The 72089-nt window shown below is 36.6% G+C and overlaps 1 protein-coding gene and 1 long non-coding RNA gene across 2 annotated transcripts; one reads left to right on the top strand and one right to left on the bottom strand.

Annotated features, from left to right (window-relative positions):
* The first annotated feature begins 6054 nt into the window (after window positions 1–6054).
* Window positions 6055–40570, top strand: LOC107876525 (xaa-Pro dipeptidase). Its single transcript, XM_047402809.1, is given in 8 exon segments — window positions 6055–6333; window positions 6438–6594; window positions 18006–18137; window positions 19536–19663; window positions 30449–30491; window positions 38485–38568; window positions 39267–39308; window positions 39937–40570. Coding segments are annotated over 8 exon segments (789 nt in total). The 5' UTR covers window positions 6055–6238; the 3' UTR covers window positions 40045–40570.
* On the bottom strand, window positions 7230–8078 carry LOC124890965. The gene is made up of 2 exons (XR_007049467.1): window positions 7698–8078; window positions 7230–7445 (listed from the first exon to the last, which is right to left on the bottom strand). It is a non-coding gene; the product is annotated as an uncharacterized LOC124890965 (long non-coding RNA).
* Window positions 40571–72089: the final 31519 nt, after the last annotated feature.

The following is a 72089-nucleotide window of genomic DNA, read 5'->3' on the forward strand; positions in this document are numbered from 1 at the left end:
GGATCCTCTTCAAACTTGGATCCCGTGAAAGAAGGAGGATTCATCCGGGTGAAATCCCTAATTCTGGTAGCAACAATATTGGCCACTGGGTTGGCCGGAACAACAGCTTGTCATTCATTCTGTGTTTCTACAGATTTTTCTAGAGTGGTGAACGCAGCTCTAAATTCTGCGTGAGAAATATGCTCGTCCAGAGGATCTGCTGAGGGGCTAGCCTGAGGATTGTACTGCTGATAGCCTGAGGAGTGAGGTCTAAGTACGATACGAGAACTAAGCGTCAGCACCTATGATATAATACATCATAACGCAAAAGAAAGGTATGCGATCAGTACTTTGAATGTACTGGTATGCTAAATGAGGTAGGCTGACATGCATGGTTTTATGAACAGAACTAATAATTTACTGAATATGCATGCAAAACATGGAGTACTGAGTAGAGAACATGGAATCCATAGATACTAAAAATATGGAGAATCTGTAAATACTGAGTATGCATGACAGTCTATAAATACTTGATACAAGATCAACAAGGAGGACATAAAACAAACACCAAAATAATCCACTAGTTCAAGGAAATCGAGGACCCTCTTGGTGACCCCTCTCGGATTCAAGATTACAAGACAAGAACAACAAGATATCTAGGTGTATTGACACCTATTTCAGCGATCCAACAAACTAAAAAGTAGTCAACAAGATTAACAACAACAATATGATAACAACAATAACTCACGGTTTCTACACAAACCCAAGAACAAGATGTTGACAATAATAATATGTATAGATAGATAGGTAACATGACACACAAATGTATAAATACTATGAACCTAAGTGTATATTGAACACATAGACCCAAGAATTCATACAAGTAACACCAAGCTCTATGGTGACCTCAAGGGAACGGATCCCTAAGAAACCAATATTTCAAAACAAGCAACCAACACAAGTGATTCCACACTTGTTTACAAGTGATATCCACACTTGTATGAAACTCTCAAATATCATCAAAGTTCTGAACAAAAAAACTAATATGTTCTATTTATAGTCTAGGTTCTAACTTATTACAAAATGACTATAATGCCCTTAATGAACCAAGACAAAGGGTCGGCCTTCGAGTGTGTATATTGGATGGCTTTGGAGTGTTGGGACTTGTTCTCTACACTTCAAAGCTTGTTCCATTGGTTGGGCAGCCATTCGAGCTCAAGTCTTTATGTATTGGTCCACAATCACGATCGTACTTGTATCAATACTGAAGTACGTGAAAATCTATAAACACTGGGGATGCATGACCAAGCATATAACATGGACCGAGTAAAATCTATGAATTGAAATACTGAAAAATATTGATATATGTATGCCTTGGTCAAACAACCCTAAGACTGCATAACTGAACTGGGACTGTAACTGAGACTGCATCTGAGACTGTGGGAGGTATCATCTAACCGACATTCCCCAATTTGAGCTAATCGGGGTCTAACCTGTAATCCCAGTTGAAAGGGTGTTAATACCGTGCCACGGGTACTAACGATGGCTGTGTGGATTCACTAAAATGATATAATGTCCAAAGGACTAAGGGTGTCAAGCCTGAACTGATGGCTGACCCCTGCGAGATAGTCAAGCCTAATCTGACGGGTGACTTCTCATATCCTACGCTGGCTACGTAGTTTTGGAGTATAGGGACTACTACTAACAACTCTGTCTATCTGAAAGGGAAGCCACCATGCCTACACTCGGTCAGTGGTAAATCCTACTCTCAACTGAAAGACACTAAAATACTAGACTGTTCTGAGTTTAACTGACTAATATATGACTATTCTGATAATGTTCATAGTATGTTCTGAAGACTATTCTGTAATGTACTGAGACTAGACTAAGTAAACAACTATGGATTTTGGGTATTCAATACCCCCAGGACTCAAAACAATAATAGTAAAATGACACTAAAGCTTGAAAGACAAAAGATGAAGACTTTTATTAAATAAATTACTCTTGTAGGCATTTTATCAAACACTTGTAGTTCATGGTTTAAAACAATCATAGAAATGTCATGGAACTTGTAGGAATAGCATGAATTCATAATAATAGCATTACTTCATGGTTTAATTCAATAAGTAATAATGTGAAGTGGAAATACATAATTACCCTCCCCGATGTTGGCCGAGATTTTCAAAAAGGCACCTAAATTTTGAATTCGATCTATTACCCCATGATTTTTCTTTATTCCATTGCAAATACACCATTTTAGACCTCTTCATGTATACACGCGCCACAAGCACGTGAAAGGGCTCAAATTTGACTTTTTTGACCAATTAAAAGTTGTCACGTGTAAATAATTGATATATAATTTATATTCTTTTTTTAAAGGAAAAAAATTAATATTTTTTATTTATTAAAATTATTTTATATTGTTGTTCCATGATTTATTACGGATTTGGTTATTATCTCGTGTCTTGAGCCGGGGGTCTATCGGAAACAGCCTTGCTACTTCTTCGGAGGTAGTGGTATGGACTGCGTACATCTTACCCTCCCCAGACTCCACTATGTGGGAATACACTGGGTTTGTTGTTGTTGTTGTTGTTATCCATCCACTATTGTCTTCTTCCCCAACTTCTTCTTTATCACCATAACTCAATAACAACATCATCAATCACAACAACAACATCATTAATTACAGCAGCACCAACATCAATTAAAGCAACAAAAACAACATCATCATCACTATAATTTTAAAAAGAAAAGTTAATGTACAATCTTCATTTTAATAGAGCTTTAAGTTCCATTTTAATGGAGGAAACTAGACGAGCGATGGGGGAGGAAGATGTTGGACAGAGTGGGGGTGGAAGTAGGGGTTGGGGTGGGGCCATAAATAAAAAAAATAAAGCTTAAAGATCCATTAAAATGGAGATTGCACAACAACTTTAAGCTTCATTTTAATGGAGAGAACTGGAGGGGAATGGGAGAGGGAGATGTTGGACAGGGTGGGGGTGGGGGGTGAGGTGGGGTTATAAATAAAATAAAAATAAAGCTTAAAGATCCATTAAAATAGAGATTGTACAGGAGCTTTAAGCTCCATTTTAATTGAGGGAATTGGATGCGGGAGAGGTTGCTGGATGGGGTGGGGTGGGGGAAGAGGGGGTGGGGTAGGGTGATAAATTAAATAAAAAGAAAAAATTATTTAAAAATAAAATAAAATAAGAAATTAAATATATTTAACATGTGGCAGCACCTGATTGGTGCGTGTGTTCACTCTCTTTGTTATGACTGAGATTCAGTGAAAAATGGTGTATTTGCAATAGATTAAGTAAGAATCGTGAGGTAATAGGTCAAATTCAAAGTTTAGGTGTCTTTTTGAAAATCTCGGCCAAAATCAGGGGGTAATTATGTATTTACTCTAATGTTAAAACATGGAGGATTGAATAATAACAAAAATTTCATGGTAGCATGGTATAAAATCAATAGTACATGGAGATTCATGGATGAAATCATAATTTAAAACATAATAACTTGGACAGATTATAACTTGGTAACTAAAATAGGATATTTGGACTCTATAGATGAAAGGAACCCATGAATGAACATCTAACATACCTAGGATAAGGAATTTCTTAAAGTTCTGGGTGAGTTCCTGAGAATTGGTCTTGAATTTGAGAGCTAGGGTTCCTTGTTCTTGGAAAAAGGGATCTTTAATTTGCGAGAAAGTTGAATAATGAATGATTATTTAGGTCAATTTGGGCTAAATTTCGTGTTTTAGGACAAGTTTAGGGCTTAGGAAAACGACCCAAATGCCTTTAAACAGATTTAAAACGTAAGATGAAAACTGACCATCTCGATTTTTGGCCTTGGCGTGACGTGCCACTATCACGCCAAGCCACTGGAAAAGGACAATTGGGACCTGGACAAACATCGTGATGCGGAGCTATCCTGGTAAGTCTTTGGAATGCCAATTTAGCCACCTCCGCGATGCGCCAACATTGCCAAACTGGAAATTGGCCTACTCCGCGATGTGCCAACATCATGGAGTCTCACTAGAAATTGACAATTGTCATTTGAATTTTCTTCGCGATGCGCTAAGGGTTAAAATGACGGGTCCTAACGGCTGAAACTTAAAATCGTCATAACTTCTTACCCGGTTATCGGATTTGGGCAAATTTTATATCGTTGGAAAGCTAATTGAATTTCTTAGGCAATGGTAGGCTCTAAACTGAAAAATAATGAGTGTTTCAAAAATTTTAATACGAATACTCATGTATTGAGACTTAAATTATGCTAGGAAAATACGGGGTGTTACACTTACGTCGTCTTTGACAAGAACATTAGAGTACTTTATTGATTTGGAGAGGCACAAATCATTCCCTATGATTTCTATATGTGAATTATGCTGTGCTCATACGAGGAAGAGAATTTTCTACTGGGATAATGATGTCCACATGCTTTATAAGAGTGTATTTATACATGTTAGGATTGGTTGGATTAAGTGAACACATGGCCACAATCTTGTTTTTTTTTGTACCATTGTTGCTTTCAAATAATGTATGTTGTTTACTATTGTATGCCTTCTTGATTCTGCAAGTTTCAAATTCGAGAACGAATTGTTTTCAAGAAGAGGGGAATGATAACATCCAAGCTGACCCCTTTGCATCAAGATTGTTGGGCTTCAATGTGAAATCAAGAAGATGCTTATGATGGAAGAATAACCCAAGAACGATTCCAATAATTAAGGAGAAAATGGGCTAATTGCTACACATATTTCACGATTTAAGTTCAAGCCCAAAAGGAAGAAGATTAGGCCGGTTTGAGTTTTGATTAAATTTGGAAACTTTTCTTATTTTCTTTGGTAATTATTTTTACATGCTTTTCTAGTCCTAGTAGAATTTTATTTATTATTTTCATAAAAGTAGATCCTAATCCCATGCTATTTGGGATAGCTTTTCCGTAGTCCTAGTTAAATTTGAGTTATTATTTCCATAAAAGTAGACCTAATTCCCATTTTATTTGGGATAGTTTTTTTTCCTATATATAGGGGTGGATTTTGTTATTTTCAATCAAACAACATTATTATTAATTGAAAGTTTCTTTTATTTACACCTTTGTATGTGGCTACTTGAGATTTACCTTGCAACCTAATAAGAATGATTCTTAAGGAGGTAAGATTAATTCGTAACTTGATATCTTTGGTTTCTATTAAAGTTAATTAAATAAGGTGATGATTAGTCTTATACTAATTGTTGTCTTTAATTTCTTCGAAATAGGGGTCTAGATCACTTTTGATCTAAGTTCCAGAAATGACTCTATTAGTATCATAATTAGTCTTAATCCACTAATTTTAAATACTAAGATCAATTAAGGTTCATAGAACTTCATCTCAAAATTGAGGATTTATTCTCAAATTTCATCTATCTTTGATTTCTTGTCTTTAATCTTAATATTTTTGCTTTCGCATTGTTTTTTTATTTATTAAAGTAACCCGATTCTTATCACAAACACTAGGTGATTTCTTCTCATCTGTCCTGGCCTTGGTGGACAGAGTTACCTGGTACTTGTTGTTGGTGGTAGGTGGCAGGTATCTCGTGAAATTAGTCGAGGTGCGTGCAAGCTGGTCAGGACACCACAATTTTCAAAACAAAGCAAAAGAACTCTACTTTTAGATGTTTGAATTATTTTTAGTTGAATCCCTGCACCAGTATCCATATTCACGAATCTTAAATTTAGATCATGAAAGATCCGTCCTCTAGATTCGAACCCGTATTGGATATGGGACACCCGCACCCGAGTCCGAGTAACTTAGGTTGTGGATACTTTGGCGCATTATTGATATTCAAAAGGGAATTTTCTGCGAAGGTTCTCCGCCAAAGGACATTATCCTCCTCGTTGAATCTCTGGTGTCATTTCATTAGTAAGCTGACTTTTTTCATGAGGATATAATTAAAATGTCTATAATATAAGGTAGTTTTTACCAAAAATGAAGGAAAACGATAAAATCAATAGCTATATTATTTGCCATGTAGATTATAATATAGTTTTGTTACTCTAAAGATGAGTGTATGGAGCTTTGTGGAATATTTGAAACCAAGTGAAAGATGTGTTACGAGTTGAAGCCTCAGGGGAGTATGCGATTCTTCCTGTTTCTTCAAGTCTATTTATGTTTTAATGTAAGGAAATTTAATAGAGATAGTGGCTGATGAGCCTTATAATCTAACTTTCTAGTGCGTACAAATTTGAAGCATCCTTGAATATTTCTTTCTTGATGAAGGATATAGCAAGTGGGAAATCTATGCTCTTTGCTCCAAGGTTACCGGCTAACTATGCTGTTTGGATGGGAGAAATAAAATCAATTCCTCACTTCCAGATAACTATTAACATTTTGAAGTTGTATTTCTTTGCTGATGTCGTTCATCAAGTGTTTTAAGGCAATGCAAGGATTTGATTTACCCTTTTATTGGTCTTTTTCAGGAAAAGTACAAGGTTACCCATGTCTTCTATACTGATGAGATTAAGGAAGTTTTGTTTGATCAGTACCAAGCGACGGGAAGACCATTACTATTTCTCTTGCATGGGCTTAATACTGATTGCAACAAGTATTCTAAACCAGCAGAATTTCAGGTTTATGTTTCTTCCCACGAACACCAATATATCCCTTGCATGGGCTTAATACTTATAGCATAAGTGCTCTAAACCAGCAGTGTTTCAGATTTATGTCTCATCATATTGTTTGCCTAGGCATTGAATAGAATTATAGAAAATCTACCCTGTGTTTGTCCCGTGGCTCACATACTTAAGCCAGAGATGGTAGTGCTGAGTAATTACTACACCTTTTTGGAATGGCTGAGGGCTACGCGGACTTACCAAGAATTGTGTAACATGCGAGATCTAAAATTGTAGCTTATCAAAAAAATTTCTAATGGTCATTCCCTCCATCTCGATATCACGACAATTTTCCTATTTTAGGGATCCAAGGTGTGGCACAATTCTTCTGTTGATAGTGTTTCATGCAACTTCAAAAGTTTTAAGGATTTAAATTTAAACTATGCTACTTTTCATGGTCAAACTATGCTTGTGACAACTACTTGACTGCAATTCCTCTAGTTCTGGCAATAGACTTAAGACACCACTTATCTCTTTGCTGACCATGCCTGGTCAAATTGGCTCACAGAAAGTGGGACGGAAGGAGTCGTTTTCTCTTTGCTGCAGTCCTGTTAATTTTGAATTATTGTTTGTATGGTCTTGTCATACCGTTACACAGGATAAATTAAATACTGATATATATACTAGAAAAACATAAATTGTCTTGCTGGAGTACAGATAAGAAAGGAGAAAAAGAAAAAAAAGATTAAGCATTTGCTGAAGAAGTAATTGTGTGGAAATTAGCGATGGAGACATATCTAGTGAATTTATGAGGGCAGTCTTCCCATTATTTCTCCCACCAGTGACTGAAATGAATAGACGGCAAAGATCTGAAATTCAGAAGAAAGATAGAGGGCCATTAGGGATAAATACATCTCCCCATTTTTCTGTCATCCTTATTGAGAATTCCGGTACTTGTGACAAACTTCTACGAAAGGTAATTTTGTTGATAGAACCCAGGTGCTGGACATATTACAGCCAAAAAAGTTCCACATGACAGGCTGTGTAAATCTATCATGGCATTGACATCGTAATTTGCAACAGGCAGGTCACACCAAATGGCAAGCAAAAAAATTACATACCTGAGACTAGGAACTTTTTACTGTTCCCCGTGAAGATCTGTGGTTATAGTCCTTCCTAATTGTCCACAAAATGTGTGTGGGTATGGTGTTCCGCAGGTTCATTTGCAAGAATAATATCCATAAGGGGTGGTCTTGAACTTTTGGCCCCTCTAACAAAACTGTATAAAAAAGGACCCCCTGCTTAAGAAAATCCACAGAACTTTGGTTACCCATTAGACATAAGTTGTAGGCATAAATAGTTTTGCCTATGAAGGTAGGAGTTGAGACTTTTCAATTAGTCAGAGACTATGAACCTACACAATTGATCACAAGTTCAACCTATAAGAAAAAGTTGCATGTGTTTCTCAATTGTTCACAAGTTACATCGGACAAGCAACAGTTGGTACTATGCATTTTACCCATTGAGTTAAATTAGACACAATCGTGATATATTTACAAATATTGTCTGTATTGTTCAATTGCTCACAATTTTTTCCACCACTTTTTTAAGGAGCCATTCTTATAATACACAAAATAATATTCCACGCCTTTTAAACTGAGAGTGTATGTTAATTGTTGAAACAATACAATGGATTTAACCATAATTACTTTTTCAAAAAATAATTTAGTCAATCCAACTTAAAATTCTTGCCCTATAGGCAACACATTGCACTATCTTCAGTCTCTGTAATTTATTGAAATGTCCCGAGATCCTGCGTCATAGGTAAAACTAACTTATTCACACATTACAACTAGATTTATGTCTAATGGGCCTCAAAATTTTTGCACAACATATTTTCTAAGACCACCCTTTATGGTATCCTATTTTTTCTATTTCAACTGTTCTATATTGGGATTATTTGTTTCGTTGGTGCCTTCCCTATACCACCACAAAATCAGTTCCAATCGTGTGTTCGTGACCTAGGCATAGAACATTTAGAGTTCAGCGTGTTGAGGAACATATCCCAAGCTTTGTGAAGTGACTTCTCAATGGAGACATAACTATTGACGTCTTCATACTGCTCCTGAAAAAACAAACACATGCAACAATTGTGAAAACCCTCTTTTCTGAAGGTTGTCTTAAGTCCTACATGTTGCGATGGATGTGTGGACTTACTAGAGGGGATAGAGTTAGGAATGTGACTATTCGAGAGAAGGTGGGAGTGACTTTGGTGGAGGATAAGATGCGAGAAGGAAGGTTGAGATGGTTTGGGCATGTGATGAGGAGTGGCACGGATGCCCCAGTTTGGAGGTGTGAGAGGATGACCTTAGATGGCTTTAGGAGGAGTAGAGGTAGGCCAAAGAAATACTGGAGGGAGGTGATTAGACATGACATGGAACAACTGCAGCTCACTGAGGACATGACCCTAGACAGGAAGGTATGGAGGTCGCGAATTAGGGTAGAAGGTTAGGGCAAGTGTATGAATTGTGGCTAGGTGTTAGGAGAGCGAGTGCGTATCCGGGCAGTAATCCTAGGCCTGTGTCCTTGAGTAGAAGCCTTTAGCCAGGTGAGTTCGGGTGGGGTGGGTAAGTGGGTGTCCTAGTTCTTATTTCTTATTTCGTATTGCTCGTATTTCTCTTATTTCGTACTTCACTGATATTTATTTCCATTATTTCTTATGTCTGCGTGCCAACCTTTCCTGTTACATGTTCCAATACGATCTTGGTGTATTATTCGAGATTCTGAGCTGGGGTCTGTCGAAAATAGCCTCTCTACTTCTTCGGAGGTAGTGGTATGGACTGCGTACATCTTACCCTCCCCAGACCTCACTTTGTGGGAATACACTGGGCCTATTGTTGTTGTTGTTGTTGTCTTAAGTCCTACATGCCCCTTTTACAACTAGCGAGGAAAGCACTTCGTAGTTAGACTTTTTTTTTCTTTAGGGAACTTCATTGAAGAGCAAAATTCTGTATGGAGGAGAGGACAATGGGAGGTCACAAGAACATTTTTACCAATGATATCTTCTTGGACGTAATGACCCTTCCCTTCGTTACTATTCGAAGGTCACGGGGTATGGGATTTTCCTTAAAAATCTTTTTGAGGTCCATTAAAGACTAGGATTAGACGAATTCGGAGTAGGAAAGATTTAAAAGGAGCGAACTAATGTCACAATGCTATAGTGGCAATACCGGCCAGCGGGGTCCAAAAAACAGTCCCTTTGAAATTTTTAAAGCCCTTTCTCTTTTCATCTTTACACCCAAATATTGCATCCTTCTAAAAACCCTTTAGGGTTGCAGTAAGGCCCTAGAATGAAGAGAATGAAGGAGTACCCTTAAGAGGGGCGAATCCTAAAGTTTTCTTGGGGTTTTCATGCTGGAAGTTGTTAGAACGAGTCAAAAAATGTGAGTTCATGCCTTCGTAGCAACTGCTTGGTGCCTAGTTAGCTAGATTTATTTTGAGTAGTGAACCTTGGTTAGAAAATGTGTTCATAATATAGTTGACGGGAGATTTCTTGCTTAGGCCTGCAGGCAAGGTGATTAGATGGATAAAATAAGTAATAAAGGCAATGTGAATGTAGTTAATGCTTATGAAATCTTGTGGTGAATCGTTAATAGTGTTTATCTGTTATTGTTATTGCATTTAGTTGAACAGTAAGTGGGAGTTGGCTAGTTATATTTGGTGGATTGTTAAAATGGAAATGAGTTAGTAATAAAGTTGGTGTTAATGCATTAGACCTCTCCAGTTAGTGATAATTGGTTTGTACGAATAAGTTGGAGGTAGGTATTGTGAAATGTGGTGTGTTAATATACGATTTAAGTGAATTTAAGAGTAGCCGTAGAGTAACCAACAATGACAGTGCTAGTATTAAGATGGACGTGGAAGAGTTAATGGTGTTGTAGTTAGAGGTAATTGTGTGTACCCTAGTATTTATAAACTAGAAGGTTTGTCTAATTTAATTGTATGTATATTCACTTGTTACGCAATGCTTGATCCTTAGGCACTAATGTCTATTGAGTAGGTGATGGTTGAACTGGAGTTAAAAATCAAGTTGATTGTATATGTGCATGTTAACTGACTGTGTGTTTGCTTGTTGCAATGCATGCTAATGAATGTTGTACTTGTTAATTGTAAAGGCAAGTTGGAAATTGATAATCTATAATGAGATCAGTAAAAAGGACCTTGTTTGATACACAAGGTGGTTTATTCACTTATTGTGTTTGTACTTGTTTTATGGTATTCATTGTTGTTGTGACATGAACCAATAAAGGTTGATCACGATTGAATTGGTAGATTTCAGAGAGGATAAGGGTGGTGGGCATGTTGAAATAAGGGTGGTATAACAGTTGGTTTGGGATAAGGGTGGCAAACACTAGTTGTCTGAGTTATTTGATACATGGATTGAGCTCATTCTTTGCAGGTATGTAATACCCCAACTTAGGATTAGAAGTACCATATCTGCATAACACCAGAGAGATGCTAGGTATATAAGTAAATAAGCCTTACTCTCTAGTGATGCGTTTTAAAGCCGTGTGAGTCTAGGCCCGGAGCAGACAATATCACTAGTGGGCTAGCCGCTAAAAATGGTATCATAGTCACTCCTCTGTCAGCCTTGTCAGTATGGGCCAGAGTTCAAACTATGTTTTCACAAATCCCAATAAGGTGGGGCAAACCTCAGTCCTGAGTCTAGGCAATCCATGCGGGGGGATAAACCTCAACGAGGAGCTGTCCTGAGTCTGGGCAAATTTATGGGGCGGGATAAACCTCAGCGAGGAGCCAAGTCCATAAGAAGGAGGTGTATGTAACACCTCAGAGTATGATTAGAAATCCCACATCAGCAAAATACATGGGATATGCTGGGTATATAAGTAAACAGACCTTACTCCCTAGTGATGTGTTTTAAAAGTGATCTTGTCCTCTCTGGGCCTAGACCTGCACAACTTCAAAATGCGTCACTAGGGAGAAAGGTCTAGTTACTTATATACCTAACATCTCTCATGCGTTTTGTCGATGTGGGACTTCTAATTCTAATTTGGGGTGTTACATACATCCCCCTTATGGACTTAGCCTCCTCACTGAGGTTAGCCCACCACATGGGATTTGCATAGACTCAGGACCGAGGTATGCTCCGTCTTATTGGGATTTACCTAAACTCAGTTTGAACTTTGGCCCATACTGATAAGGTTGACACAAGAGTGACTTAAATACCATTTGTAATGGCCCAACCCATTATTGATATTGTCTGCTCTTGGCCTAGACCCGCACGACTTTAAAATATGTCACTAGGGCCTTATATAATCCAGTATCTCTCTTGTGTTATGCCGATGTGAGACTTTTAATCCTAAGCTGGGGTGTCTTATATGACAAATTTGGTATCAGATAATAAGATTCTAGTGTCCTAGGGTGTCTATGAAATCGTATATAGTAGAGTCCTAGTTATGGGTGAGGAGGCTACAGGGCATTTAGGAATGTTTCCTTTCTTTTATTTTCAAGTTCGTGCAGTGTAGTTAAAGCTCTAATAAGAATCTTCTAACTCCTACTCTTTCGTATTATAGATCATGCCTCCAAAACAAACTTCTGGTCAGGGAACCACAATAACTTCTAGTGTCCCAATGCCATATTTATATCTCCTACGCATGGGATGCAAACCCGTAATGAAGTTTACTGGGGTCCCACCTGCCCTGGTTAGTCCTTCAAGGGCTCTCAAAACTGGCTTTACTCATACCCAGTCCCCTCAGGGTGAAGTTTCTAATGCGGTGTTCAGACAAACCATTCAAACCATTCAGATGCTTGCTCAGATTGTGTCATCTCGATCTCATCGGTCAAATAGTATTGGTTCTACTTATGATTTCGTAAACATTACTCGAATTAATTAGTTCATGTGATTGAACCCTCCGGTGTTCACTGGGTCTAAAGTTGAGGAGGATCTCCAAGATTTTATTGATGAGCTGGAGAAGATTTTTAAGGTTATGCATATTAGTGAGATTTTTAGGGTTATGCATGTTAGTGACACTGAGGGAGGTGAGTTTGCGTCTTATTAGCTGAAGGTAAAGACGGATCTAGGATTTAAAGTTTTTGGGTTTCCTATGTCAGATAAAAATAAAACAAAAGAGTAACTAAGGGAATTTGAACCCATAACCAAGAGGTCAATAAAACTTTTACAAGTCCCTCTAGTCTACTAGACCAACTATACACTTTGTTATGGGTTCCCAACTTATAATTCTTATATATTTACTAGATTTTTCTATATAAATACTAGATCTGCACGAAAGTTACAGTTTTCTAAAAAAACCCCACAGACCCCTAAATCCGCCCCTGGCTGAAGGGTGTGGCTTATCAGTGGTATGATGAGTGAGAAGGGATTAGGGGTGAGGATGTTGAACCTGCAGTTTGGGAAGATTTTTCAGTGGCCTTTCTTGATCACCTCTTTTCTCAGGAGTTGAGGGAGGCTAAGGCTGAGGAATTTGTGAACTTGAAGCAAGGAACTATGAGTGTTAAGGAGTATGCTCTGAAGTTTATGTAGTTGTCTCTCTTCAGAGTTGGTGTTTACTATGAGGGCCAGAAGAGGAATTTGTATGTGCTGTGTCTGATGATGTGAAACTAGTGTGTAAAGGGGCAATGTTGAACAATAACAAGGATATTTCTAGGTTGTTAGTGCATACTCAAGCAGGTAGAAGAGGAAAAGAAAAAGAAGTGGAGGTTGTGGAACGTCAAAGCAAAAAGGCAAAATCAGCAGACTATGAGGTGAATCATAATAAAAATGGTAATAGCTACTTCTTTCCTAAGAGATCGTCTGCCTAATTCTCAATCCTATAGTAATGTTGTTTAGAATTCCTCTAATTATCCTTCTTTGTGGAAAGTGTGGTAGGCCTTACCTGGGAGAGTGTAAGATTGGTATAGACTGGTGTTTCTGATGCGGGCAAGTGGGTCACTTCTTGAAGGAGTGTCCGTTTGTGAGGCATAACGATAAGGGTAAGGTTCATAGTTCAGCACCATCCGTTCCACTCCAGCAGGTCAAGTTGCCCACAAGGGGACTACTTCAGGAATAAGTGGAGGTCGAAACCGATTATATTCCCTGACTAGTTAGTAGAACCTAGATAGATCTCCAGGTGTTGCAATCGGCACATTGTTTAACTTCCCTCTTGTTTAGTAAAGTTGATGTCCCCAGGCCCTTCTTTCTTAATGTTAGTTGTCTTAGCTTAAAACTTAGATGAGTGAGTAGTATGAGGGTAATGCTGATTTTTGGGGTCTGACTTGTGTATATTTGATGTGCTGTTGTTCTATGGATTTTAGTGAGGATGGTTTAATAATTGGCAATAGTTGTTGTCCTAAGTTATTGAATTGAGTCCAAGGAGGAGATTGTGAATTGTTAATCAAAGGCTAGTCTTAGTATCATTGAATTTCTTTGAGAGATTTGGGCTTGGGCATGACCGTGTGTTGTCTTGCTTGCATATTTCCTCCCAAGTGAGTTGAGATGCTACTCTAATCCAGCTTTCGTGTTAGCACTTTTTCCTAGTCCATGATCAATCCCTAGGAAAAGAAGATAAAGCGTTACTTATTTTGTTAGCTCCTAAGGATATTCCATATCCTCTAAGTCTTGATCTTCGTGCTCTAAAGTTCTCTAAAGACTCAGATGCTGTATAGATATCCTAATTTTAAGTTGAAACATCTTGACTCACGTGTAAAACCTAAGTGTAGGATAGGGTTGCTAATGGTTGGTTTGTTCTTTCATCTTAGATTTACCCATCATTCGAAGATGAATGATTGCAAGGGGTGATAATGTAACGTCCCAAAAATTTTTCCATGATCTTAGTATTCTATAGACGAGTTTACGCTTTAATAATCAAGTATTGAGTCCCTTGAATCAAGACAAACCGTTTAGGATGCCTTCAGACACTCAAAATGAGTTTTTAGACATAGAAAGAGGCCGGTGCGCTGCGCACCTAAGTTGCTCGGATTCTCCGAAAACCTTGTCGCACCCGTGTCAGATCCTTCAAAATACACTATTTTTGGAATATTCGTCACATACCCATCAACATTTTTCAAGAGTCCGAGCAACATAGCCGCGCACAAGGACCTCCGTATTGAACCCCGCGGAGCACGGGCAAGAAAATCACTAGAAGCCCTCCTCTTTGGGAGGTGGGTCATGCAGCGTGGGTGGTGCATTGGGCCCCGCGCCACTGACCCCCTTCCTCGAGATTACTTTTCTTCAGTTTCATTTTATATTAGGTGCAGAATGGACTTTTCTCTTTTATAAACTATCCATTCAAGGTTAAAAACACCTCAAAACGTCAAAAATCCTTACACTTTCAAGTCAAAACCCTCTCTTATTCTCTCAAGCTCTCAACATTCAACTTGCAAGAAAAATCAACCTAGGGCTCCAAATTTAAAGAATTTTTCTCCATCATTTATCTCCGAGGTACGTAAAAGCAATAGCTTTCGTGCGGTACCCTATTTATCCCACTATTGTGTCATAGTTACATGCGAAGTTATCAAATATTCTAAGTGTCATTCTTGAGTTTTGTTATAATTTTCTTCTACATGCTTCAAGTATCGTGAATTATTTCCCAAACTAAGGTAGTTCTTGAACTTATATTTAATTTCCATAACCAAGGGTTAGTTTTCACATAAAGTTTATGACTTGGGGATTTGTATTGAAAATTGATTTCATGTTCCAATTGGTTTAACTATAGTCTTGTTATAAAGTATGTTCAAAGATAGTCAATTTATGAAAAGTTTATAAAAAACGCATATGTATTATACCATGCTTGAAAAGTGAAGATGTTATCGCATCTTGAAAAGTAAAAGCAAGTTACAGCGATTTAGAGCCATGGCTTGCTGCAAAAAATATGTTTCTTGATACGATATTTTAGAGACTAGTATGGTTTCAGAACATGTTTTTAAGACTTATAATATGAGCAACTATTATGTTTTGGGGAGGATTATTTAGCACCGAGTTGGGTATGAGTCTGGTCACATGCTCCATAACTATGTTGCCACCTTAGATTTTGCCTTTGGGCTAAGAATTGGATCCATAAGTTACGTTTCGTCTTTCACCCTGAGAAGATGTAGGACGACTTTTCTTAATGTGGACAAGACATTGGACTCCATGTTGCTCACATGATATATATCGATTAAGAGAAACTCTCCCAATTTAGAAAAACTTAATATTTGTTCAATTTACTTATTATGTATGATATTTGTATTAACATTGTTTTTCTTTCTATAACATTTCAACTAATTATTTTTGGGCTTACATTTCATGAACTATACTATTTAAGTTTCTATATGCTTTTAAATAACTCGATTCATTGTAATACCTTAGTCCCCGCAACTTTGCAAGAAAAGAGTCTAGAAATCTTTGGTTTCACATTTCCCTACTCAGGTCATCTGTTATGTTATAATTTAAAAGTATGTCAGGTTCAGTTTTCATTCCGCTTTTATGTACCAATACATTTAAAGTATCGACACTTTTTTTGCCCTACATCGTTTCATGATGTAGATTTCAGCATACTGACTCAGGACCGCTGGCAGCCCTTTCAATAGACCATCCAGTATTAGCTTGTGGTGAGTCCTCCCTGCATCCATAGAACTTGGTGATGTTTTGCTAAATTTCCAACTTATTAGATAGTTTCAGTTTTAGTTGTTAGGTCCCAATAAAGGTAGCTTGGGGCCATGTCGCATCAACTCTTTCAGTTCATGAGCTGTAAGGCTTCATTAGACATTAGACAATTGTTTTTTTGGTTGTCTTCCAAGTTGAAATTCAGTATCTCCAATTAAAGTTTATCATATTTCTAGTAATTTAGCCCATAACTGTATTTCTAGCTTCCGCATATTTCCAAAGTCGTGGTTTATTTACAGTTTGCTAGGCTGAGGGTCAGCTTGGGATCACTCAGTGCCATGTTATGTCCAGGGTGTAGGCTCGGGGCGTGACAAGGTAATGACTAGGCATATATAAGACCCATAGCATGTGTGTACATGGTAAATTGGAGAGTTTGACGGTTCCTTGAGTGAATCAGGTTACATTTGTTGGTTATAATATTTGGATCCTTCTATGGTCAGTTTTTTTGATACTTTGCTTGAAATGAGTTAATACTTATTGTCGAACAATGTTGAGGTCTTTGTATGAAGAAGTAATAAGTTGAATTGTTTCATGAGTTCTGTGGGGTAGTCTTGAGTTGTGTATTAATTGCTCAAAGGTGATTCATTCCTTTGCTTAACTTGATTGTGTTAAGGTGGGAATTATTAAATAAATTGCCAACTGAATGCTTGATTGCTAAGTGACATGTTTAGATTGGTCTTATGAATTATTTGATGGTGTTGACCTTGGACTGTATAACAATTATTTATAATGGTGAACTCATGTGTTGTTGCTGATTTGGATGGTATCCTAAAGGTATCGTTATGAATGAGGCTGACTTCATTTGTTTACTAATTGTTTTTGGTGTTCTTGGGTAAAATATATGCGATTGGGTTCACTAATTAAATAGACGATAGATGCGTAGTTAGGAGCTGTATGTAATAGTGATAAGGTGGTATGTTAGCAGTGAATGTTGTATGGTGGGTCGATTTGTGGTTAGTGAGAGCTTCTATAAATTAATAAAGTCCAGTAGTGAGAGTATAATAGGGAGAGCGGTGATTGGGAAATAGGGTAATAAGTAATTAACTAGCATATTATGTGAGTTCATGTCTGATTTTGGATATTAGTATTATGTTTATGTTATTTAACTTGGGTCGACCGATGATGCCTACAAGTAGGTGTGGTTGTGTTGTACTGATACTAACTCTTGCTATACCCTTTTTGGGGTGTAGCCTAGTTGTAGGATCAGATGATGTTACTTGTTCGATGCGGTTAGACATCTTCAGTAACTTCTGTCTTTCATTCCGATGGTGGAAGCTGGGTCTTGTGTATTTATTTCTGTCTGCGAGAAGCTCTTGTGCATGTCTAGAATAGGTCTTTGGGTAAAAAGTTTCTTTTGCTGTATTTAAAGAATTGTTGTAATAAGTTTTGTAGAATATTAGAAAGATTAATGATAGGTGGATTAGAGTAGGTGCCTGCATGATCTGGTTAGTTAGTCGTGACATTGGAACTTTTTTCTTCTGGTGATTTCAGTAGTAAATCACTACTTTCACCACTATAATGAGTACCATATTCTAACATCATGTTCGTTAGCAAGCAGTTATTTAGTGAATGATGGTAGTTCGAAGCTATCCATAGTGTCTGCTTTCTAGCTATCTTGTCATTTTTCCTGCATAATTTTTCTCTTTGTCAATTGCTTTTTCAAATTGGGAAAGATGAAATTCATCTAATATCCATGCCTGAAGCAGGTTTAGTTGGAGTTCAAACTCTTACAGTGGTTGTTGAGTCGTTATGCCTGTGGTCTGTACAGGGTATTGAGAAGTTCCAGAAAGATTTAAACACATTGCACCCCATCCTAACTGAATGTCGTGTTATAAAGTCTGACTTAGAGCTTGCTCTTATTCAATATGCCAATGACATAAGCTCCGAAGCTCATGTCGAGGTCAGCATTGTTCCACTTTTTCATGGGAAATTTCATGTAGTGTACTTAATTTGGTTATAATATCCTATGTATTTTGCTAATTAGATCTTGTACTTCTGTTATTGGGTACCTGCAACTTACTATAAAGATTTTGTCAAGACAGCCTGCAAAGCTTTGGTAGAGTGTAGAGTGTGATATGTTGATTAGGTGCATATCATGAGTTTAGACCTTATTGTGGACGAAATCCTGATATTTAAGTGGAGAAAGGTAGAGTGGCTGGATCACTATCCACAATGTTTCGAACCATGTGCAAGCTAGCCCTCGGGGATTTTTCAGTTATAAAAAAAATATTGTCAAGACACAATGGAAAGTGAGACATCTCTTTTCACAGAAAAACTTACAAACATTTTTGGCCAAGGCTTTTATTTCTAATATATTCTTGATACTTCTGAGTGTTAAATGTTGAGATATATTAACTTGCAAGTCAGCATGCCAGGGCAAGTTGCTGACTTTCGTTCTTTTTGAGATTTGTCTTTCCAGCAGGATTATTGATCCTCTTATATTTCTATGCTTCCCTCTCTTCTTTCACTCATCTTTCTGGGGAGGCGGTTTCAAATGCACTGCAGTCCAATGCTGTGAGCAACACATTCTTTAAATTGTAATCTCTTATTTCCTTTTTCTTTTTCTTCTTTGTTCTCTCAATCCGCCAAATAACAAATATAAACAAACATTGTTGATTAGGGGTAAACAATCAGAAACATCTTTTAATCCTTTAAGGGATGAGCACTTTGCTTCTATCTCCTTACTGTTTGAGATAAATGTTTGTATTCTATTATTTCATCCCAAAAGCAGAGACTAACTGCTGTATTCTACTGAAGATTTTTGTTGGTTCTTATTTTAAGTTGTTGAGTCAGTAGGCTCTTTAGTAAGAGAGTGATGCTTCAATTGGTTGAGACAAGGTTGACCTAGGTTGGTGGCAGTTAAAACGCTTACATGTTAGTATATCAATCAAATATGAAAACAATTCCTTTTCCCTATAAATGAAGGAATTAAACTATGTAATGCTGGGAAAGCACTTGAAAGGTTTAGTAATATATTTGCTTTAGCAAGGTTTCCACATTCCGGTGTTTAGTTAATCTGGCTAGGCACAGCTTATTCCTAGAGTATCACTTACTCTTTCCATCATTTTCTGGGGATTATCCTTCCACACTCCCGTGTATAGTTAATATGGCTATCTTAGACGCAGCTTATTCCTAGTGGATCACTTACTCTTTCGATCATTTTTTGGGGATTGTCCTTGATATAATTTTCTTTTAGTATCTGTCTTACTGTGTTTCTTAGGTAAGGGTGTCCAAGTATATTATCTGCTCTCCAACTACTTGCTTTTCTTTTTACTATTAGTTGCATTCTTTTGTGTAGGTTATGAGGAAAACAAAGGTAGGGATGAAAGAATATCACTTAGAAAGCATGTTTCTTCACCACACTTACATGTATGGCGGCTGAAGGCATTGTTCATACACATGTATATGTGCTACTGGCGATACTAGGTAAGTTTGCTTTTCCTTGCATCTTTCATTTCAAGCACTAATGCGCTATAAATTTAAAAATTCTAAACCATCGAGCGGATTTTTAGATTGACTGATCTACGGGAATTATTAAACCAAATAGCCGGCAATGGCATGCCAACTGTTATGTAACCTAACAATAGCGGAATAAGATAGTCTTTGTTCTATATGTAATCTACTTGTGTGACATACATTGAACCAAAAGACATGCTCGCTGCAGTGTTGTCTTGGAGAGCTGGAAGTATGTTATCTAAGTGTCTGTACATGTATTATATGTAGGCTTTTAAGGTAGCTGAGTGGGTTCTTTTAGAAATGCCTCCTTGCGGTCAACCAATGGGTCTGATTTTAGTTCCCTACTTGAAGTACCTTCTGATAATCATGTTAAGTGGACTTCGTAACGAGCTTCATTCATTATGTGTTCTATAGGCGGCTACCCTCAGAGATATGGGAGTTTGTAGGAGAAAGTAGAGAGAACAACATAAAGAATGTCTCGATAAAGACTAAACGGATCTACCCAAAAGAAACAAAAAGAGGTATGAGACTATAGGAGAAATGGTTAAAAGAAGAAACTTAACCCACTTATCCAAGAAAAGGAAAACTACCTCACTCTGCCTTTTAATCCAAAGTTCTGGTTAAGTTAACAATTGAAAGATAAATGGAATTCATTTCATTCTTGTCTGTCTGTAAAGGGAATATAATTCAAAGAAGAAAATTAAACTTGTTTTAACCACATTTTGTCAACTATCATTGTCTAATTTAAGGACTTTGCATTATAAAAAATTTGTCACTAACATATCAAGGTTGTAGGGTACTTGATGTTTCTAGAAAGATATCTATATGTCCACTCCCTTTCTAAAATTTAGTCACGCACTCATGGTTCTGATCAGACCCCAGGTCACAATTAGGTGCTTCTGACTCTTCTCTTAGTTCTGTATCTAAATATCTTCCAATATTGATACTCGTGTTTGATTGGCCTGACTTGGATGTGGTTAGTTGCAAGAAGATGTAAACTTTTTCTGAAAAAGTATATAAAGGGAGATAAACTTAGGCATGAAAACCAGAGTAATGGTTCATGGTTTTGATTCTTGCTCTGTGTTTGAAATGGAAGGATTCTGTGGAGGTGCTTGGAGGCTAGTGGGGTGCCTGTGGCGTATACGAGGTCGATTCAGGATATGTATGATGGAGCGAAGACTCGTGTGAGGACAATGGGAAGAGATTCAGAGCCCTTTCCTATTTTGACAGGAATTGCACCAAAGATCGACTCTTAGCCCATTTTTATTTGGCTTGGTGATGGATGTTTTGACGCGACATATTCAAGGAGAGGTGCCTTGGTGTACGTTATGTGCCGATGATGTTTTGATTAACAAGACTCGAGAAGGAGTTAATGATAAGTTGAGGGTTTGGAGATAGACCCTTGAGTCTACAGGATATAGGTTGAGTAGGACCAAGACGGAGTACTTGGCATGTTAGTTTAGTGAGCTGTTGCAGGAGGTCGACGTGGTAGTGAAGCTGGATTCTCAGGTCATTCAGAAGAGGGAGAGCTTAAAGTATATTAGGTCTATGATTCAGGGAAATGGTGAGATTAACGAGGATGTCAGACACCGTATTGGTGAAGATTGGTTGAAATGAACGATCATCTCAGGAGTCTTGTGTGATAAGAAGGTGTCTCCTAAGCTTAAAGGTAAGTTCTATAGAGTTGCAGTCCGACCGACTATGTTGTATGGAGTGGAGTTTTGGCCTGTTAAGAACTCTTACATACAAAAGCTGAAGGTGGCGGAGATGAGGATGTTGCAATGGATGTGTGGGCTTACCAGGAAAGATAAGGTTAGAAATAAGATTATTCGGGAGAAAGTGAGAGTGATTTCGGTGGAGGACAAGTTGCGGGAAGTGAGGTTGCGATGGTTCAAGCATGTGATGAGGAGGTGCATGAATGCGTTAGCACCGAGGTGTGAGAAGCTGGATATGGATTATTTGAGGCGGGGTAGAGGTGGGCCGAAAAAGTATTGGAGGGAGATGATTAGGCATGATGTGGAGCAGTTACAACTTACAGAGGATATGACCCTTGATAGAAAGGTGTGAATGACTCAGATTTGGGTAGAGGGTTAGTAGGTAGGAGTTCAGCCGTGATAGCAGGGAAGAGTGCTTTGTTAGTAACTGCGCTGGGAGTTTCTTGTTCATGGTGTTTTGGTGATGTCTATGATTTTGGATAAATAGTTTATAGTAGTACCGTGTGGCTGTCTTATTTCTTTTATTATCTAATAATGTGTTATCCCATCCTGTTGTGTGCTTTTGTGTTTTTATTTGTTATACTGTTACTAGTTTCATGAGGCCCATGCTAAGCCCGAGCCCAAAGTTAAGATATAATAATAATAATTTAAATTTAAAATATAATTTACATTATATATCTTTTTTACTTTATAATAGTGTGATCGAATGGTATATTAAACATGTCTTGTTGATAAGTTTTCATAATTATTAAAATATTTAATCACAAAAGTGGATAATTTAAATACAAAATAATCAAAATGCTACAACCAATTTGATATTTTATAAAATAATATGATGTAATAATTAGGATTCAAAGAAGATCATAAATAGAAAATACTGATATCTTTATAAATATGTGAGTACGTAATTCTTTAGTTAGAGATAGAAATAAATTATTTTGACATTTATTGAGTATTAATTTTTTCGTGATTTCAGTGGCAAGTTTTGCATCATTTTTTTCTCATCTTATAGAATTATCTGAAACAAAATATTCAATGACTTCAAGTTTATATTAGAACTAGTATTTCAGCACGTGCGTTGCACGTGTATATTGAGTCATCAAGTATATGAAATTCTAAAGTGATATTAATGTTATTAAGGTTAAGTTTTGAGTATATAATATTACTGAAAGAATAAAGTATGCATAAGTTTTCGTGAATAATTATAACTAAAGTGGATCTCATCTAATACTTCCTTACAGATGATATTTTGGTATATGGTCCTTTCATCTATTTAAGTTGTTAAAGGCATATATGGTCCTTCTGGTGATGGATTTGGTTTTCAAAAAAGGCAAGAAGAGGAGGGGTAGGAAGGGTTGGCATAGAGTTAGGTGGGGTGGCCTGACTCCGGCCAGTGCTTTGGAGATAGGGGCGAAGTTAGAAGGGATGGGGGTGTGGTAATATAGGGGGCGTGGATAGTATGTAGGATAGGGCTGGGGGTTGCATCAAGAATACTGCTAGAGAGGTTTTGGGTGTTTTGAAGGGATAGTCTGGCCAGCATCGGGGGGACTGATAGTGGAATGAAAAATTTAAGAAAAAGGTGGAGACGAAGAAGGCGGCGTACGTTAAGTTAGTTGAGAGTAAGGATGAAGAGGAGAAATGGGTGAGCAGGGAAAAGTACAAGTTAGCTAAGAAGGAGGCTAAGTTAGTTGTTACGGCTGCTAAGACAACAACTTTTGTGAGTCTGTATAAAGGGTTAGAGGAGAAAGGCGAGGAAAAAAAGTTGTTTAGGCTTGCCAAGGTTAGGGAGCGGAAGGGTCGGGATCTGGACCAAGTGAAGCGCATTAAGGGAGAGGATGACAGAGTTTGGTGGAAGACACCCTCATTAAAAAAAGATGGCAGTCGTATTTTCATATTCTCCTGAATGATGAGGGGGACAGAGGTGTTGTATTGGGGGAGTTGGAGCACTCCAGGCAGTGTCGCAAGTTCGTCTTTTGTCGGCGTTTTAAAGTAGAGGAGATTGGCGAGGCTATTCGCAAGATGCAAAGGGGCAGGGCGATGGGGCCCGATGATATTCCGGTAGATTTTTGGAAGTTTTCTTACGAGGCAGGGTTGAGGTGGATAACCAACTTGGTTAACATCATTTTCAAGTTCGCTAAGATGCCTGAGGCGTGGAGATGGAGCATGATGATCCCTTTATATAAGAACAAGGGTGACATCCAGAGTTGCAACAATTATCGGGGTATTAAGTTGTTGAGTCACACCATGAAAATTTGGGAAAGGATGGTGGAACGGAGATTAAGGAAGATTGTGTCTATTTTGGAGAATCAATTTGGTTTTATGCCTGGTCACCCACGACTGAGGCAATTCACCTAGTGCGAAGACTGGTAGAGCAGTATAGAGAGAGGAAGAGAGATCTTCAATTGATGTTTATTGACTTGGAAAAGGCGTATAACAAGGTTCCAAGGGAGGTTCTGTGGAGATGCTTGGAGGCTAAAGGGGTCCCTGTGGCGTACATCAGAGCGATTAAGGACATGTATGAGGGGCGAAGACTCCGGTAAGGACAGCGGAAGGAGATTCCAAGCATTTCCTGGTCTTGACTGGGTTGCACCAGGGATCGACTCTTAGTCGGTTTCTTTCTGCCGTGGTGACGGATATGTTGATGAGGAGCATACAAGGCGAGGTGCCTTGGTGTATGCTTTTTACAGATGATGTAGTTTTGATTGATGAGTCACGACAAAGTATTAATGATAAGCTAGAGGTTTGGCGACAAACCCTGGAGTCTAAAGGTTTTCGGTTGAGTAGGACTAAGACGGAGTACTTAGAGTGCAAGTTTAGTGACTCGAGGTAAAAAGAGGAGGTGGTAGTGAAGTTGGATTCCCAGGCGGTTTGCAAGAGGGATAGTTTTAAATATCTTGGGTCTACGATTCAGGGGAATGAAGAGATAAATGAGGATGTCTCTTACCGTATTGGGGCAGCTTGGATGAAACAGAGGCTCGCTTTGGGAATTTTATGCAATAAGGAGGTACCCCCCAACTGAAAGGAAGATTCTATACGGTTGCAGTTCGGCCGGCTATGTTATATGGAGCGGAGTGTTGGCCGGTTAAGAATTCTCATATCCAAAAGTTGAAGGTGGCGGAAATAAGGATGTTGCGTTGGATGTGTGGTTTTACAACGGCTGATAAGGTTAGGAATGAGAGTATTCGGGAGAAGGTGAGAGTGGTGTTGGTAGAGGATAAATTGTGGGAAGTTAGGTTGAGATGGTTTGTCTATGTGATGAGGAGAGACACGGATGCCCCGGTTCGTAGGTGTGAGAGGTTGGCCTTGGACGGTTTCAAGCGGGGTAGGGGTAGACCGAAGAAATACTGGAGGAAAGTGATTAAACGTGACATAGAGCAATTATAACTGACTGAGGACATGACCCAGGATAGGAAGGTATGGAGGAAAAACATTAGGATAGAGGGCTAAGGTGTGTGGTTGAGTCGTAGGTAGTAGGTAGGAGGGCTTTGGTGTCCTTGTTTGGTGGATGTCATACCTATGTTATTTTATCATGTTCCATGCATTTTTTTTCTATATATACTATCCTTTGTCTTCAGCCGGGGGGTCTATCGTAAACATTCTGTCTACTTCTTTAGAGATAGAGGTATGGACTGTGTACACTCTACCTTCCCCATACCCTACGATGTGGGAATATACTGGATTTGTTGTTGTTGTTGTGTTCATAACAAAGACCCTTTTTGTCAACATTAGTATCTCTCTCGAAGTGCAACATAAAAATAGACAAGCAAGAAAACATCAGGCAGCCCAATGCACAAAGTATTCTACCTTCCCAAGATTCGTGAAAAAGTCGTACCCCAAACGGTGTGATCTAGACAACCTACACATTTATTTTTTCTTGTATGATACAGTGACAAAAAAAATTCCGATTTCAAGCATTCCTCTGCTTTACTATACCGTGCTTTTTCCTCTTACCAACACAAAGAAAGAAGTCATTGAAATTTGAATCTGCTCATGCTCTCGTATTAGTTGTGAAGTTGTATCCTTTTCATTAAAGGCCACAAATTAATGTGATTTTCCCAAACTTGCATTAACGATATATGCTCTTGTTGATTATAAAATAATTGATATATTGTTGGAAATCTCTGCCAAGGAACATGACTTTTCTTGCCAAAAGCTACATAGATATGCATTTTATCTCAATTGCTCATGTCTAACTATTTCAATTGTGTGACGCTTGGCCATGGATGCTTTATTCCATATAATTAATTTTGGTCATCTTTTGAACTTAGCAACCACTTTGGTTAGATGTAGTTGTCACAATTATATCATTCATTTGAAGAGATTTCAAATTTAGAGTGAGTCGCACGATCTTCATGTGCTATTGCAGTTGCTACACTATCAATTGCGCTAACACAATCCAAGTTGAAATAGTAATAAATATGTTCCCACCATTATCATCGTAACTTAGAAATTCTACCTTCGATAATACATGAAAAAACTAAATTTGTTGGTTCTTCATTACTATGTTAATATAATTAAGGCATAATAGTTAAATATGTCCTTTAACTTGCATCTATAACCTTCAACTTTGGGTGTGCACAAGTATGCACTTAAACTTGAATAAAGTTGAATAAGTAGACACATGTATCCTTTGTGGCATTTCATGTGGCCAATTTGTGTCCTATGTGGCATCCTACGTGTAGTATGCCACATAGGACGAGTATGTCTACTCGTTCAACTTAATACAAGTTAGTGACCACTTATGTACACCCAAATATAGAGGGCATGGAAGAGAAAAAGAGGAGATTTATAAGAAAGATAACGCTTGTCAATTTTAGTTCTCTGGCCTCTAAGGGATTTGCAAATTTTATTCTCTTTCTTCAAATAATATCTTTGCTTTTGTTTTTTCAGTTTAGGACGATCCTATTTGTTTGGGAATATATTAATGTTACACTAGATAGATTATCGGCAAACAAAAAAATTCAGATTTTATTTAGTCGTTAGAGTACACTTCAATGATCATTATTAATGTTTAAGAATTAATCGGGGCTCTAAACTTCAATGAGTCTTTCAGAAAAAGTTTCTTAGAAGTCTATTAAGAATCTAGGTAATCTTTTTACCTTCAACTTGAAAACTATGAATAAGAATTTACACAAACACAACCAACTATGGCTCTTCCTCAAATTTTTGGCCTAATCTACTATTTTTGCAATAGATTAAGGGGACACCGAAGCTTGTCTATAAACAAACAAAATTCAATTTTTAGTTAGTCATTTGTTGCGCAGTTTAATGTTTTTTAGTAATTATCAAGTAGTATGATGGGCTTTTCAACTACACCGAGTTTATAAGGAAAAATTCTCTACAGTTTATTAATAATCTACTTACTCTTTCGTCATTCTTTGTAGTTTCTTAAGTATCTAGTTACATTTTAGAATTTTGACTTGGAAATTAAATAATGTATCACAACTTGCACGAATGCAATAAAAAATGGCCTTGATCAGATTAATGAAGCATTCAGTAGAAGTTAGTCCATATCATCTTGAAAATGCAAGCCACAGAGGAACATAGAAATCTAAGGGTGTTAAAAATAAAAGTCAATAAAACTCTAAACATATATAAAATTTAGTCAACCTTATGCAATGTACAAACAAAAGGGGAGGCTTTAAGCATTCTGAACTCAGACCAATGATTTCACTGGGTCTGATTAGAATAAGACCCTTATTTAAATAAATGTTCTTTGTTTCCTCTGTAATTTTGCAGAAGTATGGCTCATAGTGGAAGAACTTGGGGGTTTTGCCTTCAGCATTGTATAATATACAAAGCCAATAGCAAAAGGTAAGATGAACTTTTGAACCAATAGATATACCTCATCTGTTCGAACAACTAAAATGCTAGATTTTACACTAAATTGGTGAAGTAATGTGATTTTCAAGAAAAAAGCTTTTTCATGCTTTGATGAAAGAAAATATATTCTTTTCAAAGGGAGGAGGAGTTATAGGATAATTTTTAAGTATTTTTAGTATGTAAATAATACAGGTGAGGGGACAAAAGGAAAAAATTTCCAGCAAAACACTGGCATGCTTCATAAATATCGCCAGTTTGCCTGAGTCATGTTATTATATATCAAGCCACGTATTCAAAAAATAAATAATCTTGTCCATTAGATAAATATAAAGCACAATATGAAACAAATTAAACATCAGTCAATGACATTAAAGAAAAATATTGAAGACCTAACATTCTGCCCTTCTCAGACCCCACTATGTGGGAATATACTGGGTTTGTTGTTATTGTTGTATTGAAGACCTGACATTCACCAGAGAAGGAGAGAATGCTAGAAAGATGGAATCTCAGTTGAACGACTTCTTGTGGAATTCCTAGCAATTATTAGCTTGATATTGAAAGTTCACATTATTATTACTCAAAAAAGCAAGAATATATAGCAACAGTAGAGGCCCTAAGCTTCACACAAATATATTGCTATTAACCTACAATATAAGCACCTTGGATGGCGGAGGTGAGACATGGAAAAAGCTTTCTCAAAGAAATAGACATGAAGAAAGAACATAAATGAAAAGAGAAATAAATATTGCTGAATTGTTTTATGCATATCTTCAAACACGTTGACTACATCACTATGCGTAGTGGAGTTAGCATTGAAACCTCTGGAGAAAAAAAATTCATGCACGGGACACACGATGAAACATGAAAAAAAGATCAAAAAAACAAATTCGTATGCTTAAAAGATCTAAAATCATACCCTGAACTAAAGAAGACAAAAATGACATAAGATTTTAAATGGAAGAACAAACCTTAGTTAACTAAATAAAAAAAAATTATAAATGGATTTTAGAAATTAATTAAGATAAGCATATCAAAAAACTGGTTAGAACAACAAAGTAACATTAGAAATTCATAAATATATAAAGGTTTCCTGTGTGTAAATGAAAAAAATACAAATCGAGTTCAATAATGATATATATTGCTGAGGATTTAATGTGTTCGACAGAGAACTGCTACTTGAGGAGTTGGTTTTTTGAGAGAACAGAATAAAATACAATGACAACTCTTCATACATGTGTCTTTAGGTAGATTAACATTCAAAGCAGCCCTTTAAACAGGTGTCTATAGTATGGTTTTGTAGGAGTTTTCTTTTCTAATAATAAATATGTAGGGGTATTTTAGTAATTTCACTTTAAGTTTTTTGAGTTGATGTTTTTAAGATAGTATAGATAATTATAACCTTAATTTTGAGTCATTATATAAATTAACTTAATAATGATCTATACGAATATTAAATAATTAAATTAACATTAATAGATTACTCCATTTGATCTATTTACTTATCATGTTTATTTTTTATGTACCCCTTAAAAGAATATCCTATTTGCCCCGTTTTAATTTGTCTTTTTTCATATCCATTAAGAATATAATAAATACAAGATATTATTTATTAAGTCATCCTATATATTATGTATTATATACAAAAATAATATTTATTATTTATTTTTAATATGGTCATTTATTAGGTAACTTTTATATTAAAATGTGCACACATAACATTAGCTTAACTAACTATCATATTATAAAAATTACTTTTAGACTGTAATGAAAGGATTATAACTAACATTTTTGACTTTTAAAAGTATTTATAAATGATAAATTTAATTATGGTTATCCTTTAGTATAAAATATAATTTTATATAAATGAAATCTTTGTTGATTACTTATGCTTGTCGTCATGTACAATATAAAATTACAGATAAAATCAAAATAAAATAAACTATACTTATTAATCGATAACTAACAATTGAAATTGCAAATTAAACATTATAAATAACATCAACAAATAATATTATAAGAAAAATATTTTAATTCAATAATTAAGCATATATCAGGATAGAAATTGAACAATAGAATAACTATTTGTGTGTTTATAATTAATTATTAAGATCAAATATAATTTGAAACAAGTTCAATAACATTTTCAAAAAAAAAAATAAAGACTCAAATATGTATGAGTATGATTTGTGGGGCCCACTATCACCTTTTTTTAGTGACATGTAAAAAACCTTAAAGTTTTTAAAATTTACTAAAATGTATGTTAACTTACAAAGTAATAAAAACTTCAATTAAGGGTAAAAGAGAACAAAAAAAATCATGTGAGGAATAGCAAAAAATCCTATTCTCTTATATATAATAGTAATATGTCATGAGCCGGGATCTATCGAAAATGGTCTCTCTATTTCATCTGAGATAGTGGCATGGACTGCATACACTTTACCCTCTTCATACCCCCATTTTGTGGGAATACACTGAGTATATTATTGTTGTTTGAAATAAAATGATTGAGGAAATTGAGTGTTGTAGACCTAGATACAAAATAAAACTATAATCTTTAATAGCTTAAACTTTTAGATGAGATGGTCCACATGATTCAACATGGTTTCGAACCCAGCAAAACTCCTGGATTCAAGTTTCATCGCCACTGGTCGTTTAACGGTATTTCCTTGTACATGAAAAAGACCACACGTGAGGGCTAAATAATTAAGTAAAATTTCCTGTCTCTAATAGCTTATGCTTCTAGGTGGGGCCGGTTCTCACAAACAAGGAGAATCTGTTCACCTTATTGATGAAGCGATGTAACTTTCTAAACAGGGTACTGGGTCATTTGATTAAGAAAGAAAAGTAGGAAGCATTCTCGTTATACTCTCGCTTCTCATTCTAGGCAACAAGTCGAGGTTAGGGATGCTGGTCAGATTTATTTTTGTAGCTGTCTAAATACTAGCCAATAGAACTACAGGTAAAGATCTTAAAATTATAATTCATCGATCAAATTCAGTTATGTGCCTATAGCTTCAGATTCTTCCTTTGTCAGTATGTAAGACTCAATATCTTTATGGGTAAGGTGTTTAACTTTGGAATCAATTTATCTTATATTGGAATGGTGAAGAGTTAACCCCGAGTCGCTTGGGATTGAAGCATAGTTGATGACAAGAAATCAGACAAAATTTGAGATCAATTTCAAAATATCAGCTAACACTACCACATTCTATTGCAGTGCAGTACTCCATTATGGTCATGCAGCAGCTCTAAATGACAAGGTATGTTATTTGTGTAGGTCTGTTAATATCGTATATAACTCCTACATTGCTGGTCGTCCTATCTGTTTTGAAGTTAAAAAGCAAACTTGTTTCATTTTTGGGGCGAAAATAAATCAAGTGCCTCATTGTTATCTATGTTAATTATGGTTGCATTGTTGTGTTGTAACCATCTTTTCCTTTTGGTGTATAGAGATGATTATCTTGATATCTTTAGAAAGGTCGGTAACCTGTAACCCAGTTATTCGTCCTTTGCTGTATGCTGATATTTTGACCTTGCTGGTTAGACCGTTGGTAAATGTAATAATATATTTAAGTGTTCCTCATTGATAAGGATATGGCATCGTGTAAAGTTTATACATATATATATATAGGGCTCAGTGAAAGACAATTAATGTATGCATCTTAATAATATTCTCCCATGCCTTTAATTCTCAGATGGCATCAGAGCAGTGGTGGGAAAACATCTGGGAAAGAGAACTCAGTCAGCTATTCACCGTGCTTCAATTTTTGATAATTTTCTAAGGATGTTTTGCATCAACTATGTGTCCTTCAGTGTTGTAGAGAAACCAACACCACCATAGGGTCCTCCACCTTTGGCAACCAAACCCAGTAACTGCTCTAGCAGATGACCCCCACGTGCGCTCATGTGCCATCTGAAGCTGCATCGCCGGCAACACATCAGATCCATGCAAGTCTTTTAGAATTCAAGAGAAGTTCATGGTGAGACGAGTCGTTTATCATTACAATGGGTGTCAAGTGAAAGTGCAGTGATGTATGTAGCTTATGTATCCATACTATATTGGATTTGAATTAGATTTCGGATCAATCTATATTGAGTGACTGCCTCCATTATGTTGTTTCCCCTATTCATGATAAATAATAAATAAAAAGAAAAGCCATTCCATTTCGATAAAAGACCCCCACCCAAGTTGCCCTTGAGGTCATCGGCTACCACATTAGAAAGCAGATCTGGTTCCTTGGAAATCACAAAGCTGTTCCGAGCCAGAATATCCAGTTTTTCATCAATTTTCAATCACCATAACCCTTTCGGCAACTCCAGTCACCTATTTCGGCAATTTGTTTGATCTTTTCGGCCACATTTATGTTTCCTACGGCCATTCAAAACTTCTATTGCACTTTGGAACTTGAATGAGCCTTTAGACCTCTCTTCACTACTTCCAGATTATTTTTAGGCAACTCTCCATCCAACTCCATCAATTAGCGTCGGCAGTCTCCCCAGCGATATCTTGTGATTATTTGCTTAGAACTCTCTTCAATCCAATGATGTCTTTTGGAGCTGATGCAGTTAGTTCCAAAAATATGAGAGTTGGAAATTCCAATCTTATGATTTTCTTAGAACCTTTAATGGGAAGCTTAAACTGTTTTGCTAGGGCTTCCTTAGTTGAGTTGGGATTAAAGATGTTAGATCTTGTGAGATTTGACTTGAAAGCAGCCTGCAATCTTGGAAAAACAGACTGGTACACACAAGAAACAGAGATCTGGTTGTTGGAAAATTCAAATCTCGTCGGAAAAATAAAAAGTGATCAGATCTTGAAGAAAATGGTATCGGTTAGCTTGGAATTTCTATGCAACGTTGATAGTGAATATTTCTCAAGAAATGGCCGGTATAGTCTAGAATCTCCATCCATAGTGCAACCACTCATGACTTGTCATCATCATTCATGTCTAGCATCAGGCCTTAAGCGATTCACTTCAAGCAATAGGACCCCAAATGTCGTTATAGATTTAGGAAAAAAACAAACTTTGCATGACTCGTAGTACTACGTGGAAAAGTAGTGCGAAGGTGTTACCAGGTTGACACAACTCACAATCTAATGTGGACAGACTAGACAAATTAGGCACCATCTTTTGCAGCTTGAACAAATTTGAATGTCCCAAATGTTTGTAAATTAAGTCCGAGGATTTGTAACTATACATGATATAGGGGAATTAGGGAGGTAAGGTAGTAAAGTCCGTGCCATTCATGTCGTATGCCAATGGTCTGTCCTGCATATTGGTCCTTCTTTCAAGGAAATCAATTTTCTCAAATATTGTTCGTGAACAGTCTCTTCCCGTTGTTACTTAAGCAATGGGGTCCAAACAAAAGAAAAATGAGTTGGACAAACTATCCCCCTATCCTCAGTCTTTTCAAATTTTGTTATTTATGTCCAACCAGTTGGTTGCTTCATATAAACTTCCTCAAGGTCACCATGTAGAAAAGTTTTCTTAATATCCAGCTGATAAAGAGGCCAATGATGGATAGAAGCTATGGATACAAAAAGAGGGATAAATGCTATTTTAACTACGCTGAAGTTCATATGGAGAAACCACATGGTTTTGTTGCTCAGGGGAGCCTTTTTCGGTGTGTCGATTGTGTCTGTCACTTTACAGTCTAAAATGATCTTCTCTCTCATTTTCCGTTGTGTTTTTGGGCTATGCAGTTCTCATAGCTTCAGATCATCGGACTGCCCTTTCCTGAGTTGAGTTGTGGTGCTAGTGTTAAGGTGTTCATGATCCTCTTAATCAAAAAGGCTAGTGGGGGGATCGAAAGGTCCAAGCAAAGTGGGCCGAGGTTCGCTCAACTATGCAATCTTTTGTGGAAATCTATTGATTCCAAATTTCTTTCTTTCTTTCGTTTCATCCCAAATATGTTATTCAGTTTGGGAAAAGACTTACGCTTTATACACAATGACATTTAATTTTCATGATGTGATATCTCAGGCGAAAAGCTTAAAGAAACATGAACTGGATATGTGTTCTTGAGACCACTCATAGAGGAATTTAAGAAGTTGATCTCAGTTACTACTAGTATTGAAGAACAATAGGATCGACAAAAGATGCTTTTAGTTCTTAAACTTGCTGTATTTCCTAATGACCTTGATTTAATACTGAGTTGGTATTTGATGAAGTATTATCTCGATTACTTTGCTGTGCTGCGACATCTAGTCACATAGTGATATCATCATAAACAAACAGTTAACTCTGTTTAGGCATCTATAATGGAAAACTAGACATATGTGGAGAATCGACGAGGAAGAGGTAGTTTTTGAAGATCTCGACTTAAGTATAGTTGTTTTGATAGGATTGAATACACTCGTGAAGTATGTAATTCTCTGTATGATCAACCACCCGAGAATGCTCATATTGTCTAGACTATCACTGCAAGTAATCAGGGGCTTTCTTTATCTGGAGTGGAATTCAATGAGTTTGTTTAGTATCAAGCGAACGGACGTCTCCACAAGTAGGCTTGATTGCTCTAACTAATACTGCCATTACTGGTAGCTCTTTTGCTTTTGTTTCATAGTCTAATACTCTTGGACTATGGGTCGTGAACTTAGGCACTTTTAATCATATTTTTGGTAATAAATCACTTTTGTCAATTTAGAGATTCTCAATTATGATCGAGTTGCCAAAACTTCTTGATAAGTATCCTACATCTGAGTGAAATTCTTTCTGGTTAAAGAATCTCTTTTTAGTCGCTTAAAGTGTGAAGCAGGACCTTGTCGCTTTTTTCTGCTTCACACTCTAGTGTTGAGAGTCGTGTGGAATTTGTTTGTTTTTAATTCATTCTGAAATGTGGGGTCCTAGTAAAGTCAATTCAACATTAAGATTTTGTTTTTTGTTAGTTTTTATGATGATGATGATGTACCTATTTTTTATTAACAAAAATCGTTTTAAGTCTCTAGCTCTAGAGTTTGTGTTTAAATAAAATAAAATCATTGTGGTATTTTTTGTCACACTTTTGGCATGAAATGCCTTAGATTCTTTATCCTTTCAGTTTTAGTAGTTTATGAATTTTCAAGTAGTTGTTTATCAGACCTCTTGTTTGTATATCCCTTGATAAAGTGGGGTAGCAAAGAGAAAATATAGGCACCTAATTGAGACTTCTCGCATACTTCTCATTTAGTACCATGTCCCTTTTTGGGCAATACAGTTCTCACAACTTGTTATTTGATTAATTTGTTGTCTTTATCTTGCACCACGTGTTTTTATTCATAACTTAGCACATGAGAAGAAAGTTAGCTCGTCGTGCTCTCAAGTATGTCTTCCTTGGTTATTTTGAGTTTAAGGAGGATACTGTTGCTACTAACTATCTTCGTCGTTATGCCAACCGATGTCACATGTTTTGACCCTTCAATGCTTTTGACCATCTTGATATATTTAAGATCTTACCTATATCAACTTTTAAGGAGTCTACTGTTGTTTCTTCTATATCCCTAGCCATGGTACCACCATTCCTAGCTTATCATTGTCCTTCATGTCGTACATCAAACTAAGATGATTCACATCCTGCACCAGGTCCGACATACATATTGTGAATTTGTCTCCTCTTAGTCCTCTGCTGTGCTTCAAAAAGGTATATGAGCTACTCGTAATAGTTAACCCTATTCTCTCATGGCCTCTATTACTTTTGGTACAAAGAATGTACTATTTTATTCATCTGTGGAGGTACAAATATTTAGTAGAGAAAAGAAAACAACTAGCAATCAGATCCCTTGATTCTAGGTGATCTGAGAATCAAGAGATGGTTTTATTTGATCTTATTTCCTAAACTATTTAATAATATACTAGATCAATTTAGATCCTACAAAATCAGACCCAATCGTAGTTTGATATTCACAAATCAACACTCGCCCTCAAGTTGGCATATAAATATTTGTCATGCCTAATTTGCTTACAAGAATTTTAAAGTTTGGTTTAAACAAGCATTTTGTGAAAATATTCGCAATTTGCTTATTTGTTGGGACAAAGGGCATGCATACACTTCCTTCTTCAATCTTCTCTTTTATGAAGTATCTATCCACTTCTACATGCTTTGTTCTATCATGTTGAACTAGATTGTGAGCAATACTTATGGCAGCCTTGTTGTCACAATACAACTTCATTGGTAGAGTAAACGGACTTTTCAGTTCTTCCATCATCCTCTTGAGCCAAATCATTTCACAGATTCCATGGGCCATTGATCGGTATTCAACTTTGTTAATTTATGAATATCTAACTAGGATAGGGTCTGATTTTGTAGGATCTATATTGATCTGATAAAATCAAATCTGATATACTACTAGATAGTTTAGGAGATTAGATCAAATAAAATCATCCCTTGATTTCCAGATGATATAATTGCTAGTTTGTTTGCTTTTCTCTACTATATATTTGTACAACATTAACTTGCTTACACATGTTTTGCAGTGTTGTGTAGGGGCTCTGCCTACCACTGATTTGGGTGTACCACTAGGCGCCTCAAGTAAAGACATCAATGTGTGGAATCTGATTCTTGAGAGGGTAGAGGGCTTGTTGGTTGGCAAAAAAAATACTTGTCCAAAGAAGGGTAAGAAGTGCTTATTAAGAGCACATTATTGAGCATCCCCACATACTTTATGTCTTTGTTTGATGCTCCTATCGGTGTTACTGGAAAATTAGAAGGGTTTCGAAGAAACTTTCTTTTGGATTTGGTAGAAGGGGCAAGAAAACTTCATTTGGTACGATGGGAGAAAATGACTACTACTAAAAATTAGGGAGGGTTGGGAGTCAAAGATTTGAGGGTATTTGATAGAGCTTTGCTGGGGAAATGGTTGTGGAGATTTAGGATTGGAGTCCATTCTTTATGGGTGTGGAGTGTGGAGGAATATCATGAATGGATGGACTGATTTTGAGGTTAACATCTCATTCAAGGTAGGGAATAGGAGGAGAGTTAGTTTTTGGAAATAAAATTGGTGTGAAGATGTGGTTCTAAAAGATGAGTTCCTAAGCTTTTATAGGCTTTCTTGTCAAAGGGAGGTGGTAGTCCATCATATTAGGGGGTACAAGGGGAAGAACCATTTTGGGATTTGAGGTTTACGAGGAATCTTCAAGACTGAGAGGTTAATGAGTTTCATAGGTTACTAGCTCTACACTGCATCCATTATTCTTGGCAACTTCAAAACATTGGGTCCTTTCTCCTGTCTTAACAATATTTAACATATTGTTAAAATCCATTTATTGTTATAATAAATAGGAAAGGGGATAAGGGATCCCTTCGTCTAATCCCTCTATGTGCACTGAAAAAGCCTTCAGATGACACATTGATAACGATTGAGAACATCACGGTAGAAATACAATACTTAATCTAATTGATCCACTTTTTCCCAAAGCCCATTTGTCTCAGCTGTACTAAAGAATTCCCAATTATATGGTCATAGGCCTTCTCAATATCAAGTTTACATAGATGGTAGGTTTTTCTTGGGAGATTTTGGAGTCGATTGCTTTATTAGCTATAAGCACTGCATTAGTTAGCTGTCTGCCTTTGATGAATGCCATTTGTTGTTTGGTCTCTTTTTCAGTACCTTGGAAATTAGTTTGTAAAAAGTTTCCAATCAGACTAATAGACCTAATGTCTTTGAGCTTCTTTGCCATATTATCGTTATTTCTGAACGAAAATATGCAGTAGACATTCTTGCGTAGATAGGAATGGAGAGTTGTAAACTTGTTGACACTTCTATAGGTTTGGATGCTAAGTTGTTGGCATACAAAAGAAGCCTCTTAGCGATCTCGCTAGATATAAGCGGTTGGTTGGAAAGTTAGAATTACCTCATATATACTCTCCATGTGGTAATCATTTAGATGCGGTTGTCCGCATTCTTCCAAATGTAAAATCAACCCCAGACAAAGGAAGGAATTTCGTCCTAGGATTGATGCCACGAGCAGAGCGTTGGATACACAAATAATGATTAGGCATGATCACCTTTGATAGACATGCTCGGTGTGGATATTGTGTTTTTTTAAGAGGTAATTTAGTGTGTTCGGAAAGTAAGAAATTGAATTGGCTTCTTGATCTTGTGCAGAAGCAGGATATCGAGCAATGACTATGCCAACATATGATCTAGTTTGTATCAAATAGTTGCTCAAAGAGTTGAAATTTGGAGAAATTGGAACTTGTATGTGATAATCAAGTTGCCCTTCATATTGCATTAAATCAGTGTTACATGGGAGAACTAACCACATTGAGACATTGAGATGGACTGTCACTTCGTTATAGAAAAATACTCTTCGAAGAAATTACTACAAAGTTTGTGAAGTTGATCAGCTTGTTTATATTTTCACAAGTCCCTCATTAGTCCTCGTATAGTTTTGATCTGTAAGAAGCTCAGTACATATAACATATATGCATCGGCTTGAGGAGTGAGAGTGTTAGATAGGGTATATAATAATGTACTCCCTCCGTCCCATTTTATGTGTCATAGTTTGATCGGGCACGAAGTTTAAGAAATTACTAAAGACGTGATGTTTTTTTTACCAAATTGTCCTTTATTAAAATAATGTATTATTATTATTTTTAATTAAGCGGGGCCTTATAAGTGGGATCAATATGGGTAAACGTGAAATTGTGTCTTTAAATCGTTACCAAATAAGGAAAGTTGACATTCTTTTTGGTCGGACAATAAATGAAATGATGACAAATAAAATGGGACGGAGGGAGTATTAAGTATCCCACATTGATACAGAATATAGTGTTTTGATCTAAGATTTCAATTCTTCCATGTTTCAGCATGGATTGTCTAAAATTTGAATATTATTGAGTTTTGCATTTAGTTACGACAATGATTTTTAGTCTAATAAATTGTTTAGATTAGGATGAATTTGGATTTTAAATTTTAATTAGGTTGTTTGAGGCTTTGAGTAGTTGGAATATCCTAGTTTTTTGAATTTATGCTGATTGTGTTTGTAAGTTGGCTATTTAAAGTCCTCCTATGCTTAAGAAGAATTATTGAAAACCATTTCAATCTATTGAGAGTCATTTTAACCCATTTTGTTGCCCCATTTTTTTTTAAAACTAACAGATATAAATAGGACATATTGTAAGACAATTAGTTTATGCATCTTAATAGTTTTCCCGTGCTTTTACTTCTCACAGATATGATCTCCTATAGTAGGCTTCCACTATTCCGAGTGAAATTAAAACTCAACTAATTGATATTTTTTATCCATTCTAACATGAGATTTTACTTTTCTACAGACACTGCAAGAGGGAGATATGGCACTTCTAGATATGGGAGCGGAATACCACTTTTATGGGTCTGACATAACTTGTTCCTTTCCAGTGAGTACATGTGTCCTTCACATTTGTGGGTACATTGAAGTGTACTATCATTTTGCATGCTAAAGTTCTTGTAGCCATTGTCATTTAGAAATAAAACAATAAACATTCACTTGAGAATATATATGCTCGTTACTGTTCCGCAGGAAATGTGGACCATATATTCCTTGAATATATAAGCGCACTGCAACATTTTTAACCATTCCACATTAATTATATTGTGTAATTTTCTTGTTTACTACTCTGTTTTATGATTTGTTTGGATCTCTTTCAATCTATTCATTTTCTTTTGTTTATTGCTATCCAAAGCATTGATAGTGAGGTATGTGCCATGTTAAGCACTGAAGTTTTTATTCCACGTTTAGCTTTTGTTTGAGTAGCCACTACATGATTGGTTGTTACGTCTTAGGTCAATGTGCTAGTAAGTGCTTGTTGCTAAAAGACGAATTGATCTAGAATTTGGAATTATTGTTTAAATGTAAAAATTTGTGGTCCTTTATCTATGGAAAGTTCTTACTCAGCATTGTATCTATATGCTTAGATACCTTCTCCTCTTCTTGTGCTCACAACTTTAAATTGCTCAAATCAATTATTTTACTTTTTAGCACTGACCATCTATGCTAAGATGCAGCTCCCTGTGTGTTTTGGTTATAACCTGTAATGCTTATATTCCCAAAGATTTTCACTTGTGAATTTTGCAGGTAAATGGGAAATTTACTCGTGACCAGTCACTTATATATATTGTGAGTATTCCTCCTGTGCATAATAGGATAATGCTTTTGATGTCAGGTGATAACACTCAACTTACACCATTATTTTGATGTAAGGCGGTCGTCGTCAAGATAAACCCAACAAGAGTCGGGGTTGTATCCATAAGGAGCGCAAGCTAGTTTTCAACACCTTTCAAACATGCTCATGTAGGGTTCCAGTGGAGTTTGCTTGACGTTCTTTACCTCCTTGAGATGGGAATAATGTGCATTCATCTTTATTACCTCCTGTTGATGTTTTTCCTTATAAAATGGGAATACGATGTGCCTCTCATTGGTGCACAAGATGTGAGTGTGAGCTGATCAGTTGTCTTTTCTATTAAAAAATGCATTAGTTGGTTTAGGATCAAAGTACCGACTTTAGTCTCTAGAGATCCCTTAATCTGACTGAAACCATGCATTAGTAAGCGTTCCTGAACATCTGTTGCAAACTATATACCTCTCTGAGCCTTCCACCTTCATTTTTTCCATTGGTAAGGCCTGTATTAAGACAGAATATGAAGCTTATAAGACCTCTGAATGTGATTTTCAATGTTCATGTGCTTGACCTTACCTTGGAATATAACAAATCGTTTCATTATTATACAGCCACTCTTATTTGCAGGCTGTCCTTGATGCTCATGATGCTGTCATTTCTGCCATGAGGCCTGGAGTGAGCTGGGTCAATATGCATAAGTACGACTTTGCTGTCCAATTTTTGAGTTTGGAATAAGTTAATGAGATCTTTTTTTTTTCTGACTAGGCAAATCAATAGGTGAAATCACTAGAAGACTTATGGCAGAACGTGGATCACTTAGTAAACAGACGTAAATGATGATATGCTCTGCCTAATGTCAGTTGATTCTATATTTTGTTTAGGTCATATAAGTAATGAATTATAGCTTGTTCCCTCTTATTACAAATTGAATGACATTTCTTTTTTAGGATGTCAAGACGATATTCACTTTTCGAAAGTGGAATATCTCATTACTTTTTACATGCAATCAGAAGATCATTTACCCCACCTTCCAATAGCTCCATAAACAAATAAACTATCAACAAAAAATGAAAAGTCCAGATAAACGAGAAGAGCAACTACAATCACACATTTGGAGTCACTTGTGAAGTTCTCTAGAGTTAACATTCTGACTTGATAAATTGTTTTGTCAACGTTTTAATAATCTTTTAGAGTCATGTAAAATTCGCTAGACATCAAAATTACAACAGAGGGTGTAATAATCTACATCCCTAACCATAAACCTCGGATAGTTCTCTGTTCAGATGCAAAGAAACAAAAAATATCATCCATCTCCTGCTTGGCCAGAAGAATGAATGTTTACAGTTTGGAGCTTTGCAATGAGTATTGTTAGAGTTTGTGATCCAAATTCTGTTGATCTGGCCTGAAAAGTTCGCGGTGCGACTCATGTTTGTGATTTTTTGTGCGGTCTGTGGTGGTAACGTAGGGATCGGGCCTAGGATTTATTTGTACGCATGTATTATATAAGTGCGCTTTAGTGGGTTGTTTTTCGTGTGGTTAAAAATATGTCATTGAGACTACGTCTCCTACATTGTACTCCTCTCCATTATAGTGAAAATCCTCCTCCCCTGCCTGTGGTTTTTCCCGCAATGGTTTTCACGTAAATCTGTATGTTTTCTTCTTATCTTTTTTACTTTGTGGTATTGGTTATTCTGCCCGAACATAACAAATTGGTATCAGAGCGATTATTTTCTCGGGGATGACAACCATGAAGTATGATATTTCGTTATTGGACCGCAACACCAGATTTTCATTATGGCAGGACAAGATGTGGGCTTTGCTCACGCAGATGAATTTGGACGATGCTCTATTAGTGTTTGATAAGATGCCCTCATCGTGGACAGAGGAGAATAAATAGCGTAAGGATCGAAAGGCTCCATCTCAGATCCACCTTCATTTATCCAATCAGATTCTACAAGATGATTTGAAGGAGACCACTGCCGCTGTGTTGTGGTTGAAACTGGAATCGTTATGTATGACAGAGCCTAACTAGTGAGTTGCATCTCAAACAACGACTTTATTCCTATCGCATGTCTGAGGGTGCGTCTTTGGAGGATCACCTAACTTTATTTAAGGAAATTGTCTCTGATTAGAGACTTTGGAGGTTTACCATGAGAAAGATCTAGGGTTAATTTTGCTGTGTTTGCTGCCTGCATCATATTCGACCTTTATGGATACTATTTTATATAGTCGTGATATCCTAACCCTAGATGAAGTCTATGATGCGTTGTTCTCTAAGGAAAAGATGAAGTATCTTGTGAATGGGTCAGTGACTCAAGGAGATGGTCTCATTGTTCGAGGAAGGACTCATAAGAGGAACTCTGGAGGTGATGATAAAAGTAGGTCGAAATCTAGAAACAGAAACAAAATCTGTAATTACTATAAGAAGAAGGGCCATATCAAATCTGAGTGTTATAAGTTACATAATAGAAATAAAAGAGAAGCTGAAAACCAAAAAAGAAAACAACCAGCGAAGTCCGATAAAGCCAGTTTTGTTGAAGATGGCAGTAGTGACGGAGAACTCTTGGTAGTTTTTGATGGTAACTCCAAACCCTGTAAGGATTGGATTCTTCATTCATCTTGCACGTTTCATATATGTCGCAATCGAGATTAGTTTACAACATATGAAACAATCTTTAAAAATGTTATGTTGATGGGAAATAACACACCATGTAAGATAGCTGACATTGGAACAATCAGGATCAATATGTTTAATGGGGTTGTGAGGACACTTGGTGATGTGCGGTATGTCCCAGACCTGAAGAGACATCTTATTTCCTTGAGTACCCTTGATTCGAACGGATATAAGTACACTGGTGAAGGTGGAGTCCTGAAGGTTAGTAAATGTGCTCTTATTGTATGAAGGGACAGAGAAAGACCGTTAATTTGTACATCTTGCAAGGCTCTACAGTTACAGGTGATGCAATTGTTTCTACTTCTTCTCTATCAGATAGTGATGTTGCTAAACTTTGACATATTCATTTGGGACGTATGAGTGAAAACGGGATGACTGAACTAAGAAGGAGAGGATTTATTGATGGCCAAAGTATTACCACATTGGATTTCTACGAGCACTGCGGTTTTGGAAAGCAGAAGAGAGTTAGATTCACTAAAGGCATCCACTCAATTAAAGGCACACTTGATTACATTCATTTTGATCTCTGGGGTCCTTATAGAGTACTTTCTAGAGGAGGTGCTAATTACATATTGACTATTATTGATGACTATTCCAGAAAAGTTTGGGTGTTCTTCCTGAAGCAAAAGAATGATGTGTTGTCTATTTTCAAGGAGTCGAAAACTATGATTGAAAAGAAAATAAGGAAGCAGGTAAAATACCTTCGGATTGATAATGATTTAGAGTTAAATTCTAATTAATTTAATGTTCCATGCAAGTCAGAAGGAATTGTGAGATACTTAACAGTTCATCATACTCCGCAGCAGAATGGTGTGGCCAAATGAATGAATAGGACTATAATGGAGAAGGTGCATAGTATGCTCTCTAATGCTGGTTGACCCAAGTTTTTTTGGGCCGAAGCTGCTTCTACAACTTGTCTTCTTATTAACCGCTCTCCTTCAGTTACTATTGACTAAAAAACTCCACAAGAGGCATGGTCCAGTGCTCCAGCTAGTCATTTTGATTTGAAAATATTTAGATGTCCTTCTTATGCTCATGTTGAAAATAGAAAGTTGGAACCTATATTTGTCAAGTGCTTATTTGCGGATTATAAATCTGGTATTAAAGGATATAAGCTTTGGTGTCCAAAATATAGAAAGTTTAGAATTAGTAGGGATGTTGTGTTCGATAAAACTGCTATGCTTTAGGCTTTGCCCCCAGATGAGGCTAGTGACATGAATCAGCAAAAGTCAAGCACCCACGTTGAGTTGCAGATTGGAGCAGAGTCCAAACCAGTGCCTACTTCTCAATCTAGCCCGTAGATACAGAGTGATACTATTTCTTCTTCACTACTAGTAGCGCCATAATATTCTATTGCTAAAGACAGGCCTAGGAGAGATATTATACCTCCTCTGAAGTATGGTAAAGTTGAATTGGTTGTTTATGCATTGAATATAGCAGAAGGTATTGATTCCGGTGAAGAACCTTCTTCTTACTCAGAGGCAGCTAGTTGTGATGATTCTGGCCGATGGATAATTGTTATGCAGGAGGTGATGAAATCACTTCATAAGAATGACACATGAGATTCGGTAACATTGCCTAAATATAAGAAAATTGTCCATTACAAGAGGGTATTTAAAAAGAAAGAAGGAACATCGGGAGTTGAAATGTTAGGTACAAAGCAAGACTAGTTGCTAAAGGTTACAGTCAGGTTCCAGGTGTTGACTTCACAGATGTTTTTTCTCCAGTCGTAAAGCATACTTCGATTCGAGCCTTGCTTGGTGTTAGAATATGAATAGGAATAGCATATTGAATTCTACTTAGAAAGGGATTGTAATGTAGTGTCCTATTAGGAATAGGATTGGAATGTAGTGTCTACAAATAGGGTCTCAATGTAATAATTTAGATATAATAATTCCATAATATTTTCTCTCAAATTTTTCACATGGTATCAGAGTAGGTTTTGTGAGAAAATTTCTGGGAAGAAAACTCAATAAGACAGACTGGTACTTCAATTTCCGGCAACTATTAAGTCCAATTTGAGCCCCCATCTATTTTTTAAGTGTTGTGTGCGGAAACCAACACAAACACGAGGTGAGAAACACCTAGGCGACCAAAACCCCAGTGCTCGAATCTTTTCTTCTGTGATCCACGCGTCGCCACGTGCCACCAAAACTTTCAGATTTGTGCCTTACGCACTTCATGCGCTGGCGCGTGCAGTTTATTCTGGCCAATTTTCGGCCTTTTTTTTTCAACTAGGTCGCCACTGCATTACAAGGCTGTATCAATAATTTTTTCTTGATTCCGACAATTCTTTCAAGATTCCAATCACCGAAACCTAAATTTCGTTGACTTTTCCCGCACTTTCTTGTTTTTGTAGCCTCGCTTATTCATTATGAGGCTGCTCATATGATTATTTTCTGATTTCGAGCAACTTTCGACCATCAACTCTTATATCTGAGGACTTTTTTTTTTGGGCCAAATTCCAACAGTATTTCTTTTTCATGATTAAATCTGCATCTTAATGAGGAGATCAAAAACTCTGATGTCAGAGCTTATGAAGAATCAACGAAGGAAAGATCGATTTGGAAGATCTTGACTTAGGTGTAGTTATTGTAAAAGGTTTGGACATACTCGTGGCGCATGCTATTCTCGACCTAAGTGTAGTTATTGTAAAAGTCTTGGACATACTCATGGAATATGCTATTCTTTGCATGGTCGACCATCCAAAAATGCTCATATTGCTCAGTCTAATACCACATGTGATCAACACGTATATTTTTTTGACAAGGAATAATGAGTATCTTCAGTATCAAGCAAGTAACCATATATTTCTACCAATAGCCTCAATTGCAAAATCTCCTACCTTTGGATCATGGGTTGTGGACTCAGGTGCTTCTGACCATATTTCTGGTGACAAATCACTTCTGTCTGATATTGTTTATTCACAATATCTTTCTGCTATTACTTTAGCTAATGGAATTCGAACAAAGCTAAAAGGAGTTAGACAAGCCATACCCTTATCTTCTGTCACTCTAGACTCTGTTCTTCATGTCCCTAGTTGTTGTTTTAATCTTGCAACTATTAGTCGTTTGACACGTGCCTTTAATTGTAGTATAACTTTTTTTGATGATTCTTTTCTAATGCAGGACCGCAAAATGAGATAGACAATTAGCATAGGACATGAATCACAGGGCCTTTACCATCTTAACTCTTCAAATTCCTTCATAGCATGCTCCACTACAGATCCTCCCGACCTTATTCACAAACGTTTGGGATATCTTAGTCTATCTAAGCTACAAAAGATGGTGCCTAGTTTGTCTAGTCTATCCACATTAGATTGTGAGTCGTGTCAACTTGGGAAACACACCCGTGCTATTTTTTCATGTAGTATTGAGAGTCGCTCAGAGTCTATTTTCTTATTAGTTTATTTTGATATTTGAGGTCCTAGTTGAGTTAGTTCACCATTAGGATTTCATTACTTTGTTACTTTCATCGATGATTTTTCAAGATGTACTTGGTTTACTTAATGAAAGATCGTTTTGAGTTATTCTCTATATTCAAAAGTTTTTATCCTAAAATACAAAATCAATTTGGTGTTTCTATTCGTGCTTTTCATAGTGATAATGCCTTAGAATGCTTATCCTTCCAGTTTTAGGAGTTCATGACTCATCAAGGAATCATTCACCAAATATCATGTCCATACACCCCTCAATAGAATGGTATAGCAGAAAGGAAAAATAGGCATCTCATTAAGACTGCTCGTACTCTTCTCAATGAATCCCATGTTCCACTACATTTTTGGGTCGATGCGGTCCTCGCATCTCGCATCTCATTAATAGAGTGCCATCATCTTCGATCCAGAATAAGGTTCCCCATTCCATACTATTTCCTCAGTCATATCTCTTACTCTATCCCTCCTCGTGTTTTCAGGAGCATATGTTTTGTTCATAACTTAGCCTCAGGAAAAGATAAATTAGCCCCTCGTGCTCTCAAATGTGTCTTCCTTGGTTATTCTTAAGTTCAAAAAGGGTACCGATGCTATTCACCTAATCTAGGTCGTTACCTTATGTCCGCTGATATCACATTCTTTGAATCTCAATCTTTCTATATATCTTCTGATTATCTTAATATCTCTGAGGTTTTACACATACCTCCAGTCTTACCCATACCAATCTTTGAGGAATCTATGGTTACTTCTCTATCTCCAGCTACAGTGCCACCACTTTTGGCTTATCACCACCGCACATATCTAGTATCAGTCCCAGATGATTCATGTCCTGCGCCTGATGCTTTCCCTACTACGAACCTACCTCTTTCTAGTCAATCAATTGCACTTTAAAAAGGTATAAGATTCACTCGTAATGATAACCCACATTATACTTTCTTGAGTTATCATCATTTGTTATCACCCCGTTATGCTTTTGTATCATCTTTGTCCTCTATTTTCATTCCTAAGACTACAGGTGAAATACTTTCCCATTTAGGATGGAACAGGCTATGATTGATGAGATATCTGCTTTATATACGAGTGGTACTGGGGAGCTTGTTTCCCTTTTTGTAGGTAAACCTACTGTTGGTTGTCATTGGGTTTATATAGTCAAAGATGGTACAGATGGTCAGGTTGATCGGTTGAAGGCTTGCCTTGTTGCCCAAGGATATACACAAATATTTGGGCTTGATTATAGTGACATTTTCTCTCCCGTTGCTAAAATAGCATCTATCCATTTTTTTCTCTCTATGGCTGCTATTCGTCAATGGCCTCTTTATCAGTTGGACATTAAGAATGCTTTTCTGCATGGTGATCTTAAGAAAGAAGTTTGTATGGTGCAACCACCTAGTTTTGTTGCTCAGGGGGAGTCTAGTAGCCTTGTATGTTGATTGCGCAAGTTACTCTATGTTTTGAAACAATCTCCTCAAGCTTAGGTCAGAAAGTTTAGCACAGTTATTCAGGAGTTTGGCATGATTCATAGTGGAGTTAATCATTCAGTGTTTTACTGCCATTCTGAACCAAATCTGTGTATATAGTTGGTGGTTTACATTGACGATATTATTATCACCAGCAATGATCAAGATGGTATCACTAACTTGAACCAATATCTCTTTCAGCATTTCCAAACTAATGACCTAAGCAGATTGAAATACTTTCTAGGTATTGAGGTTGCTCAGTCCAGCTCAGGTATTATTATTTCTCAATGCAAGTATGCTTCAGATATTTTTGAGGAAACAAGAATGATGGGATGTCGACCCATTGACACTCCTATGGATCTAAATTCTAAACTTCTGCCAGGATAGGGGAAGCCACTCATGATCCTTAAAGGTATAGGTGATTGGTTGGAAAGTTGAATTATCTCAAAGCGATTAGACCTGACATCTCTTTTCCTGTGAGTGTTGTAAGTCAGTTTATGACTTCCTCTGTGATAGTCATTGGGATGCAGTTGTTCGAATTTTGTGATATATAAATTCATCTCTAGGTAAAGGACTACTTTTTAAGGATCGAGGCCATGAATATGTCATTAGATATAAAGATGCTAATTGGGCAGGATCACCCTCTGATAGACGTTCTATATCTGGATATTGTGTTTTAGTAGGAGGTAATTTGGTGTCCTGGAAGAGTAAGAAACAAAGTGTGGTTGCTCGATCTAGTGCCGAAGCAGAATATCGAGCAATGGCTGCAAAAACTTGCGAGCTAGTTTGGATCAAGCAATTGCTGAGAGAATTAAAATTTAGAGAAACTGGTAAGATGGAATTTGTATGTGATAATTAGGCAGCCCTTCATATTGCATCTAATCTAGTGTTCCATGAGAGGACCAAGCACATAGAGATTGATTGTCACTTTGTCAGAGAAAAGATAGTCTCGGGAGATATTGTTACAAAATTTGTGAAGTCAAGTGATCAACTTACAGATATCTTCACCAAGTCCCTCATCAGTCCTCGTATTAGTTACATTTGTAACAAGCTTGGTATATATGACTTGTATGCACCAGCTTAAGGGGAGTGTTAGAATATGAATAGGAATAACATATTGAATTCTACTTAGAAAGGGATTGTAACGTAGTGTCCTATTAGGAATAGAATTGGAATGTAGTGTCTATAAATAGGGTCTTAATGTAATAATTTAGATACAACAATTCATTAATATTTTCTCTCATATTTTTCACACTTGGTATTGTGGCAATGCATAATCTTGAGCTTGAGTAGTTGGACGTCGAAACTGCATTCTTACATGGAGAACTTGAGGACGAAGAAGTGCAGGGGGCCAAAGTTTAAAATATTGAGTTTCACTGAGTTTACGTGTTTAGTTGGCAAAGTAGTAAGTAGAAGGGTCCAGCTGACAAACGAATCCAAGTACAAGGATTTTCAGGTCATTCTGCCTTTTTATATTTTTATTTCCTTCTGTAATTCTTGTTTTTACTTCCCTTTCTTTTTGGTATTCCTATTAGCATTGATGTTACGAGGAAATGGAAGCCTCTAGTCTAATTTTATCTGGAATTAGTTCACCATTTTTTCGTGTTATGTGTTTCCTTCTATTTTTACCTTATCTTATTTTTACTCACTGTTGTTTTTATTGTCATTTTTTTTGTTTTGTCACAGAATCTAAAGTAATTCTTGTTTGCATTACTTCAGTTTTTGTATTTGACCTCTCCTAAAAAAGATCTTGATCTATACTAGAGATGTCCTTTTATGTTCATAACTTTTTGAACATATTCTTATTTGTTGTTTCGTCTTTCCCTTTCCTTGAATTTCTTCTTTTTGTTGCTATTATGAATTGTTCTTCTTCTGCTAAGAAATTTGTTGCTCAAAACTTTATTCCACTCATAATTTATAAGATTCAGATTTCAAGTTTTCCTTTTCTTTTGTATTGTCCACTCTGGTGTTTGAAGCTGGCTGATAATCTATCTTTTCATCTATCGTTGCAAAGAGTTGCTAGCTAGTCAATACTTTGTTATCCCTTTCATTTTTATAATGAATTAGTCTTGTTATGTCTTTGACTAGCTTGGTATTATTTTGATAAACACTCTGTTATATTTCTTTGCATTCGATTCATTCTAAGTTCAAATAAATCTTTTGCCACTATATTGTTCTATTTTGATAAGTTTTGTTGAGGGTTACCGATGTGCCTTCAAAATAAATGCTTCTGATGTCTTTTACTTTAAAGTTTACAATGTTCTTACGTTGTTCTTATATACTTTAATAGTAGGATATTATTTTGTAGGTTTTAGATGTCAAAATAGCCAAAAGGAGGAAAATATCGAAACTATGAGAAAATAGGTGATCTATGGTCAAACAGATCAAACCACAGACTGCAAATTAGGTCATGAAAAATATTTAGAGAGCACCTCAATAAGACCTTGCAGAGATGGTCAAGTCACGAGGCAAAGTATGACGGTAAATTTCATTATGCACAATACATGAAAGAAGATCAAACTATCAAAGAAACCTATGGTTGGACTTACAGACTGTTAATTAATTCACAGGTTGCAAGTCAAGGTACGACCGTGAATTAGGCCTCATATTATTTGGTAGAGCAATTTTTTATTTTAAGATTTCAACCTTGTGGGCCATTATAATTGTCCTATTAGTTTTTTTTTTGGGTAAAAGATCGACAAGTTAGTTTGTGGTAGCTGTTTTGGACATTGGTTGAGAGTTTTTGGACACATTCCATGGTTTTCTTTCTAATTTCTTGAACAAGAACATCATTATTCTTTCAATTGTTAATATTCAAAGTAAGTTTTTAAATTTCTTTAAATTATATTATTATTTATTATTTTCTTTTCAATATGAGTAGTTAAATCCTCTACTGAGTTTGTAAAGTTTAGAAGGTTTTTGTGTGTTTCATGATATTAGAGTAGTAATGTAATGATTTTATTTTTGATGGTTTTGTGAAATATTCATCTCTTTGTGATTTGACTGTTTACTCCCTTGTGGTTGAATTATGGTATTTATGGGGTATGAGAAAAATTAACACGATTTTTAATGTATTATGGTGTGATTTATGCGAGATTGTTGTTTTGGTGGTGTTAAAGACTTATTAGTTGACTTTGATTCGTTTATTGATTATGCATCGAATGGCAAAGAGGACTGCACCATCAAATTTAAAACTTTAATTCTAGGTTGGTAATATTGTTAGTATGGTTTTATGGCTTTTAAATTTCATTTCAACCCTCGATTTTGAAAATGTGTGAAATTAAATTTTTGGGTTCAACATTGTGCAAAATGATGTTTTTCAAAAATTTGATATTTCCATTTGAGTCCGAAATATCGAATTTGAGCTAGTAGCGGAGTTTGTTTGATTTTGTGGCCTTTAGATTTTATTTCGATCCTTGATTTGAAAATAGTGTAAATAGGGTCACGGGGGTCAATTTTATGATAATGAACTTTTTTTCATAAATTTGAAGATTTAATTAGATTCGGAACGTATTTTACAATCAAAATTCACTATTGGATCATGTTGATAAGGTTCCGAATGAGTTTTGGGGGGTCAAAAACAAGTTTTAGAGGTTGCTGGTACTGGTGTGGGCGCTAAAGCATCTGGCCGATTGCCTTAGCGGTCTTTGACCATTTGACCAGGTCGCATTAGTGGTCAAAGTGCCACTTTAGCGGCCATCGCTGATGGTTAAGACCCCAATCAAACCTATTTCATATTTTTGACATTTTGGGAGCATAGGGAGCTTCGATTTTGATGATTTTTGATTCATTTTCCTTGTAGAATAATCGTCTATCTAATTAGAACTCTATTTTACAAATTTCCCTAGAGCTTTTATTTTATTTTTCATGATTTTTACCCACGTTTAGAATCAAAACTCACTTTCCACTATTTTTGGGGCTTGGGTGCTCAGATTTGGACGATTCTAAAGGAGTTTTTGAGATTTCTTCCATAAGTAAGTTTCTAATATTATAATTACCATTTTTTTGTCTCAATTTTATTTTCAAAGCACCTTCAAATTCTTGATTTTTAAAATGGGTTTTTGGGTGGTTTTTGCTGGTAAAGCTTGAAAATGTGTTTTCTTGGATTTGAATCTTTTTTTTACTTTTTTTTTGCATGGGTTTTCAGTAGTAGACTCCTCTGAGTTTGGGTAACATGTTGCTAAAATAAAATTATGATTTTACCTATCTTTTTAAAAATCCATTTTTGGAGTTCGTTTGACACCGACTCGAAAATAGGAAATATGAGTATCGTTGGCTTTGTTTTGATGTGTAGATTTTGTATTTGTATATTTTAGTTGATTTTGGATCTGTTCGTAGGGGAAAATCTTTGGATTAAAGGCTTTTGGGACCAATTTTCTACATTTGAGATAGGTTATGACTTAACTTTCTCCAGACTGGGTTGGGTAGTTAATAATAATGTAAAAACATGCTTAGTATGGGGTTGTATCGTAGAAAAAGTTTTTAGGAGATTTATGTGCCCGTGTGGGGCCTATGTGAATAATATTTGGTGGTTTTTAAGACATTATTTACTATGTGTGACTGTGCGGGCTCCTTATATGATGTTCTTGGCCTGGTATTGATATATGTATATTTGGTTGCACTCTTTTGGTGGAAAAAGCCTAGATTTTGGGATTTATATGGTATTAATGACACTTTCTTGCATGTTTCACTTTATGGTTTTTTGGATTATATTAGATCATGGATGATTGGTTATTTAAGTAGTATATTGACTCACATGGTTGGAATATTTGTTGGATTGGATTTTCTCATTTTGTTTGGTTGTGGGCATTACATCTTCATATCATATTCATTAATGAAGCATTGTTACCAGCATGGAAATACTAGAAACACTGACTTTGCTGATAGAAAATGTGACATTTTTAAAACCCTCTACCGATGTATATACAAAAGAGGAGGTATGGATATTGATATTGGAAATTTGTTGTGTACAGGTTGACGAACTCTGCATGAATCCTACGTCGGGAAGATTTAGCTCTATAGGTATATACAGAGGTTATGCGATGACCTCGTGCATCACATCATCATCATCATCATCATCTTCATTGCACTTCATATATTATGCTTATGCTGTGATTTTGTTTCTGTTTTTGACTTGATATCTACCATCTGTTCTATCTTCTTATACTTGTATTTGATGTACATGTATATTTATTCTTCTTTTCTCTGCATGTAGTTTTTATATGTGTATATATTAGAACTATTAATGAAGACGATGTGGGCTACCATTTGGAACATTTTCTGATTGCAGGTAATGTGCCCATAGTTTGTGTTTATATACTTTATTTTCTACATTACTAAGTTGGTCTATGATACATACTGAGTATAGGTGGACCTTACTCATCCCTATTGCACCTTTTTGGTTCAAATCCAGGTACGAATGCACCACACAATAACTGATTTTAGCGCTATTTAGAGTATATTTGAGGTAGCAATTGATCTAGGCTTTTAGAGTCGATCTACTGCCTCTTCCTACCTATTACATGTCTTATTTTGTATTCAGAGACAAAGTTTTGATCCTTCTTGCACTATTATTATATCTTTTGACATTCGAGATGTATTTAGTAGTTCTTACACTGTGACACCAGGTTTTTGGAGTTTGTTTAGTTTCTTTGATTATATTTCTGCTATTATCATATTTGTATGGATTGACTTTGCTCTAGTAGCCTTGTCTTGGAATTTTGTATTGATTTCCCTTGTTATATCAGTTTGGGTTATAGGCTTACTTGTCAAGGCTTGCCGAACAAGTTCATCATGACTCTTGGTATTGTGCCATGATAAATTGGTATCAGAGTAACCAGGTTTTCATTGGTCTTGTTAGTGTAAGAACATGATGTCTAGTAGAGTCTCGCGGATCGATATGTAGACGTCCGTATCTATCTTTGAGAGGATATAAGAAATCTTTAGGAAACTTCACTTATTTCATTCTATATCATGCGGATCTTTCATACCTCATGTTCTAAATAGTGTTTCACTCTTTTCTGCGCTGACATCTAAGTATGGTATTTTGAAATCTAGAGTTTATTCATCTTTTTTGTTGCCTCTTATTGTTGCGAGTATAGTCATATTTTTTAAGGATCAAAAGAGGTTTGAGAGATTAACTCATTTGGGTCCTCTTAGGTTCAGTGGTGCTATAGGCGAGAATGCTTATACTACTTATCGGTTGAGAGATACAACATAAAAAGTTGCATAACCTTAGTTTGCTTGAGTTGCATGGGGTTGCTTATACTACTTATTAGTTGAGAGATGCAACCATAGATTGGTGGAGGTCACTTATTTGGTGCCGACCTCTTGGTTCGCTGGAGATGAATTGGGATCAGTTTACAAAGGCCTTTTGGATAGATTTGTGCCCTTCACTTTGAGGGATCAGATGAGAGATGAGTTTGATCACTGGGAGCAGGGACCCATGACCATTGCAAAGTATGAGGCACATTTCCATACTTTGTCCAGATATTCTTATTCTAGTATTGCCACTGAGTCTGAGAAGATTCATAAGTTCATGAAGGGGTTGGATATTTATCTTCAACTAGCTATGAATTATATGGTAGTGTTTGGAGCATTGTTTTAGAATATTATGGATCATTCTAAGATGACTAAGTCTATTCTTCAAGCATCTTAAGGAGGAGCCAAGAAGATGAACCTTTAGAGCGAGTTCAGAGATCACACTCCTCGAGGCAGAGATTCTAGAGTCCTTCACAGATATCATGGTAGATCCATAACGGCAGCCTTTTAGAGTTTATATAGTGGGTCTTCTAGTTCAGTATATTCGGGTTGTTATCCTAGATTAGTCATACCTCCTTCCTTTGATCCGAGTCACAAGGTTTGCTTTGTATGTGATGAGATCAGTCATATAGGAAAGATTGTCCCTGCCATATTTTCAAAGCTCTTTTATCACCCATGAAAGGTAGAGTTTCCTATTGGGGTACACATGGCAGAAGTAGTAGTGCCCATGGTAGTGGTCGAGGGACTGCCTAGGTGGTGGACAGGGTCAGTGCTATGCTATACCCATCAGGCCAAAGGCAAAGGCTTCCAATGCTTTCATCGTAGGTATCGTCCCTATTTATTTCCAATTTGCATCTATGTTGTTTGAGTTGGAGTCAACTTTCTCCCATGTGTCTGTATATTTTGCTTTGGGTTTTGATTTTGCTTGTGAGCCTCTTGATGTTCCTAATCGTGTATCTACCCCTGTAAGAGACTCTTTAGTGATGGATCGGTGTACCAATCTTGTGTTATGACTTTTGCTGAGATTGAGACATGAGTAAATCTGATTGTCCTTGATATGATAGATTTTAATGTCTTCTTGGGTATGGATTGGTTAGCTCCTTATAGTTCTGTCCAGGATTTTTATGCTATGATAGTGACCTAAGCTTCACCGGGTGTGCCGAGGATAGCTTAAAAGGGTGTGCTTCATTCGGGTCCTAAGAGAGTTATATCTTTGCTTTAGGCTTGCCGTTTGGTAGAAAGGGAGTGTTTGTTTTATTTGGCTCATATTCATGATACTAGTGCTGCTTAACCTCTTTCCTTAGATTTTGTTCGTGTTGTCCATAAGCTCTTGGATGTTTTTCCTTGGATTTTCCTGGTATGCCTCCAGATCATGATATTGACTTTGCTATTGATTTGAGTCAGGCACTAAGCCTATTTTTATTTCTCCTTATAGGATGGCCCTAACAGAGTTAAAAGAATTGAAGGATCAGTTGCAGTAGTTATTAGATAAGGGATTTATTTGACTATCACTTTAGGGTGCGTCTGTCTTATTTGTGAAAAAAAAAGGATGGGTTGATGCGCTTGTGTATTGATTATCGACAGTTGAACAAAGTTACACTTAAGAATAAGTACCCTCTTCCTCATATAGATGATTTTTTTTACTAGCTTCAAGGTGCTTCTATCTTTTTGATGATTGATTTGAGATTCGGGTATCACTAGTTGAGGATTAGAGCTGTGGATATCCTAAAGACTACTTTTTAAAAATGGTACGGTCATTATGAGTTTGAGTCATGTCCTTCTGGTTGACCAATGCCCCAACAACATTCATGGAGTTGATGAACTGTGTTTTTTTGACCGTAACTCGACTCTTTTGTTATTTTATTTATAGATTATATCTTGGTCTATTTTAAGAGTGAGGGTAATCATGATGAGCATTTTAGGATTGTGCTTCAAAGATTAATGGATGAGAAGTTGTACACTAAGTTCTGAGCCCGTATCCCTTGATACCTATTTTGAGCCCGTATTGTCTATTTTCTTGTACACCTTTCACCTTTCTATTTGTGTTACATTGAACCTATTTTGGCTTTGGTCCTCCTTGGAGATTGTGCACCTTAACTCAGGCAAATTTCCTAAGTTAAGGGTGGCTATTATCGGGGTATGTAATATGAAATAGGTATAAATAAGGGTAAAATAAGAGAAAAAAGTAAGGCTGGGTATGGTAGAAAAAGCAAAGGAATGAAAAAAAAACAAAGAATCAAAGAAACCACACCAAACTTGAATGTGCAATAAAAGAATAAAAAGGGAGAAATAAGGGTGGAATAAAAGAGAATTGATTGATATGTAGACCAAAAGTAAGTTAGTGCCAAGGAGGCTTAGTCACTAAAAATGACAATATGTACCATAACAGTCCCTAAGCCTACATTACAAGTCGAGTAAAGTCCTATAGTGATCTTAACCAGACTTTCTGAAAGCTAAGGGTAAGAAAATAAATGCAAGCCTATGGTATTTGATGCACATTTTTGGAACTTCTCTTGTGTGTTAGAGTGTCTCTTGATACATCCCTGCAATGACATGTATAATTCTATTGAGTGATTAGGACTTTTTTTATGTGAGGGCAGATGGGTTGTGTTGCCAGCTGCTTAATTTTTTGGGTAGTGAACTTGTACATATGCATGTTATTTGTTGCTAATGTAATGCCATAGCTTGATTCCTTGGTGTTACATCATTGCGCTTCATAGATACGCATAGTTGGTTTTAAAGTATTGAACTGGGAGAGGGTAATGTGTTCTGAGCTAAATTTGATGATTGACGACCATAGGTATCTTAGGTTTCTCTTGGTTAAGCATCATCATATTGTTTTGTTATGTTTTGTTGCTTGAGGATATGTAATGTTCTAAGTTGAGGGTCTTGATGTTCCATGGTTTCATGGTACTTTTGATGCTTAAACTTGGAGAATATGCATGTACTTAAGGTTATTTTGTTGGATTTGATGTGTTTTTGGAGTGATTTTCAGTAAACTAGGTGTTGGAAGCTAGCCGGAAGAAAAGTTAAAAGATGACCACTTACTTTGGCACCTATGTCCCATAGGTACCACCTATTGGGAATAGGTGGGTCCATAGGTATCATAAAACAATATCCAATGAACAAATTTTGGAGGAATACCTACGGCCCCCACCTAAGGGGCGGAGGTACCACCTACGCCCCATAGGTGGGTCCGTAGGTGTTCACCGGCACACTTTTCCTGGATCGTTTTGAAATGATCTATTGGGCTTTCCATGTATCCTACACATACTCCTATGATGTTTTTAGTCATTATTATGTACGTTTAGTCAAGTTTTCCTCTTTTGTTTAGGATTTGAATTATGATAATCTATAAATATATTTTTTTTTCTTATCTTAGTTGATAGCCTAGATAGGTCCAGGCTAAGTTTTTATCATTCACATACATCTTTTGATTCTATGTATTGTGGTTTTTTTGATCTTGGTCTTCTTAATGGGTGCACACGTTAGGATCCCACCAATATATTGCTACTTACTTCACAAGAGGCATAGAGATTAGGAAAAGATAATCATAATACTGATTAGGAGTTAATTGCCAAAATAAGCTAATCTACACCATCTACTTAAGACGATTAACTTTCACCAAATAACTTGAGACTCAAAACATAATAGTTAAACTGTGATCCAGGATAAGGGTAGTAAGGTGACACTGTAACAACCTTAATGAATTTCGAGGATTTTATTTTTGGCTCTCCCGTGTTTGAAACATTAATTTTTGACTTAAATTGTGTTTAGGCACGTGAGTGGGGGGTATCCCGGGAGAGTTTTAGAATTTTTAGATGGGATTCAGAGTGATTTTGGACCTCGGAGGTAGTGAGCCTCCATGATATCACTGTGTCACGGAGGCTACACTTCATGATAGGTAGCATAGCATAGTGGTTAGCCTCCGTTATAAGGTCCGTGCCAAGCTGCTATGTAAAATTTATGCAGTTTTTGCTTTGTTTAAATGGGATGAAGGGTATTGGGGTATTTTCACCTATGTACGACCCTTAGGCATAATACAGCCTATTTTTTTCAGTTTTAAGAGACAAAAAATCCCTAATTCCACTCTCAAACTCAAAACTCCCAAAAAAGCCTAAGGATTTTATCGTATGTTTATCTTTCGAGTTTCAAGCTTTGAATTACTTTCTAAATCTCGTGTGTCTAAGACATGTACCTCTTTCCCTATACTTGTATTTTCTTAATAGAATGAAAATTGGTTTATTATTCATGGTTTTGATGTTGGGTTTTGAACTATGGATTGAGGGTTTTGGATATAAATTATTTGAATATTTTCTCATGATTACAATTGAACTACTATGCTTTACATTGTTGATTTATACACTCATTGAGATGCATTAGAATGGTGAATGGAATAGGGGTACAATGAATTTCCCAAGATTGTAAAACATGCTAATAAGGGTACAAAGAAATCCCCAAACAATTGGTTTTGTTATGGAAATTGGTAATAACCTCAGCCCACTTGCACAATTGGTTTTGGAATGTGAATTATCATTTGGTTTGGCTATTCACTTTGAAACTAATGCATTTCATAAATAGTTAAATGGATAAGAATAATCTTGAAAACCTTGAGGGGTATAAAAGAAGCCCCCGAGTGATTTTAATAATGGAGTTTATGGGGTACGAAGGAATCCCCTAAGCGTTGGCTTGACATTACTTGCAAGCTATAGTCGGTATGATGATACCATTTAATGCTGCCTTAATAATTGACTCTTGAAATTGGTGGATATATTGTGTGTTAAATATTTTAATTTAGGCTTAATGGGGGTTGTGTTAGTTGGTCGTAAAGGTGTGAGTCCAAAGAACTGATACTAGAAACTTATGTTTGCTGACATGAGGGATGATGTTGATGACCATGTGCTTGTGGGGTACAAAAGAATCTCCCAAGTACATATATATATATATAATTGTATCATATTGGCGAAGGGTACGTCGGAATCCCAGGCCTTTCCTGGCACCTCTAATTCGTGTGGCTAACATGTACTGGGGCCCTTTCAGTAAGGGGAGCTAAACCCATATAGCCCGTGGGTGCCTGTTTATGACGGTTGAGCTACACAGTCGAGGTTAAGGTTTTAAAGTTCATGCTAAGACCCGTTCCATTTCCTGGCATGGTATATATATATGTGATGTTGTGCACTGGTTTTAATGATTTCTGTATTATATATCATCATATTATTTTATCCTTTATCCTTAAGTTACATGCCAGTGCTTCAATCGCTAACCATCTTCAGACGCCGTATCCCCATGTGATGTATGAACTAGCCATACTTTTACTCTTTCTGCACAGTGACTACGTGATTATAGGATAACTCGTGAGTCAACTGAAGTGGTGATCTTTATTTATTTGGAAGATCCTATTTTATCCTTTGCGTTTCTTTATATTTTGACTCTTTCTTTTGGATTCGTTTTTGGCTATGGTCGGGGTCATGTCCCAATCAGACTATCTTTGGTTTTGTTAGAGGCTTAGAGGACATTACTGTGGACTTGGGATTGGTTATTGAATTCTTAGACTTCTTTTGAGTCATACTATATTTTATTTTATGTTTGGAGTTTTGCTATTATATTATATTTTGTTTTGGTTGACTAGGCGAAGGGGGAGGTCTCCTATTATCGAGGGACTTGAGATACCCATCATGGCTAGTCCCTGTTCGGGTCGTGACAAAGTTGGTATCAGAGCCTAGGTTCATGGTCATTTAGGTGTCCACAAAGCCATGTCAAGTAGAGTCTCTTTCTGTGCGTGTAGCGCGCCGCGCTAATAAGGGAGAGGCTATAAGGCATTTAGGAATGTTTTCCTTTCTCGTTTTCTTATCTTTGGGCTATAGAGTCTAAGGACTTTAATTTCTCTAACTCCTATTTATTCTCCTTTCAAATCATGCCTCCCAGACGATCTGAAGCTCATGGAAACTCATCTATCCCACCTGAGGACAATATGGCCAGATCTCGTCCAACTTATGGGGTACGAACCCGGTCAAGGGTCGCTTTTTTTGATTTCCCCCATTGAGTTCCACCTATCTCCACTGATCTTTCTCCAGCTGGTGACACTCATACTAGTCACCTCAGGGAGATATTACTAATGCTGAGTTTTGCTAATCCATTCACATATTGACCAAGTTGGTGACATCTCAATCATGTTAGATGGGTTTTGCTGGTATTGCTGGGAGTTCATTTGAGGCCACTAGAGTTGACCAGTTTATGAGGTTGAGCCCTCTTTCACTGGTACTAAGGCTGATTAGGATACTCAAGGTTTTATAGATGAGATGGAGAAGATCTTCTAAGTTATGCTTGCTACTGATGTAGATGGTATAGAATTCGCTGCTTAGAAGTTGAAGGATATAGCATACTAATGGTATGAAGAGTGGGAGCAGCTTAGGGGTGATGATACTGAGTTCTCTTTATGGGATGACTTCTCTAGTCCTTTTCTTGATCTCTTCTTTCCTTAGGAGTTAGGAGAGGCCAAAACTGAGGAGTTTGTGAACTTAATGCAAGGCAGGATAATGGTGAAGGAATATACCTTGAAGTTGTACCAGTTATCGTGATATGCTCTTGAGCTAGTGTCTAGCATGAGGGATAGAATAAGGAAATTTGCTTCTGATTTGTCTCATAAATTGATTTTAGAGAGCAAGGTTGCCTTGTTTAGCAAAGATATGGATATTTCTCGACTTGTGGTTTATATGCAATAGGTTGAAAACAAAAATAAAAAACAATCAAAGATGGGGAGGAGAGGCAGATTAAGAAGTTTTAGTATTCAGATTAGGGAGGAGGTCAGGAACAGAGTGGTAGGGATGGTGGAAAATAATCTAAGAAGAGGTAGGGAAACTCTGGTTCCTATTCAATGACTAGTGCACCTTATTTAAAGCCATTTAGAGATCGTTGTTTTTAGAGTGGTGATGGTTTAAGGAAATAGGGTGCCAAATCTCATGCCAGTGGGGGCTTAGTCAGCTCCATTATATCCTTCTTGCAGACTTTGTGGAGGGTTGCATCATGGTTTCTGTGGTAAAGAGAGGAACAAGTGTTTTAATTATAGACAGCCGAGAGATATGCGGAGGGATTATCGTTTGGCTAAGGTTTCTTTAGGGGAAAATAAAGTTTTGGTTACCACATCATTAGATTCTGTACCAAAGGATGCCACTTCTAGTACCGGCACTGGCTAAAATCACTTAAATGCTCTTACTACCTATTAGGAGTCTGAGGCATCTCCTGACGTTGTCACTAGTATGTTAAAACTCTTCTCTCATAATGTATATTGTTTAATTGATCTGGGGTCTACCCTTTCTTATGTGACCCTATTTGTGGCTGTGCATTTTGGTTTCACTATTGAGTGTATTTTAGACCTCTTTTCTATTTCTACCCCAGTGGGTGATTCAGTGGTTGCTAGAAGGGTCTATAGGGGTTGTGTAGTATCTATTGGTGGTAGGGAAACTTTGGTGGATTTGATCGAATTAGACATACTAGATTTTGATATCATATTAGGGATGGATTGGTTGCATTTGTGCTATGCCTTTTTAGACTATCAGACCCATAATTCATTTTTAAATTCCCTAATGATCCGATTATTGAGTGGGAAAGGAGTTCCCTAGTGCCTAAGGGAAGGTTCATATCATATCTTAGAGCCCAAAAATATATTTCCAATGGGTGTCTATATCATTTGGTTTAGTTTAAAGATTCTAACTCGAAGGGTCTTTCTTTATAATTCCCGTGGTAAATAAATTTTTTGAGGTTTTCCTTGATGATCTTCTGGGCATCCCTCCCGATTGGGAAATTGAGTTTAGGATCGATCTTCTTCCAAACACTCGTCCTATCTCTATCCCTCCCTATAGAATGGGTCTAGCTGAATTGTAGGAGCTTAAGGAGCCATTGAAAGATCTTCTTGACAAGGGTTATATCCGCCCTAGTATATATCCATGGATTGCTCCCATTTTTTTTTGCATAAGAAGGATGGTTCTCTTCGGATGTGTATTGATTACCGTTAGTTGAATAAGGCGACAGTGAAGAATAAGTACACTTTTCCTAGAATTGATGACTGTTGGACCAACTTCAAGGTGCTTAGTATTTCTCAAAGGTTGAGCTTCAATCGGGTTATCATTAGTTAAATATTAGAGAAGAGGATATCCCTAAGACTGCCTTTCATACTCGATATAGATATTTTGAGTTATTGATCATGTCTTTTGGGTTGACCAATGCCCAATGACATTTATAGATCTCATGAATTGGGTATTTTGTTAGTTTTTGGACTTGTTCGTGATTGTATTTATAGATGATATTCTAGTATATTCAAAGGTGAGGTGGATCATGCAGATCACCTCTATATTGTTTTGCAGACCCTAAAAGATCAATATTTGTATGCTATATTTTTAAAGTGTGAATTTTGGTTGGATGTTGTTACTTTTCTGGGTCATGTTATTTCTAGTAAAGGGATCATGGTGAATCTATAGAAAGTTGTGGTGGTTAATAAGTGGCCTAGACCTACGACAACAATCGATATCTGAAGCTTCTTGGGTTTAGCCAATTATTATGAGTTTGTGGAGAGCTTCTCGTCGATTGTTGTATCTTTGTCTAAGTTGACTCAGAAGAAGGTGAAGTTTCTATGGTCCGATGCTTGTGAGGGGAGTTTTGAGAAGTTGAAGGATAGATTGACTTCAGCTCCGATTTTGAACCTGCCTAAGGGTACTAATAGCTTCGTGGTTCATTGTGATGCGTCTCGTGTGGGACTTGGTTATGTGTTAATGTAGCATGGCAAGGTAGTAGCATATGCTTCTAGGTATTTGAAAGTTCACGAGAGGAATCATTCGACTCATATTTAGAGTTGTTGGCTATGGTGTTCACATTGAAGATTTGGTGACACATCAATATGGGGTCCATGTTGATATTTACTTGGATCATAAGAGCCTACAATATGTATTCACCTAGAAGGAGTTGAATGTCAGGCATAGGAGATGGCTTGAGTTTCTGAAGGACTATGATACGAGTCTCCACTATTACCTTGGTAAAGCTAACATGGTTTCTAATGCTTTTAGCAGGTTATCTATGGGGATCTTATCTCATGTGTCCTAGCTCATTATTTGGGGATGAATGATCCTAAGGGGGTATAATGTAACACCCTTAAAAATTTAAAGCATTTTATTTTTGGCTGTCCTGGGTTAGAAATATTGATTTTTGACTTAAAATATATTTAGGCATGTGAATGGGTGTCTCGGGAGAGTTCTAGAATTTTGGGATCGGGTTTGAGGTGATTTTGGAAATTGAAGGCAGTCAGCCTTTGAGATATCACCGTGTCATAGAGGCTACACTCTGCTATAGGAAGCGTGGTATGAAGGTTAGCCTCCACGATAAGGTTTGCGCCACACTGCTATGTAAAATCCATGTATTTTTTCCTTTGTTTACTTGGGATGAGGGGTATTGGGGTATTTTCACCTTTGTAAGACCTTTTCGCACAATATATCCTATTCCTTTCAATTATAAGAGATTAAAATTTCTGAATTCCACTCTCAAACTCAAAACCCCAAGAGAGCCTAAGGATTTCATTGTACGTTCATCTTTTGAGTTTCAAGCTCCAAACTAATTTTTGATTCTTGTGTGTCTCAGGCATGTACCTCTTTCCCTCTACTTGTATTTTCTTAATGGCATGAAAATTGGTTTATTATTCATGGTTTTGATGTTAAGTTTTGAACTAAGGGTTGAGGGTTTTGGATATAAATTATTTCAATATTTTCTCATGATTACTACTGAACTTTTATGCTTTACATTGTTGATTTATACACTAATTTGAGTACATGGGAATGGCGAATGGAATAGAGTACAATGGATTCCCTATGGTTGTAAAACATGGCAATAGGGGTAAAAAAGAATCCCCAAACAAGTAGTTTTGGTACGGAAATTGGTAATAACCTCAATCCACTTGCATAATTGGTTTTGGAATGTGAATTATCATTTGTTTTGGCAATTCTCATTGAAACTAATGCATTACATAAATGGTTAAATGGATATGAATGATCTTGAAAACCTTACGGGGTACGATGGAATCTCCCAAATGATTTTGATGATGGAGTCTGCGGGGTACGAAGAAATCCCCTAAGTGTTGGCTTAATGACATTGCTTGCAAGCTATAGTTGGTATGGCGATACCACTTAATAATGCCTTAATAATTGAATCTTGGAATTGGTGGATGGGTTGTGTGCAATGTTTTACTTTGGGCTTAATGGGGGATGTGTTAGCTGGCCGTGAAGGTGTGAGTTTAAAGAACTGATAATGAAAACTTATATTTACTGACACGAGAGGTAGTATTGATGACCAGGTGCTTGTGGGGTACAAAGGAATCCCCCAAGTGTATATATATATATAATTGTATCATGTTGGCGAAGGGTACATAGCAATCCCCAGCCTTCTATGGTACCTCTAGTTCGTATAGCTAATATGCACTGGGGCTTTTTCAGCAGGGGAGAGATGAACCCATGTAGCCTATGGGTGCCTGTTTATGACGGTTAAGCTACACATTCCAGGTTAAGGTTTTAAATTTCAGGATAAGCCCTGTTCTCTTTCCCAGCTTGTGATATATATATATATATATGTATGTATTTTATATGATGTTGTGTACTAGTTTTAATTGTTTCTGTATTATGGATCATGTCATTATTTTATCCTTTATCCATGAGTTACATGCTAGCACTCCAACCGCTAGGTGATCGTGGGATAACTCGTGAGTCAGACTAAAGTGGTGAGCTCCCATCCTTTGGAAGACCCTATTTCATGCTTTGGGTTTCCTTATTTTTTCTACTCTTTTCTCTAGATTTCTCTTTGGCTATGGTCGGGGGCATGTCCCGACTAGACTATCTTTGGTTTTTTAGAGGCTATGTTCGACATTACTGTAGACGTAGGATTGGTTGTTGAATTCTTAGACTTCTTTTGAGTCATACTTATCTCTCTTATTTTACCTTTGGAATTCCACTGTTAAATTATATTCTATTTTGGTTGACTAGGCGAAGGAGGTGGTCTTTGATCCTCGGTGGACTTAAGATACCTGTCACGACCAGGCCCTAGTTTGGGTTATGATAGACACCTTGAGACTCAAATGGTAAAGGGTGAAATCTATCACTGAATCCACTAGACAATTGATGATATATAACTTATCATATTCTGTAGGCAATGTATTGGAATAGTTCGACAGTGCACAATAAATCTAGGAGTTAGAAGTTAGGGGGAGTACAAGCCTAATGTTCTTCTTAGATTGATTATATCCTCAAACATCCAGTTCTTGTTACTTTTCACTGTTTCAGTAAATCCCTTCATTTACTTTTTTTTCTTCTTGGTGATTTCAACAAGTTCAGGCAAGATTTCTAATGTATTCCCTATTGGATCGACCCAAACCTAGTTGGGTTACTATATTTTGATAGCGACGGCTTTATCCTTCATTTGGAGGAATAGTTTAGGCGACATCAAGTTTTGGTTGTAGTCTGTCTCTTTCTTGGTGACTAAGGATGGTATTATAGTTGACCCACCCAAGATTACAATGGTTCGTGTTTGGGCTAGGGCTACTTCTCTTACTGAGATTCAGAATTTTGTTGGTTTAGTAGGTTACTATCGACGTTTTGTTGAGGGTTTTTCATCTATTGCGGCTCTATTGAAGAAGTTGACTTAGAATAAGATTTCCTTTTAGTGGTCTGATGCTTGTTAGGTGAACTTTCAAAAGATCAAGGATTTGTTCACTTCAACTTCTATCTTGACTTTACCTAAAGTGGGCATGGGTTTTACCATCTTTTGTGATACTTTTGATGTTGCATTAGGTGCTGTGTTAATGTAGGAGGGTAAGGTGATTGTGTATGCTTCTCATCAGTTGAAGCCCTATAGAGGAATTACCCTACCCATGATTTGGAGTTGTGTGCGGTTATTTCTTCCTTGAAGTTGTGGAGGCACTACTTGTATGGAGTCTATTGTGAGATTTTCCTGAATCATCGTAGCTTTCAGTATTTCTTCACCCAGTGAGATCTTAATATGAGGTTGCATTGTTGGCTTGAGTTTCTTAAGTATTATAATCTAACTATTCTCTATCATATGGGTAAAGCTAATGTTGTTGAGGATACTGATAACGCTCAATTTACACACCAATTTAAGTGCAAGGCGATCGTTGTTAATATATTTACCCAACTAAGAGTTGGGGTTGAATCCACGAGGAATAATGTGAGTGACAATTGAGTGAATTCAAAATAAAATTTGCTCGCTAGGGTCAAACCTATGATACACAATGGTTTGGGGAGTTCAATCTTGTTGAATGTAAAGGCACTTCTTGGGCTTCTAAGGACTAATTCGAGACTAAGAATAATTAGAGTATAATCAATTAAAATGGATCTTGAGACTACGCTTTCCTAGGGGGAAGTTATTCATGGGAACATGATAATTCGATGCAAATTCTAATCGTTGATAATGTAGTAGTCTAGGTCTAAAGTCCTTGAGGCTAGTTCTTCAACAAAACCTCAAAGATTTCACTCGCTGACTCTTTCGATTACCTAATGAGTGTGTCAATTAAAGTCACCCAATACCTCAATTAGGTACCCTTATTTCTAGGATGGTACCCAAGGGATAGTCAGCCTCACATTTACCCTTATGTCTAAGATAGTGAAAATTAGCAGACTAAGCTCAATAATTGCCTACTTTTTCCTTGGTTTCCTCATCCCTCTTCCAAGGATGATAAGGGTTCCTAAAGTTCACCCAAACCCCTCTTTCAAGGATGGTTTGATCTTTCAAGAGTTTGGAATTTTCACCCATCAAACCCATTTGGGTATTTGGGGCTTCCACCCATAAATCCCAACAAATTTAGTCAAGCAATAAAAGAACCCATCACCAACAAACTAGACTATGCACATGTGAATCACAACCCACACATAATTTCACCCTATTCTAACATAATCCCAAGAGGAAGAACTAGCTATTCATAATGATAATAAACAAAAATAAGCCAAAATCTCCATTAAATTGATTCATAAAAAATAAAGAGAATGCAAACCACACTTTAAGTTTCAATGAATCCTCAATGGGATTTTCCAATTCTCCACTTAGAAGTCACTCTAATGTCTTCTTAGCTCAAGATTAGTACAAATTTAGCTCCAATCTCCAAGAAATTACAAAAACTCTAAACTAAGGATGGGAGGTAGGGTTGTAGAATGATGATTCCTTTTCAATTAGGGTTTTGAGCCTTTTTATGAGAATTAGGATCTGTAGTGTGGAGTGACAATTTTTCCCCTGGATGGAAATCCCACTATACCGCTATCGCGCAAAATTAGCTATGATCGGGGTCCCACAATTGCTGAAATATTCATGCAATTGCTGCCCTATGACGTTTTTGACTTACCGCAATCGTGGTACCTAAGTCCCAGTCTGTACGCTTTTCTAACTTTTGTACTTATCTCCCATTTTTGCTACTTTTTTAGCTCATTTTGCTTCTTTTCATCTCAGTATTTTTCTACCTGCAAAACATGGGAATTAGTGGATTTAAATCACAAAATAGTCTTATTCATACCTTTAGAATGTAGTAGCGTGTGCTAATTTAGATGTCAATAAGTGGTAAATTCACCACTCATTAGATACCTTGAGCTATAAGTCGACTAGCATGGGGTAGCTTGGCGCACCTTTTGATACAAGAGAGGCCATTGGCCTTAGAGATCCAATATTTGGTAAACCAGATTATTAGGCTTGGTATTGCGATACCTGGGTGTGTTTTGGCATTCGTGGATGCTAGGTCTTTTTTGATAAAGAAGATTCAGGCTCATCAGTTTGATAATGTTGGGTTGATAATGATTTGAGATAAGTTGTTGAGGGGTGAGTCTAAGGAAGCCTCACTTGATCCAAATGGAGTCTTAAGGATTGGTGGTCGAGTTTGTATACCGAGAGTGGGTAATTGAATTAGATTGATTTTGGAGGAGGCTCATTGTTCTAGGTATCCTATTTATCTAGGAGTGACTGAGATATATTGTGATTTGAGATAGTATTACTTGTGGGGTGGTATGAGGAATGATATAATATATTTTGTAGCTCATTGTCTATGTTGTCAATAGGTGAAGGCCAAGTATTTGAGACCTGGTGGTTTGCTTCAGAGGTTAATCATTCCCAAATGGAAATAGTAATAGATCGCTATGGACTTCGTGACTGGTTGTCTCGTGCTTCTAATGGTTTGGATAGTGTTTGCGTCTTCGTGGATTAGTTGACCAAATCTGCTTATTTGATTCCTGTTTAGGTTTCTTTCAATGCTAAGGGGTTGACCCATATCTAAATTTATGAGACAATGTATATTCATGGTGTGCTAGTTCCTATCATATTGAATCGAGGTTCAGTATTCACATATCTCTTTTGGATGACTCTTCAGGAGGATTTGGGTTCCTGGGTTGATCTTAGCACAACTTTTCATCCCCAAACCAATGGTCAGTCAGAGCAGAATATTTTAGTTTTGAGGATATGCTCCACGCTTGTGTGATGGACTTTGGTGTTCGGTGGAGCAACATCTAGCTTTGGCAGAGTTTACATATACTAATAGCCATTATTCTAGTATTGAGATGACTCATTTTGAGTATTTGTATGGTAAACGTTGTCCCTCTCATGTTGGTTGGTTTGAGGTTTTTGAGATTAGACCTTGAGGTACAGAGTTTCTTTATGAGTCCTTGGATAAATTTTGAATCATTCAAGATAGACTTCGAGTGGCTCAGAGTAGGCAGAAGTGCTATGCAGATCGTAGACTTTGTGCCTTGAGATTTAGTGTTTATGACCGTGTCTTGCTTCGTATGTCACCCATAAATGGTGTAATGCGGTTTGGGAAGAGGGGAAAGCTTAGCCCTAAGTATATCGGATATTTTAGATCCTTCGGACTATTGGGGGTGTGGTTTATAAGTACCACTGCCTCCAAATTTATCATCTTTTCATCCAGTTTTTCATGTTTCTATGCTTTGGTGTTACATTCTAGATGAGTCATGCCATTCTTTGGGATTTAGTCTAGTTAGATGAGCGACTATCTTTTGTTGAGAAGGTTGTCTCATACTAGCTAGAGATGGTAGATAGTTGTATTCTAGATTTATTCCGACGGTTAAGGTACAGTAGAAGCATTGATCGATAGATGAGTCTACTTGGGAGGTTGATTCTGATATGCGTAGTTGTTATCCCAGCTTTTCACTGGTTTAGGTATTTCTATTGCCTTTAGTTCGAGGAAGAACTAGATTTTAGGGTGTATGATGTAATGATTTAATTTTTGGTAATTTTTGTAAAATATTCATCTATGTGTGATTTGACCATTTTACCATTTCTTGTAGTTGCGTTATGGTATTTATGGGGTGTGGGGATCATTGGCATGGTTTTCAATGCTTTTCGATGTGATTTGTATGAAATTGTGGTTTTTGATGGTCTTAAAGGCTTATTATCAACTTTGATCAACTTTTATTGAACTGTATATCGAATGGAAAAACGACTGCACTAATAGATTCGAAACGTCGATTTTAGGTTGGTAACATGGTTGTTGTGATTTTATGGCTTTTATATCTCATTTCAACCCTTAGTTCAGAAAGTTGTGATATTGGGTTTTGGGGATCAACTTCTTGCAAACGATATTTTTTTCAAAAATCTAATATCACCATTAAATCCAAAATGTCGAATTTGGGCTAGTAATGTGGTTGGTTTGGTTTCATGGCTTTTAGATCTCATTTTGGCCCTTAGTTTTGAAATAGTGTAAAAAGGGTCCCGGGGGTAAATTTTATGATGATGATCTTTTTTCATAAATTTGATGATTCGATTCGATACGGAACGTGTTTTACAATCATAATTCACTATTGGATCATGTTCATAGGGTTTGAATGAGTTTTGAGGCTCAAAGACAAGTTTTGAAGGTTTCTAGTACTGGTGTGGGAGCTAAAGCGGCTGGTCTACCACTCTAGTGGCCTTTGGCCATTTAACCAGGCCACTCTAGCGGCCATCGCTGATGGTTAAGATCCAAATAAAACCTATTTCGTATTTTCCACATTTTGGGAGCTAGAAAGCTTCAATTTTGACAATTTTTGATGAATTTTCCTCGTACAATCATTGTTTATCAATTTAGAACTCTATTTTCCACATTTCCGAAGAACTTGTATTTTATTTTTGTAATTTTCACCTATGTTTATAATTAAAACCCCATTTTCACCATTTTTGGGGCTTAGGAGATCAGATTTTGACTATTTTAAAGGAATTTTTGAGATTTCTTCCTTGGATAACTTTCTAATCTTATAATTTTCATTTTTCTCACAATTTTATCTTCAAAATACCTTTAAATTCTTAATTTTAAAATGAGTTTTGGGGATTTTTATCGATAAAGCTTGAAAATGGTTTTTCTTAGATTTGTACCTCATTTTCACTCATTTCTTCATGGATTTTCAACTGTAGGCTCCTATGAGTATGAAGGACATGTTTCTAAAATAAATAATGATTTTACCCTTCTTTTGAAAAGCTTATTTTGGGGGTCTTTGTTGACCCCGACTCGAAAATAGAAAAAATGGATATTGTTGTCTCTTTTTTAATACATCGATTCTGTATTTGTATATTTTAATTAATTTTGGATCCGTTCATGAGGAAAAAGCTCTAAATTGAAGGCTTTTTGGACCAGTTTATGGCATTCGAGGTAGGTTATGACTTAACTTTCTTCAGACTGGGTTGATTGGTTAATAATAATGTAAAAGTATGCTATGGGTACCGGGTTATATCTTGGAAAATGTGTTTTGGCATTTTATGTGCTCGTGTGGGGGCCTATGTGAATAATATTTGGTGATTTTGAGACATTATTTGCTATGTGTGACCGTGTGGGATCTTATATGATGTTGTTGGCCTGGTATTAATATATGTATGTTTGGTTGTACTCTTTTGGTGGAAAAGACTAGATTTGGAATTTATGTGGTATTTATGACACTTTCTTTCATGTTGCACTTAATGCTTTTCTGGATTATACTGGATTATGGATGATTGGTTGATTTAAGTGGATTATTGACTCACATGGTTGTAATATTGGTTGGATATTGAATTTTCTCATTTTGGTTGGTTATGAGCATTACATCTTCATACCATATTAATTCATGAAACATTGGTACCATCATGGAAATACTTGAAACACTGGCTTTTTTTGATAGAAAATGTGACATCTTTAAAACCCTCCATCGATATATATGCTGAAGAGAAGATATTGATATTGGTATTAGATATTGGTTGTATACGGGTTAATGAAACCCCATGGGTCCTACGTTGGGAAGCTTTAGCTCCGTAGGTATATACAGAGGTTGTGTGGCAACCTCGTGTATCACATCATCATCATCTTTATTGCACTTCATATATTGTGCTTACGCTATGATTGTATTCCTAACTTTGACTTGATATCTAACATCTATTCTATCTTTCTATACTTGTATTTGATGTAAGTGTATATTTTTTCTTCTTTTCTCTACAAATATTTGTTATAGGTATGTATAGTAGAACTGTTAGTGAAGACTGTGTGGGCTACCTTTTGGGATATTTTCTGATTAGAGGTGACATGACCATAGTTTGTGTTTATATGATTTATTTTCTACTTTACTCAGTTAGCCTATGAGACCTACTGAGTACAGGTGGACCGTACTCATCCCTACTGTGCCCTTTCAATGCAGATCTAGTCATGAGTGCACCACAGGGCGGCTGATTCAGGCAGTATCTAGAGTATATTTGAGGTAGCGATTGATCGAAGCTTCTAGAGTCGATCTACTACCTATTCCTATCTATTACATGTCCTATTTTGTATTCAGAGACAAAGTTTTGATCCTTTTAGACTATTATTGTATTCTTTGATATTCGAGATGTATTTGGTAGTTCTTACATTGTGACACCAGGTTTTGGGAGTTGGTTTGGTATCTTTGATTATATTTCTTCTATTATCATGTTTGTATGGCCTGGCTTTACTCTATAAGCCTTGTATTGGATTTTGGTATTGATTTTCCTTGTTTTATTAGTTTGGGTGATAGGTTTACTTGTCAAATCTTGTCGCGACAAGTGCCATCATGACCCTTGGTCTTGGGTCGTGACAAGTAAGATGTTAAACTATATTTTGTTTTTAATTTTTGGTTATTGGTTGTAAATATTAACCTCCCCCATAATATCTTGGGTTTGCTTGAGAAATTGAATTAAGATTTTGTAGAATAAGCTTTACATGAACTGAAGGCACTAATCTTTGTTTAATAAATTCTTATTAGGAATAATAAAATTTAGTTGGCATAATTGGCCACTTATTTAATAACTCATACAGTTGTTGAAACATCATATGTAGATAAATCTCTTAATTATTGAGAAGGATTAAATTATGATGTGGGACTGAGTGCATATGTAAAACCTGAATATCTGTAGTTACATGAAAACTAGCAAACAATGCAACCCATTCTGGAGACACAATCTTAGTACGCTAATATCATAAGATTAACCTTAGTATTTTAACCTCATAAGTGATAGAGTCATAGTTATTATTTGCCAGGATTTCCCAACACATTTGATGCTTTTTTACTATAAATTTTTGTAGTTCTTAACTAATTTTGTGTGATTTGATTGAATTTTGATATATGTGTAGGCAAGTACACAAAATTTTGGAATTTGGGTAAAGACTGAAGGATGATGGGTAGTAGAAGGTGATGGAAGACCATGGATCAAATCATATATTATGTGGAGAGAAATTTTGATGCCTAGGTGTTAACAGACTGTGGAAGCATTCTGCGAGTCGTCATCCCTATTATGAGATTAAGGTAGAGACTTTGGAAGATGTTGGTCTCAGACCATGGTTTAGACAATGAGTTGTCAACCCATGTGATGAACCGTCATTACAACCCTAAATATTAGGAAAAAACCTAGGATAAATTTGGTTTCAAAGCCATGCTCAGACGATGAACTGTGAAGCCAAAAGAGGACT

The sequence above is a fragment of the Capsicum annuum genome, unplaced genomic scaffold, assembly GCF_002878395.1.
Source record: "Capsicum annuum cultivar UCD-10X-F1 unplaced genomic scaffold, UCD10Xv1.1 ctg2800, whole genome shotgun sequence".
NCBI classification, from domain to species: Eukaryota; Viridiplantae; Streptophyta; class Magnoliopsida; order Solanales; family Solanaceae; genus Capsicum; species Capsicum annuum.